We start from the raw sequence: 72,089 nt of genomic DNA, 5'->3' as shown, positions 1-72,089 counted from the left end.
CAACAAGATGTGCCTGAGTCAGAAGAACCAGATACGAGTCATTATCTGACAGTGATAGTACATTTAAAGAAGTACCTGTGAACCTGCTTGAAAGAGAAGACATTGACAAAGAAAAGAGTTGCTTAGAATCCTCCTCTTCAATTCTTTTCAACAAGATTTTCAAGCAAAGCTGATCATAATTAAGAAGAACAAAGAGCCCAAGTTTGAAAATTAAGAAATGAAGTATCTTCTCACAGAGACATGAGATAGACAGCAGTTTGATAAAGACAACATAAACCTAGGGAGATATTGCAAGGCCATATAATTGAGTAGGTTTACGCTTATCATTATCAAACACAATTATAGGCTATTGGGCTTAGCCTTGTAGTGGGTTAGATAATATTAAAATAAGCCATGTAGACTAATTAATGATTTGGGCTTATTTAGTCAATAGTGTGCATGTGGGCCTAGCCCAACTTGTAATTAGGTCACCCTATGTGTTATAAATAGGGTGAGCCTAGGTTAATATTGGGCGGCTGTTCATTATTGTTCTTCTAGTTATTTTTGAATTCTGTGTTGGGTGTACCAAACGGTTCTTTAGAAACCGTGTGCACTTTGATCTTAAATCAATCATTGTCGTTCTTGTTCATCTGACTTTCATTAGTATTCCGCACTTTTGATTGTGATTTTGATATCCGGCTGATAGTTTTGGGGCTTACAATTTTTGTTTTCAAGCTTCTGAACGAATTCATAAATACTGAGCCCAGTTAAAACACCGGTATGCTTTAGCAAGTCAATGAATGAATTGACTCCACTTAGGTGGTAGAGCAGCAAAACGCATGACAATCTCTTGTTGTGAAGCTTGAACCTTGTATGAGTGCATCTCACTAAGCAAATGATAGAACCAAGTAGCCATGTCGTTTAGTGTTTCATTTTCCATGAACAAGAATCCTTCAAACTCTTTCTTTAAAAGATCATGACGGATCTTTCTTGTTGCTGCATTTCCTTCCCCTCTAGCTTCCAAGACGTCACACAAATTCTTCGTAGTGGTACAATACGCAATGATAAATATCCTTATGAAGTGCTTGTGTAAGGATAGCAAATGCCTTCTTCTCAAGATCATAAGCCTTCTTATCACTTTCGACCATTCCTGCCAAAGCAAGTGGATCGGAACCTGCTTCTTCGAGAGCTTCATTGTATGGCGTAGTAAAGCATGTCCACAACTCGGTATTTTGACCTAGAACATACGTATGAAAGCGACTTTTCCATGATGGATAATCGTTCATGTGATTTAACTTTGGTGGACGATTGTTGCTTCCAGTTTCACTCTCACTCATGAGAAGATTTTGAATACTTTGATTTTGATTAGCAACACATGCCCATTGACTAGTGGTAATCGTTTGTTGAGGCATTAAAGATTTTACCCATTGTGAAGGATCTTGACTTGTACTCGAGCTATCACTCCAATCCCAAGGATTTGTACTCATTTTTTATAGTTGTTTAAGAATAATTACATGAAAAACCAAATTAAACAAGTTTGGTATGAAATAAAAACACTCTGTGAAAACAATAACTGCCAAATCCACGATGAATTGTGTCCATGAAGTATCTGTTCCACGAAACACTAGGTTTTTCGTGGAAAACCACTTCACAAAAGATTATGTTAGTCGTTGACTTTAAGTCCATGAAGAACAAGATCTTTCGTATAGAACAAAAAGGTTGTTCATTGACTTTAGTTTTTCGCAGAAGAAATCTTTCGTGGATGACCAAATCAACGAAGAACTGAGGTTTTTCGTCTACTTCAGTTCTTCGTCGATATAAATACTTCGCAGGTGAGTTTTTCATAAAATGTTTGGTAAAAAGGTTTCCTTTTCAGATAGAATCTTGTTTCTGAGTTTTAGAAAGTTGGTAGGTGAATGTCTTAGAAAGTGGTTAGGTGAATGTCCTGATATGGTTAACAGACAAACATTCGGAAAAGAATATTCCGGTGACTTTTTCGGCCAAACACTTCACCGGAGGATCAAGAAACCAACTTCCGGAGGATCAAGAAACCTACTTCCTTGTTGTTATAACACACTAACAAGTGCGGAATCTACGTAAGTATGCAAACCAAAGCAAAGTAAAATAAACACAAGTAACCAAAGATTCACTATCTTGATTAATCTAAAGAGAACAAGTAAAAACACATACACTATGTTTGACAGACTCTCTGTGCTCTCTTAGCTGAACTGTGAACGTATGTTATCTATTTATAGGCCCCTAACCCAGTAACATTATGAAGAATGTTACTAGGCTCACGGAACATCCAAGCCCATGAAGAATGTGGTTCTTCATGGACCAAACCAACGAACTACCAAGTGATGAAGAAGGGTTCTTCGCCACTAATATACAAGGGTGAAAGATGTTATTCGTGATGATGAAATCCAACGAAGAATGGTTCTTCGTGGGTAGGCTGCAAAACAGACAACATGTGCAGACATAAGACAGAACAACTAAGACAAAACAAACAAACTGCAGACATCAGCTGTTTTACATACAATGACAATGTTGTACCAAGTCAAGATATGAGGATATCTTGACTTGGTCGACTCGACCAAAACAGTACAGACACGTTAAACAAAGACTATACAATTTCAGACGTAACAAGAACAAGCGACAGACACAAAAACTGCACCAACAAATCTCAAGCTTGATGGTACAAATTTTTTTTTTTGGCTTTTAATCGATGATCTAAAGAACAAGCAATCTACACGAAATATGAGGGGAATGATTTAATTGTTACAGGTGTTTATGTAGATGATTTAATTATTATAGGTGTATATTTAGATGATTTAATTGTTACAAGTTCGAGTGCTAAGAAGACCGAAGAATTCAAGAAACAAATGGAGGAAAAATTCAAGATGAGCGATCTCGGTTACTTTCTTATTATTGGTATTGAAGTGATGTGAACTGATCTATCGCGATCAAGCAGGAAGGATACGTGAAGACAAAAAAGAAACAAGTTTGTTAGGGTGTAATCCAACAAAGTATCATATGAATCCCGGATTAAAACTAAAAAAAGACGAGAAAGGTGAGCCAGTTGATTAACAAGTTATCCAAGGTTGGTCGGATATGTCTCCGTTATTTACTAGATACAAGATCATATTTATCTTTGAAGTGGGGATTGCGAGCAGGTACATGCAAACTCCTATGATATCTCATTTAGTTGCAGTTAAAGAAATTCTTCATTATACTACCCCTACTACAAGATATGGGTTACGGTACAAACGGGATGGTAGTTACAAGATTATAGGTTACAATAACAGTGGTCATAATACTAGTGTGAATGATGGAAACAATACTATAGGACACATATTTTAATTTGGTGAAACACCCATTTCTTGGTGTTCTCAGAAACAAAATACTGTTTCTTTGTAATCTTGTGAAGCAGAATTTTTTGTAACAACTTCAGCCGCTTGTCAAACAACAATTTGGCTTCGGAGCTTATATGTGAAGTCGGTGGAGTGATGCAAAAGATAGTTATTCGGATGGTTAATAAATTAGCCATAACATTTATGACAAAAACCTGATTTTCATGGTTAGAGCAAAAATCTTGATACGTGCTACCATTTCATTCGTAAATGTGTTAAAGATGATTTGGTGGAGATCGGGTATGTAAGCGGAGAAGAACACAGGGCCGATATTCTAACTAAATCACTTGCGAGGGTCAAGTTTATTGAAATTCAAGAGTTACATAGAGTCAGTGACTTCCGTAGCCCAGTTTGGTATTAGGGGGTGATTGTTGGACCAAGATATTTAATACCTGAACCTGAGTTCGAGATGGTGGGCCGGGTCGGATTGTGGCATCTCTAAAGGAGAAGGGATGATTAATTTTCATCTTAATTGAAGATAACTATAAGAGTAATCGATAATTATCAGGTTTCTTGTTTAGTTGGATATACAAAAGGATGTTTATATTTAACTAGACTAAGAATTGTATTTCAAATAGGATTTTTACCATTATATAACCAATTCATCCTATCCTGGATCTTTGTGGTTATGAGTGATATTCAGCTTTTAGCCAATTTTCTGAATAAAAGGAGAGCTAATTCCTAAATTTGTATACGTGATTATGGATTGGGACTTGATTTACTTATTCATGCAGATTGTCTTTAAAAACATAAGCCTTTAAAAAAAAGCAAAACTACACATTTTACTTCCATGTATCTGCTCAGTGGGGGTTACCTTTAGTTTCTTTCTTGTACGTCAGCTAATCAAGACCAACGGGGATGGGAGATAGAAGAGTATGTTGGACAGAATTCCTATACTCGAGCGTATGAGGCGGGTTGGACCGAGCTAAACCAAGTTACGGATTAGTATGGTTATTTGGTTAAGTTAAAGAGAGACAAGTTAAATGAGTTATATTTAACTTATAATAGATATCTTAGATAAACTTGGGGTTTATTCTATTATTCCTACTCTAATTGTTAACAAGCCATGTCCTATATAACCTGGTCAAAGTTATGATTAAGTTAAGAGAAGAATAATCACTTTTGAGTTTTCCTGATTAATAAAATTGAGAGTTATTCAATTTAAATTCTTTTCTTCAACTTCTATGTCATTTGATTATCGAATGGGACTTGAGAGTACTTGAGTGTTTAAAAGACCTTTCTACCATAAATGTAGTGAAAATACTTGGTGTTTCTTTAAATTATTGTAACCTTTTAGACCATGGGGTGTGGTTTGCTTAGTTCCTTTGGGGACTACCCGCCTTATAGGCGCCACATCACCATAGGTGAAGGACTATCCCCTTGGGGACTACCCAAGGGTGTGGAGGGGGAAGCAATGGACTACCCAAGAGTTGTACCTTGTGCTGATTCAGTTATACCCTGCAAGGAGAGAGAGAGAGAACAAAGCTTCAGCCAATCACCTATCTGGGTTTGTGTGCTACAACAACCATGAGAGTACGTGAGTGTTTAAAATACCTTTCTACCATAAATGTAATGAATATACAATGTTTCTTTAAATTATTGTAACGTTTTATGTACTACTTGAATGACGTTTGGTTTCTGATATAATTTTTTTTTTTGAAAATTAAATTTCATTAAAAACACACCTCCGACCCAAACGGGCAAAAGGCCAACAAACAAAAGACCCCCGACCCAAACGGGCAAAGGGCAACCAGATTACAACATATACATCGGGTATTTACACCACTCCTTCCAATTGATATATTTACAAGAAGATCTATTTTTCATCCAAGCATAACCCCTAGATTTAATCTCAGAGAAAATCTCTTGCGGGCTCCTCCTTAACTGTTTGAACACCAAATCGTTCCTAGCTTTCCAGATACACCAAACGGTAGTTATAACCAAACCGAGCATAATCTTTTTAGCTTTTTTCCCAAAGAGACTCAAATTATGGATATCCAGTATATCCTTGAAGGAGAAGGCGAAGATCGGAGGAATATTGCACCAAGCACTAATAGACGACCAAACTCTGGAAGCCAACGAACATGCCGTGAACAAGTGATCCACCGATTCTTCATACTCGTCACAAAAAGGACACATAACAGACGGAACGTCCACATTCCTTCTTTTCAAGTTAACTTTTGTAGCAAGCCTGTCTAGATTACCTCTCCACGCCATTATGTTACATTTTATCGGAATCCATTTGCACCAATCAAATTTAGGAAGGCAGCTATTTCCCCTATCGTTTATACGCTCCTTTTTCACCGAACTGACCGAGAAGCCATCCTGGTTGTCAACGTTCCATAACCAAGAATCCGAATCGTTGGACAGTCTCACCGTGTTTAAGACTTCAGCACATTCCTGCCATTCCTTTAGCTCGGTATCCGTCTCGGGTTGTCTAACCCAGCTCCAAGAGTAGCCATCATTATCTTGCGCCATCTCAATTCTGTCCGCAACCCTGCAAGATTTAAACCTTTCCAAAACAAACAAATGTGGCCATCTTTCTAGGAAAGGAGAATCCCCAACCCAGGTGTCTAGCCAAAAACAAATATCGTTACCGTTCCCCACCTTACCCAAAATCATCCTATTTAAGCCCTTCCCATTGATTTTTATTTTTGTTATCACTTTAACAATATTTATCCAACATCCAGCAATGTTGCCATTTAGCGGAAGAAAACTTCTTTGATTAATTTTTCCATGGCACGCTTCCACCACTTTCTTCCATAAATTTTGCTTTTCGATCTTATACCTCCAACCCCATTTATATAGAAGAGCCTCGTTTACTTCTTTGAGTCTATTAATACCCAATCCCCCCTTATTCTTGGGCCAAGTAATCCAATCCCAAGCTACCCAGTTCATTTTATTATTATCATTATTGCCCGCCCAAAAGAATTTTCTCATTTTTGCCTCAAGAATTTTGATAATGCCCGTCGGAACCTTATATAAAGAAAAGTAATATATAGGTAAACTCTCCAGAACCGAGTTGATCAAGGTAAGCCTCCCCCCCATAGATATATTTTTTGCCTTCCACACCGACAATCTTTTATTAAATTTCTCAACTATAGGATCCCAGTTACAAATTCTATTCATGTTAGCCCCACTGTGATCCCCAAATAGGACAACGGGATTTTGTTCGTGTTGCATCCTATCACCTTAGCCATATTTTTGATGTCGACTTCATTCACTCCCATTCCAAAAAGGTTGGATTTGTGGAAACATTCCTAGCCGGGTTTTCATCGCCCTTGGTTTTCACAAGTCTCTGTTGTTCTTCCTCAATGATTGTAGATTCTTTTATTCCCTCATAGTAGGTTCTCTGGTCGATATGTAGATTGTAACTGAAAGACCTATTCTTAAGGTGAGGAATCAAATCGCCTCGTTCTTAATTAATGAGATTTTAATGTTGCTGATCAGTTTTCGAAGGAAAGTGTTGATAGGTCCTTTGAATCCTCTACCACCACTCTGTATTTATTATATTTTCCGGTAAGACTAAAGCAGTATTTTCTCAACAACTCTTTTTTCTTGAATATGTCACCTTTTTATCTTTATTAATTAAGTAATACAATGACCCAGTTGTAATAGCCTTCCATAGTTTCTAAATCTTTCATCTAGATGTTGTCAAATTCACATCTTAAGGTTTGTAATCCTATCTTCACTTTTTCTTCTTCAAGATAAGTTTTGAAAGCACATCTCTACAGATGCTGTGGAAGAAATTCATTCGAATATGACTTCGTCTATTGCCTAATGCCTGATAAAGGAAAAGTAGGGCCTTTTCATCCTTTTTTCTTATTTTCTTTTTGATCATTGGTTTCTTGCGCAGATAGGAAGTGGCACCCGTAGGCTCGTGATATTCTTCTTCTATAATATTCCGTAGTTCTTGAGATTCAAACAAAACCTTCACTTGGATACTCCAATAATGATAGTTTCTCCCATTTAAGTTTAGGAATTTGAGGTTGTATGATAATGTTGTTTTGTGAGACCATAGTTCTTGATTGATTTTATTTCTGATACTTTTATTATATATGCAGCCTTCGTTTTTCTAAATCACCCCTTTTCTTCTGTACTCTAATTAATCGAGATCTTTGTTATGAAAACAAAAACTTTTTGTAACTTAAATTTTTGAATGCAGCCTTTAATCAGGATTTTTTTTTTTTTTTCTAATTCTTTATAATGTTCCGGCTCTGAAATTTTTCTTTCTGATCAGATCAGATCCTTTTTGGTTGAAAAACACTAGCACAAAAATAGACTTTCCAGAAATTGTATGGCTGTGATTGAGATATTTGTTTAAAAAAAAAAGGATGAAGTAGAACAATATACACATACAATTATCTGTATGTATTTTTTTTTTTCAAGAGTTCAAGAAACCCTTAAAAGGTTTTAGATTAAAATAATAGAAACTAAATCAAGAAACCCTTCAAAGGTTTCAAAGGTTTTAGATTAAAATCAAGAAACCCTTCAAAGGTTTTAGATTAAATAATAGAAACTAAAAACATAAAAAATGACGTTTTCTTTGATTTAACCAATTGGGTTTAATATATATAAAAGATTTTTTTTAACGTTAACTTTCTTTTTGAGTGACCCAATGTCACACCGCCTAATTGGCAGCCCTAGCTAAGTTTGCCCAGGCTTACGTTGTCTTAACGGGCCCGCGCTGGGTTGGCCAAACTTGGTTACGGCCTTCCCTTAGAAACTGTACTGCCTCCACACGCCGCTGAAGTAACAGCCGGATGAAAACCGGGGTGCGGCTCAGGATCGAACCCCCCACGGTGTAGGTTTGTCACCATCATTGCCCAATATATCCACCGCAATGTGACACAAGTGGGAATTTAACTTGAGTCTCCATTGGAAAACCCAAGTTTATAAAAGGTTAACTCCACGAAAGATGCAACAGAGACATGTTCCTTTAAAAAAAAACAAAATATTGAGTCTTAAAGCGAATGTTTAAATGAAAAATCAACAACGCCACTTATCAGAAATTCATAAGGGCTTAACCCACCATGAGTTGGGTTTTCAGGCGAAAGACGTGCGAGACGTTGAGGATAATTTATGGGACAAGACACGTCAAATTTTCTGTTAAAATAAAGGAGAAACAAATAATTTTATGCTGGAATGATACTGTTTGTCATTGAAAATCTTTAGGTTCAATAGTAGTAGGTACCCATTTCCTCTCAAAATCATTATCTTTTTTTTATGTATTTTCTATCTCAATTTCATCTGGTAAAAGTTTTTACTATTGAAGTCTTTGATCAAACTATTATTTTGAATTTTTTTTAACAAGTCTTTCTTGGAAATAACCAGAACACTTAAAAAGTCAATAATCAAGTTTAGAATAATTTGTGAGGTAGATAAGAAATTTGCGAATTGATATGAATCTAACAATAGTAATGTTACTCCCTTATATTGCCTCCATCTTTCTACTGTTAAGAATATGTACTTCTTTAGACACCATAGCTGTGAACAAAAATATCATAGATGGCGAGACCATCGTTTCGGAGAAAGAAAAGTTTGAGTTGGGTTTCTTTAGCCCAGGTAGTTCAAAGCATCGATACCTGGGGATATGGTTTAAGAACACATCACCACGTGGAGTTGTTTGGGTGGCCAACCGCGAAACTCCTCTTATCAACACCTTGGGCATGGTCAATTTGGACAACCAAGGGACCCTGTCTATTGTTGATGGTGCTGGTAAGGCCATTTGGTCATCCAGCTCCTTTGTGTCCTTCACAAATGTCAATCCCATAGCACAACTCCTGGATAGTGGCAATTTGGTAATTAAAGATGAGAGTAGTGTCATTTGGCAAAGTTTTGATTACCCTGGAGATACCTTCATATCAGGAATGAAGTTGGGGAAGAACTTCATAACAGGAAAAGAGTTGTACCTGACATCATGGAGGAGTGCAGATGATCCTTCCACAGGTGAGTATACATATTCGTACTTAATGGAGGCGTGCAAATATCCACAAGCATATATTAAGAAAAATTCTGTTATTGAAACAAGGACAGGGCCGTATGATGGTGTAGATTTTGCAGGGCAGCCAAACTATAAGCATACCCCTTATCATATGTATGTAGTCGATATGGTTATGCATCAGAAGGAGATGTATTTCCAGTATACTTCTAATCTCACCACAATTTTGTTGAAGTCTACTCTGGATCCAAGTGGTAAGTTTGAGATCTCGCAGCTAAATAACCGGAACCACGAATGGATGCCAGATCAAACCATACCAGTAGATTATTGTGACAACTATGGACTATGTGGCCCATATGGAAGCTGTAGTACAGCCACTTCTCCTACTTGTGAGTGCTTGAAAGGGTTTGAGTTACTGATTCCTGATAATTGGACTAGTGGATGTACACGGAGCATAGCCTTGGATTGTGGGCCTGGAGAGGGATTTCTAACATTTTCAAGCATAAAACTTCCAGACACACAAAATGCCATGTTTAATGCCAGCTTGAGTCTCCAGGAATGTGAGGTAGCTTGCAAGGAGAATTGTTCGTGCACTGCCTATGCAAATCCAAACATGACTGCAGGTGGAGTTGGATGCTTGATATGGTTTGGAGGCTTGATTGACATACGAGTCTACTCACAAAATGGGCAAGATCTTCATGTTAGGCTGGCAGCTACTGAACTTTCAGGTATGCTAGTACAAGTACCTGATAATGCCTTTCACTTTTAGTAAAAGCTAATACATGACTCATTTACAGAAGTTAATATGGTCTCTCAGTATAAAAGGAACGGGGTAATGATCACCATGGTCATATCAATTTCATCAGCTTTGGTGCTTCTGCTTGCTGTAGCATATGCATGTTTAAAGAAAAATACAAAGTCCCGCATGAAAGGAAGAGCTAACTGGTATGCGCTTCATAAAAAGAACACAGATGTCCTAATTGAAGATCTGGATGAGCTGCGTTTTTATAGCCTACAAAAAATAGCTAAGGCTACAGGTAATTTCAGCATCAATAATAAGATAGGAGAAGGTGGCTTTGGACCTGTTTACAAGGTACGTAACTTATTTTTAGTCACTAAAGCATTCGGGTATTATCAGTTTTAGAAACAATTACCTTGATATTTAGGGGGTGCTGGAAGATGGTCAACAAGTAGCTATTAAGAGGCTATCAGAAACATCCAAACAAGGGATTGATGAGTTTAAGAATGAAGTCATTTGTATTGCAAAACTTCAGCACCGGAATCTTGTGAAGCTTCTTGGATACTGTGTGCATGGAAATGAAATGATTTTGATTTATGAATACATGGCTAACAAAAGCTTGGACACAATTCTATTTGGTTTGACTCACTTCTATCTCAAAGCCCCTTTCATTTACTTGATGTAGAAACACGGTTAAATTCCTCAACAGATATTAAACTATTCTGTGGTTATCTTCCAACAGATGAACCCAGAAATTACTTGCTTGACTGGCCTCAGCGTCTTAACATCATACATGGGATAGCTCGAGGTATTCTGTATTTACATCAAGATTCCCGCCTTCGAATTATCCACAGAGATCTCAAGGCAGGTAATATTCTGTTGGATGACGACTTAAACCCAAAAATCTCTGACTTTGGTCTTGCCAGAAAGTTTGTAGGATCCGATACTTCAGCTATGACAAAAAAAGTGGTTGGGACATAGTAAGAATCTAAACCATGGTTGCTAGAAAAAATAAGCTATTTATTTTCCCAAATATAAAGAGAGATAAAAAAACCAGATTGCTAATTTTCAGATTATTCCATTTAACTTTGTTGTAGTGGTTACATTTCACCAGAGTATGCAGTACACGGGCAATTCTCTGTAAAGTCAGACGTATTTAGCTTTGGTGTTTTAGTGTTGGAGATAGTGAGTGGTAAGAAAAACAGAGAATTCTCTCACAAAGATCACAATGACAACCTTCTTGGACATGTATGTTTTGCAGATAGAGACCAAATGAAAACTAGTGTTTCTACATAAAGAGTACCTTTGGCTGGGTATACTATACTTAACATTTACGTTTGGTCTGATTCAGGCATGGAGACTCTATAAAGAAGGCAGGGTTAGTGAACTTATGGATGCATCCTTACACGACTCATGCAATGTCTCTCAAGTGCTAAGGTCAATACATGTCGGGCTACTATGTGTGCAACATCATCCAAATGATAGGCCAACTATGTTGTCGGTGGTTCTAATGCTTGTCAGTGAAGGTGTGTTGCCTCAACCTAAACAACCTGCTTTTTTTACTGGAGAGAGCGGTAGTGAAGTTCAGTCAGTGTCATCAGTTGCTGAGGATACGATAACACAACTTTATGCTAGATAGCAAGCACATGTTTATGTCAAATTTATTTTCTTGTTTAGGGTCAGTTTTCTTGTTAAGGTTACGAATTATCTTATATTCCTTTGCTGAGGAAGATACTGAATAGATGGTGTTTTATTTGCTCTGTGTAAGGGTTCTATTGGTGTATGACGGGTAGTTGTTCGTATATGTAAAAATGACTTGTTTAGGAGTAGGGGGTAACATGCAAAAATCTAAACTAGGAAAAAAGTGTCACACCACAAAATTTCGTGGGGTATGGCGTAAGTTGGAACACAAAATTTCGTGGGATATCTTTTGATTCACATGTTTGCCCATTTTGTGAAGAGGGGATCAAGACTTCCGAGCATCTATTTACTTCATGCATGGTTGCTACACTTGTGTGGCAAGCAATTAACTCTTGGTGTGGAGGGCAACACATCTTGGCATTCTCAGTTTCCGACCTGTTAGAGCACCACAAAACATTGCGACTTGGCGAAGTTACTAGAAATGCTCTGTAGTTATTTATGAAACTTGTTGATGTTTATGAAAACTCTCAACGAAAAGGTTTTCTCCAACAAACCCGTTTCCATCTCAAACATCATCGAAGAAGCTAAGATGGTAAGTTGTCCTTGGGTGAAAACAAGTCAAATTCAAAGATTTAAATTGGTCCCTTTGTGTTCTTTTAAATTTGACAGGTGTAATTTTCCTTGATTCTATGTATTCTTTTGGTTTCTAGCGTTTGCTAGTTGCCCGTTACGATAATTAAGTTTGTCGTTCAAAAAAATAATAATCAATTATACATCATCTTGTCCAGGCATATTTCTACTGTTTTTCTTGGAACCATGTAGTGAATTGGCCTCTTTATTTTCAACTACTTCAAATTAATTTTAAAATTCAAAGGTTTTGAAAGTTGAAACCACCAAGTGAATTCCCCTTCTTATAGTTTTGAGTTTTTAAATATTTTCTTTCAGTAAATTCCTTTTTAGTGGCATAGTTTTGATGGTTTTAACTAGTTGAATCCAATTTATAAATTTTTAACTATCTGAGCACCTGATTTTTTTAATTGCAACAATTTGAGTCCAATTGACTAAGAGCATTCACAATGGTTTCTCTATTTTTTTTTGTTAGTGGGTTACTTATATTATAAGAAATGATTGTCAGTAGTGGATAAGAGAGGAAATATTACTATTCATCTGTAAATATACGGGAACACTATTTACCCCTATTAATTTTTTAATATTTTTTGAAAGTGGTTGTGAGTGGATGGGAGAGAAATTGTAACGATAAAGGTATAAAAATATTAGAGTAAACTGCCATTTTGGTCCCCGTGGTTTGGGCAGTTTTGCCATTTTAGTTCAAATCTCAAACTTTTTAAATCTGGGTCCCTGTGGTTTGCATTTTGTTGCCATTTTAGTCCAAAACTCAAAATCTCTCATTTTTGACTGTTTTAAGGTCCCTTTTTTGTCTTTATCTACAGGGGTAGTTTGGTCCACTTAATTTTCATTAAAAGAATTTCTTTATTAAAAAAAAACCCCCAAATAAAAATACCCCTAAATTACATCATCATCTTCAACCTCCCAATATTGAAACCCTAACCGACCTTTTTCAACTCTGTTTCAACGTCTTTGTACTGATCATCATCACTTGGTTCCAAAAGAACACATGTCTTGGGCGGTGACATCTGCATACACCAATTCGGTGATGCTTCCACCGCTTTTCTCGAATTTCCCATTTTACAAGTGTTGGTGCACTTGTGTCTGTACTTTGTCTGTATTCGGTCTCGATGTAAAACGATGTCTATGTTAGTCTTGTAAGTTTGACCAAGTCAACTATCCTCCTAGTTTGACTTGGCCAAACAGTTTGTGCATGAATGTAAAATGTCTGTGCCGAAGGATGTCTCATCGAAGGATAGTTTAGATCCTTCGATGAGCTCGAAAGATGAATCTCGACAGATCATCCTTCGAGATATACATAGGTCCTTCGACAGGTTTAACTTCGATAGATGATCCTTCGATCATCTATCGGATCCTTCGATCAGCCTTGATGATCCTTCGGACAGACTACCTGTGTTTGGGTATAAATACCCATGCAGTGTGTTCTTTTCAGTTTAGACATTGGAAAACACTTGAGAGACACTTCTGTCAAGAACACACACATTAGAGAGTTTGCAATACTGACTTGTAAACATTGTGCTTGTAACCGGAACCTTCATTCGCATTAATACAAGTGGTGTTAATCGGTGAATCTTGTGTGTTTTGTGTTTATGCTTGTCTCAACTCGGTTTGCATACTAGCTTGGATTCCGCACTCGCTAGTGTGTTACTATAACAAGGTTAAGGTTTAACCTCATCCTCCACGAGGGACCTACAAGTGGTATCAGAGCCGTGGCTCTTTACCTTGTTAAAAACCGGGTTTTGTTCAAGTTTTGGTGTGTTTGGACACTTGGTTTAGCTCCCGTTTTTAGTGATTTTCTGGGATTTCTTGGCTTAAAAACGTGTTCTAAACCAACCGGGTGTGTTCAAGATCGGGTTGGGTAACTTAAAAATCTTGTTCTAAAAGTTTTGGTTATTTCCGGCCAAGATTCCGGTTATCTCTGGTGACCAGACTTTCTGGATAAGGTTTGCCATTTTGGGCATATTCTATTTGAAAATCAAAGTTGGTGAAAAGTTGAGGTCAGAACATCCTTTCTGCCGAAAGTTGGTTCACCAACCAATCACCTTTCTCACCAACCTGTCACCTTTTCGTCAGTTGTGTCAGAAGCGATCGAAGGATATCTTTCGATATCGAACAATCATCTTTCGATCAAGGAAGGCTTGATAGATAATCATCTTTCGACCCATCCTTCGAAGTCAGAGACTTATCCTTCGATCCAGGGAATCTATTCGAAGGATAGTTATTCGAAAGATAAGGATCTTTCAAATTGTGAATCTTTCGAAATAATTACACGAAAGATAAGGATCTTTCACGTTGTGAATCTTTCGAAATAATTGCTCGAAAGATAAGGATCTGTCAAATTGTGAATCTTTTGAAGTCTTTGTTCGAAACTCAACAGTGATCTTTCGAACACTGTTGATCCTTCGAACAAGTCTTGATCCTTCGAACAAGTCTTGATCTTTCTATTCTTGTCTGTTTGAATTTAACAGTTTGTGTTTGTGAAGGTTTTCAATTAGTATCTCATCAAAATGAGTTGTACAAGTCCTTGGGACTGGAGTATTGACTCACAATCTAGTCAAGAGCTAACCTCTGCTGCAGCTTGGGCAAAAAGTATGTTTCCACCGCCATCAATCAGTCCAAGTCAATGGGCTTTGGTATCCAATCAAAGTCAAAGCATTCAAAATCTTTTGATTAGTGAAAGCGAAACGGGCAGCAACAATCGTCCACCAAAGTTGAATCATATGAACGACTTTCCATCATGGAAAAACCGCTTCCACACGTATGTTCAAGGGCAAAGCACCGATCTTTGGACGTGTTTCATCAATGCATTCAATGCTAATCTTGAGGTTGCGGCGTCCACTTCAGAAGGTTATGCTAACATGCTGGAAAATGACAAGAAGGCTTATGAATTGGAGAAAAAGGCCTTTGCTACACTTACACAAGCACTCAACAAAGATATCTATCATCAGTTCTCCTACTGCAAGACCACGAAAACATTGTGGGATGCCTTAGTTGCTAGAGGAGAAGGCAATGCAGCTACTCGAAAGTCTCGTCATGATTTGTTGAAGAAAGAGTTTGAATCGTTTCAATTTTTGGAAAACGAAACTCTAAATGATATGACAACACGTTTATATCATCTGATTAGTGAAATGTGTGCTTATGGGGTTGTCTCTACTCAACAAGACATGGTGAATAGGTTTGCTGATGCCTTACCTCCAAAATGGAGTTCTTTTATTGAGCTGTTGAAGCACACTGGAACTCTAGACACGGTTAACATCTATGAGTTCATTCAGAAGCTGAAGCTGGAACATAAAAATGTTGAAGAAATCAGGAAAGCAAAGTGAGCTCCCGCTCCTCAGAATACAGAAATGTACCTTCCAGGCTTCGATGCTTTGGCAAGATCCGCTGCAGCTCAGCAACCTAAACTGCAAACTGCATTTGTGTCGAATACAAGTTCTCTTCCGTTTCCTCAATCAACTGCTGCTCCGGCTTTTGATCCGAGGTCTTACATTCCTGTCCCAACACAGCCACAAGTCCAACCACCACAACAACAACAGCAGGCTCATTATACAAACAATCCTCAACCTCAAAACCCTAACACAATCCGAGTCGATAATTCAAACCTTTCTCACCTCAGCATTGAAGTTGCTAAGGAGCATATGGAAATTATCAATACAATGGTCAGTGCTTACTGTGGTTTGGTAGCAGGTCAGCTTGGAAACATCAACATGACCAATGAAGATTATCAACAGATTGACAAGGAAGAAATGGAGTTGATGGATATCAAATGGGCGTTTGCTAGTGCAGTGAGAAGGGCAAAAGATTTCATGGCTCGAACTGGAAGAACTTCGTTGGAAGGAAAGAAAGATACGAAGTATGGGTTTGATATTAACGCTGTTACATGCTTCAATTGTGGTAATAAAGGGCACTTCAAACGAGAGTGCACTCGACCAACAAAACAAGGCAATCACAACCCTTTCAGAAACCAGACGAGTACTACAAATGTGAATGCCCAGCAAGAAAACCGTGAAAGGAGGATGGTGGCAGTTAATAACAATCAGGGCCAGTCTGGAACTTCAAATCCCAATCGGGCTTTGGCTGTTCAAGCTGATGAGGAATGTGACTGGTCTGTGCAGTTTGGTGAAGGTGATCAAGGAGGTGGAACAGCTTGTTATGCAAAGATCATCAAGCATGTTCATAAAGAAGAGTCCTCTGAAAGTGATGACAGTTCTGGTTATTCTGGAAGTTCTGATGAAGAAGGCTCTGTTTCTGGGGATAATCAATCAGAGTCTGATGTGAAGGAGGAAGCAGGTTCTGGTGTTGAAGATTTATTGAATGAAGCTGATGATCTCTTATGTCAGAAATCAATTCTGATCAAGAAGGCTGCTACTACATCCAGGGAAATGGAAAAGTTCTTTTCTGAAGACGGATCTTTTTCTTTTCAAACTGCTTTTATGACAAATGTGTCAGCCTCTTCGAGTCAGGTAAATTCTGAACCTCCTGCTCCTAGTGTTTGTGAATCATGTGCTGAAATGAAGCTTGAACTAGAAAAGCTTCATAGTCATAATCAAAATTTGGTTATTGAACTTTCCAAATGCAAAGAGGCAAATATGGCTTTAACTCGGAACGAAAAAGATTTTAAATCAGTAATTGAAACATTAAAGAAAAATGTGTCCGAAGTGAACAAAGTAGTTTACCACAAGCAAGTAAGTATAAATGAATACATTAACATTGTGGAAGAAACTAAGAAGCAATTAGCCATTGCCCAATGCGAGCATGATGCGATCAAACAAAAATTGGAGAGTTATTCTAACTCCCAATTTGTGCTTGATCACATCATCGATGTTCAACAACCGAAGGGAAATCAGAAAGGCATAGGGTATAAGAAATGTCCACCCCCTTTGATGAACAATTATATCAAGATGCCTGATGAGGAGGAAATGCCTCGGCATGAACCCAGTGTGCCTCTTGATATTGAGGAATTTGCTACTGGCCTAGGGTTCAAACCGGACAATTCTTCAAACACATCCTCTAAGCAACAAGAAACTTCATCATCCGTGAAGCAAAGTCCTCCAATTATCGAGGACTATGAGACATCGGATGATGAATCAGAAGTGGATGTAAGTGATCAGAATAAATCACTCAACAAGATGAAAGGAGTAGTTATTCCACGAGAGAATCACATTCTTTGTGATCCTGATACTCCTGATGTCCCATCTGTTCAGAAACAAGTGATTGATTCTGTCAAAGTTGACAAGACATGTGTGTCTACTGTTAAAAGCAGTAATGTGTTGTATACTTTGGTTGGAGATGATAAAATCTACTCAGATCACGATTTCCCAATTAAAAATGTAAATCAATCTCTGATTGATAAAGTCTTTGAAGACAACACAAACAATTTTTTGGGAAAAACACTTCCGGGAATTGTTGTAACACAATGTGATCCAATTCCTAAGGCTGAGATTAGAAAACAGTTTGGTAATCAAAAATCTTCAACCACTCAACAACCTAGTGCTTCTAATGGTAAACAACCAGTCAAACGAGCTCAAAAGTATAAAGTCTCTCAGATGAAGTCTGAAACAAAAGGAGCTCGATTTCAAAAGAAAGCAAAAGATGTCAAGTTCGTGTCATCCAAGGGTACTGATAAGATTGAAACTTTTGAGAACAAATCTAACACTGATTTTGTAAAACAAGTCACAATCTTAAAACGTAACAGTGATAACAATAACACTCAACGCACAAATGGGTGTGATGAAAAGGCTAGTACCTCGGGTTCCACGAGTTCGACATCTTGTGGTCAATCAAGTTCTCCTAAATTTGTTGAAAGGAGAACATGTTTTAAATGCGGAGAAATTGGGCACATCATCAAAAACTGCCCAAATGCTCCAAAGAATAAATTTGTTGAGAAAGCTCCACCTGAAACAGTTCATCCTCAACGTCGGTCAGTTTCACCTAAACATGATAAACGAACTGTAAAAGAACAAGAAACTAAACAACGACGTAAGAACATGAAAACTGTTGAAAAAGCTTTAAAATCTGAAGTTAAAACAGTTCAAAGGGAACCAAGTGTGTCACAACCTGTAAAACCAGAATCTTCAAAAACTGGTAGGCAAAAACGAACTTGGTTACCTAAGGCGGGTGACAATTCAGGGGGAGCAGTTGTTCTTGAAAACCATCAAGAGATTGATATCACGTTTCGTGATGCTAAGGGACGACCCAAGACCACTAAGGCTTGGGTCCCCATTCTCAACTGATGTTTTTAAATGACATGTGCAGGATGTTCTGGGAGGAACTATTAACAGTCACTGGATTGTTGATAGTGGAGCATCCAGGCACATGACTGGCGACTTACGGCTCCTATACGACGTGAGAAACATTAGAGGAGGGTATGTTGCATTTGCAGGAGACAAAGGCGGATTCATCACTGGAGAGGGAAGTATTTCAAATGGTTTTGTGTGCTTCGATAAGATCAATTATGTTAAGCAAATTGATCATAATCTTCTCAGTGTCTCGCAAATCTGCGATAAAAAATTCTCTGTGCATTTTGATGATGCCGGCTGCTATGTGCTGAAACCTGGATTCAAAATTCCACAAGAATGGATTCTCTTATCGGCTCCGAGAGTTAATGATCTTTATATTCTCGACATGAGTCAGGCCATTACAACATCTTCACAAGTCACTTGCTTTGTCTCAAAAGCCACGGAAAAGGAGTCTATATCTTGGCACAGAAGAATGGGACACATTCACTTGAGAAAGATGAACCATTTGGTGAAAAATAATCTTATGAATGGTGTGCCTGTGAGAAGTTTTCATTTACAAGATATCTGTGTCTCATGCCAAAAGGGGAAGCAAACAAAGAAGTCTCACCCTTTGAAGAAAATCAACACTGTCAGCATGCCTCTCGAACGTCTTCACATGGATCTTTTTGGACCTATGAAACACAAGACAACATTCGGAGATGCTTATTGTCTAGTTGTTACTGATGATTATTCTAGATTTTCTTGGGTATCCTTTATGGCACACAAGAGTCAAACTCCTGGCATCCTCAAGGATCTTCTTACAATGTTGGAGAATCTCTATTCGTTGAAAGTAAAGAGGATCCGAAGCGACAATGGAACCGAATTCAAGAATCAAGTTATGGATGAGTTTTGTACTTCTAAAGGCATTCTTCATGAGTACAGTTCTCGTTATACTCCACAACAAAATGGTGTCGCAGAGAGGAAGAATCGGACGATTATCGAAACTGCAAGAACAATGTTAGTAGAGTCGGAACTCCCTATTCAATTCTGGGGGGAGGCTGTATCGGCTGCATGCTACACGTTAAACAGAGTTCTTACAGTAAAGAGACATGGCAAAACTTGCTTCGAACTCCTTCAGAAAAGAAAACCGGATCTTTCTTACCTTGAACCGTTTGGTGCTCCATGTACTATGATTGAGCCGAATGGAAAGTTTGGAGCTAAAGCTATCGAGGGTTTCTTTCTTGGATATGCTACTCCGAATTTTCGTGTTTGGAATCTAGCTACCAAAAAGATTGAGCTATGGAGTGAAGTGGGGGTTCAAAGGTACACGAGTCCTGTTAGGGCTCCGGGTGATCCGTGGATGTTCGATTATGATGGACTATTTGACTCCTTCAATCTGCCAACCTTTGACGAAGAGTCAGCAGCGGCTAGGATGTTGTTGGAAAGTGACAACGCTGCTGTCTCGCCTTTGGTTAGACCTATTGTTGTTGACCCACAAGCTTCTTCGTCTGTCAACAATATGGTTCAAAATGAGGTTTATGAAGATGCTGCTGATTATAATGAATCTTCTGAAGATGATGAATATCATGATGCAGCTGAAGGATCTTCGGCTCCAGTTGCTCCTGTTCAAGGTGCCTCTGTTGATACACCTCATATGCAGAATGTAGACACTGCTGAAGGGAATGCATCCACCTCTACACACATTCCTGGTGTGGAGTTGGTTGTTGATCTTAATCTTAATAATTTGGGTATCAATGCACGTGTGCCAGAAAATCCTGAAATGAGGATTCATGATACCCACCCCCAGCAGAATATTATAGGAGATGTCCATCGCGGTGTGCAGACGCGTAATCAGCTGAGAAACAACCGGAATGCTGGTTTGTATTCAGCTATAAGAGAATCTGGTCAACAAAATGACTGGTCCTTCGCGTGTTACGTGTCACAAGAAGAACCAAAATCGTGGAAAGAAGCATTGAAAGACAGTGCTTGGGTTGAAGCCATGCAGGAAGAATTACAGCAATTTCACAAGTGTAACACCTCGAAATTTTGTGTCCAATGATGTGTTAACACGTGTCATTTGTTTACACGTGGCATCTAAAATAAATAAAGGACTAATTTTGACAAACCTTGAAAGTATATAAATTCGAGGGTTATAGATGTCAACAAGGGTGAATATACTTTATAGTATCCCTAAATAATGCTTAAACCTTCAAACGAATAAATTAAAGATCGTACAAAAATAAAACGCGGAAGAAAGTGAGAGATTACAAACTACAGGGGTTAACTGTGTCAACATGTTTAATAACACCTCTGAGTGACCCTTTAACGTTCCCAAGACTTTGTAACGGTATTATACCCTCACTAAAATAATATATATGAATTTCGCGAAGTTTCGATATGAAACGAGAAAGTTACGATCGAATTCGTAGAAGAAGGGTTAAAAGCGTCAACAGTGAAAGTTAAGGCTTTCCAATATAATTAATAAATAAACCGGGGACTTAATAATGCGGGTAATTAACACGAGGCCCCTATCGGTAAATAACCGAGGGCCAAACCGCAAGGTTACCCCTTCAAAACCGAAAGGTCAGGCGAATCATTACGAAAGATTTCGTTATTAATGGCCAGATTCTGTAATAATTACAAAAAGATTTAAAAATCCTGAAATCTTAACCTTAGGCGACCCGCGTGAAGTTTAAGCATTAGTTGAGGCGGGCCGCGAGCCTCTTAAATAACGCGTCTGTTATATGAACTTTAGGCGACCCGCGTAAAAGAAGCATGGAATGTCCATGCGGGCCGCGTAAAGTGCCCAGATGCAGAAAAATGGTAACTACTTGGCTTTTGGCACCTTTGAACGATCATGCACATTATTATGGGGCATGGGCACCCTATGCTCGACCCATAACACTTAGGGGACACCTACCATCACCCCTGGTCTGATTGGAAGAGTTGTAATGATCATGGTTGCTTAGCATTTGCTATAAATAGCACTCTTGTGCTCATAACAATTCACACACTCAAACAACTTCCATCTGATCATTCTAAGTGCTCCCAAGTGTTCTTCTCTGCTCCATATTCAAGTCTTAACTTCTGTAAGTTGCCTTGATCATTCATACTTCAGTTTATGCTTAGTATTTAGCTAAAAACCAAACCGTCGTAAGTACGGTTTGACTTTAAAATAACTCAGTGATGGTTCAGTCTTATGACGAACCAAAAGTAGTTTTGAGTTGGTATTTATGTGGGTATTAAACCTCTAAAAGGGTTCCCCCTGATCACCACTCTAACTATGTCAATTATCGAGTCAAACGCGCGGTTAAAAAGTCAACAGAAAGCTATTTTAGCAATTTAAGCATAATCTGTGATATATATGTTATGGAACCTGTTTTGATAATCATAAAACATGATAATAAGTATATAAACATGTTTGCGCTCGTTTGAATCGATCATTTACTATATAGAACCGGTTCGGAGCCGAAAGTCGCAAAAGTTTGACTTTTGCTTTGACTTCAGTTCTGACCCGTTTTAGTGAGGTATAAATATACCTTAGGACTCTCTTAGGACCAGGTCACATGTTGGTATAAGCCTCTGTGGTCGGTTCATGAGTTATCCGAGTCTTTAGCGCAATTCCGTCATTCGCCTAAAAGTTGACCGTAACGGCCTTTTAAAATTAAAACGAGTATTTCGGACACGTGAACGGACCAAAACCTTGCTTATTAAATTATAAGCATGTCCCTGAAGTTTCACGTCAATCCGAGGTCTAGAATGAGAGTTATGCTAAAAGGCGCACTTTTAAGAAAGTTTTGTAATTAACGGCGCAACTAGCATAACGCTCATCTAACCCAAGTTTTCGGCACCAAAACTTTTACCCACTGTGGTAAAATAATATTTTGGGAATTTTAAAGATTTTTAATAATTTTTACCTTGCTCATAACCTGCGGTTATGGCTACGGTTCGGTAAATACCGAATATGCCCTTTTTGGCCAAAACGGGAGTTCTACAAGGTCTTTTGACCCGATTCCAGTTGCCACTGATTTTAAATAATAAATAAAGTATTTTAAACTTTATAAACTGTTCGGAAACTCAGATTTCCTGTAGAACCCGAAAAGCTCTTTTAAAGTCTTTAAAATGACCGAAAAGCCCCCACGGGGCATAATATAAACTTAAACTCGTTACGGGCATTACGGAAGGTATCCTACTGATACCAAAATACTTTTAAGGCATATTGACTTAGGAAATAAGCGTACGACTCTTATGGTTAACCGTTTCGCTTATTTGCGCACACGGTACGGCTCATGGAACTAGTTTCCGTGCAATAGCCGATATGGGTCAAAGTATACTATTTGAACCCCAAAATCCAGAGTATGAACTATAAACCCATATAAAACGAGTCTCTGAACTTGTTGGGTCCAAATCATACTCCATTCTCGGTTTTCGCCTTTTCGTGCGAATTAACCATATCTATATATCGGAATCAACCGGTTTAAGCTACGGCTAATACAAGGACCGTTAGGATTCTAAGAGGTTAATTAAAACCTTCGTTCCAGATTAGGAGCCCCAGTAAAAGCTATCGGTGACTTGATCTTAATTAAGGATTTATACTTGCAAAGGTAAATACTTTTGACTTATTTCCCCTATATGGGCTTGGGTTACGGTATATTAATACCGCTTGATTGAGCATTATATAATTCCATCGCTTAGGTGGTTAATTGATTAAATATGATCGGCTCATTTAAACAGTTTTGTTGCTTATAAGCCTTTGGGGGGTTTAATGACCGTTGTCCCGGATATCCTCGGCATCATTTTACGAAATGGCCACGACCATCGACATCCCGGTGTAGGCGTACACCCGGTATAAAGTGTCGACATTAAAATTAAAAGACGTAGCCGTTGGTTTCTGTACTACGGTTTTACGCAAACGTGGTGTGTCTATAAATCTTTAACCCGGCACGACCCGGGCTACTGAACGCATAAAAGAACATGTAAAACGTTCACAAGATCATTATGAATTTTCCCAAGTTATAAAAGAGTTTGTGCCTTGTGCATTCAAATCAATTTTAATAAACATTTTCAAATGTGTCAGTTGAATGTATTTACCAGTGTAAACTGACGTATTTTCCCCAAAAAGATTAAGTGCAGGTACCTAAACGTAATTGGCTGGTATTAGCTCCCTAGCGTCGGGATAAGCCTCGCAAGCTTGATTGCAGTATCTAATGGAACAATACTTTACTTTTATTTACGATCCACTGTGGATATATCCAACCCCTGTAATACATTTTGATATTACATTCAGAGGTTGAAATTTATATATTTATCTTATGCTTCCGCTGTGCATTATATAATTGTGTGGTTTGACTATATTGTTGCCAACATCGTCACGGTAATCCCCCACCGGGCCCACCGGTGAGACACGTGGAAATCGGGGTGTGACAGGTTGGTATCAGAGCCAACATTGAGTGAATTAAACACTACCCTATTGTGTTTAATCTCAGTGACACAATTGCACATACTTGAGTCTAGACAAGAACTTAGGACAAATTCGGATTTATACTCCTTTTTGTCTTTATTTTTCGATTGGATTTTTAATAAGTTTTGGAGCAGGAAAATGCCACCTGTTATATTCCGAGGAAGAGGAAGGGGAAGAAGAGGCCGAGGAGAAATCGTGACACATCACGATCAAGAAGCTGGACCATCTGGTACAAGACATCCTTCGATGACACGAAGCGAAGAGCCACAACGACGAAGAGATCTTTACGAACCAGCGAGGCATTCCACTTCGCACAGCTCGACGCCATCCTACCGGCACTCCTTTGGACCAGATTCAGAAAATAATCCCAACAACCCACAACCTTCCTTCATACCTCTGCAACGTTCGGTTTCGCACCGGAATTATGACGACCCTAGTCCATACTACGTAGCTCAGTTTAATCCGGCTGACTACATACAGGAACCTTCAGGTTTTGTTCCACTAGGGCCACAAGACCATTTTTCTGAAGATCCCATGGAGGAAGATGAGGATCCAACTGAACCAGCTCGTGGTACGCCCACGCATCCGATAGAAGTATCTGATGGATCTTCATATCATGGTCCACAGTATCAAGGCCCAGACAGCTTTATGGCCTTGTTTGACCGACATGAGTGGTACAACACACCATCTCATCAGACATCGCAACCGAGACATCCACAGGATCCATCTGAGGATTCACGCTTTGAGGCAGTTACGCCACCACCTCCGCCACCGGCACAACCAGTTATACCTGATCCGCCGAGGCGTAGGAGGACCAATGCTCGTATGTCTACACGAGGAGGAGGGGGTAACCACTTCAGCACTCCTCGACATTCTAGTAGTAGCCACTACCCGCCGCTACATGAAGAAGGACCTTCAAGTCCTATACAAGAAGCGAACTCCGCACCTACTGCACGAAATTCGCCACCATTTGGGTATGACCAACCCATACCAGCTTACACAGGTCCAACGGCTTACAACCCGTTTGAACCATCACAACCACAATACAACTACGGCTATGAGCACGACCCATATGTGGTGTCGGCTAGATATAATGCGCGCTACCCTGACGGAGCACATGGAAACATGGGACCACCGGATTACTCAGCTCATGGGTATCCAATACCTCCCAGACCTCCAGTTCCGCATCAAGCGCCACAACCACGATTTTCTCCTCCTGAACAGGAAGAAATACTCCATCGATTAGATCGTGTGGAGAGAGAGTTCGAGGAAGAAAAGAAAAGCCACCGAGGATTTCTCAAGGGCTTGGCGAATCTACTAAAGGGCAAAAAGAAGAAACGTGACCACTAGCCCTTAATAGTTGTACTACTGTAATTTCTACTTTAAAATAAGTCCCTGTGTGGACAACTTATCGTATTTCGGTCCCTACGTGGACTTATCTTTAGTCCTTGCATGGACACCTATCTTGAATTAGTCCCTGCGTGGACTTGTCACTTATTTTAAACCTCTCTGGAGGTATGTATTATTTGAAAGACCCGTTTAGGGCAATATGTAATTGTATTTGAAAATTTTGGAATGTATGTTATGAGTTTTGTTTTAATAGATATAAGAATAAATCAAAACCATTCCTTTTATATTGATCTGCCTAATAAGGAATCTTAAGGGGGTGAAACCTAGCTTGGGGTCTTTTAAGATCAGTCAAGATGGTACGACCTAGCTGAAAAGATTCTGATTCCCTGTTAACCTCTGTACGCATGTTAACATTCATGGCAGATGTGATTCGTTATAATCACGCACGTCATTCTTATACAATAATCCTTTGAGGATTTCAAAACCCAACTAAATGATATACAGATCGTGGGTTAAATCACCAATGAAGGTGGTCAATATTATAAAGACATCCATTTAGCGATGCAATGCCTACGGGCCAGTACTATAAAGACATCCATTTAGCGATGCAATGCCTACGGGCCAATATTATAAAGACATCCATTTAGTGATGCAATGCCTACGGGCCAGTATTATAAAGACATCCATTAGTGATGCAGTGCCTACGGGCCAATATTATAAAGACATCCATTAGTGATGTAGTGCCTACGGGCCAGTAATATTAAAACATCCATTAGTGATGTAGTGCCTACGGGCCAATATTATTAAAACATCCATTAGTGATGTAGTGCCTACGGGCCAACCATATTAACACATCCATTCGAGATGTAGTGCCTACGGGCTAATCATATTGAATCATCCATTAGAGGTGTAGTGCCTATGGGCCATAATAACTGTCTTATAAGACAAAAGGAAGTAGTAGTCTATGACTCTCTGTCAGAAAGAGATGAAGGAACTACGGTTCAACTCTCTATGCCTTTGATTCTCTGGAATCTCGGCTAATATTATAAAACATCATCGTGATTAGGCTGTATGCCACCAATACTATTTATATAGTTAAAATAGGATATATTCAAATCCTAATATTTAATGAGTTAATAGGTTAACCGAATATGGTCTCTGTACCATGGTTGACAAATTGTCATAAAAGACAATCATATAATAATCTCCTAAATTAAAGTTTTGTTATCTTCTGTAACAGATTCAAGTTACAAATGGCGGATCCCAATGGAGACAACAGCCACACAAACGAAGATGACTATGACAATGCGTCAGTACATTTGACAGGCGCACAGCTAAAGGCTCTGATCAACAATGCTGTCCAGGCAGCGATTGATCGTCAAAATACAGAGTCTCAAGGCAGATCTGTGTCAAAACCACTCTCTAAACCAAAGACACACTCCAAACCACCCTCTGAACCCAAGAAAGATGACGACAAGCATTCGTCTACTGACCACAGCGTTCACCGCGATAGAGAATATACTGATGCGTCTGGTGCTAAGGGTTGCACTTACAAATACTTTGTATCATGTAAGCCCCGTGAATTTACAGGGGAGAAAGGTGCGGTTGACTGTATAACCTGGCTGGACGAGATGGACACGATTGTGGACATCAGCGGGTGCGCTGAGAGGGACGTGGTTAAGTTTGTGTCCCAGTCATTCAAGGGCGAGGCCCTGGCGTGGTGGAGAGCTCTGGTGCAGGCTTCAGGTAAATCTGCCTTGTACAAGATGTCATGGGGGGAGTTTATCACCCTCATAAAAGAAAACTACTGCCCTCAGCACGAGGTTGAGAAGATTGAGGCGGATTTTGTCTCACTGGTGATGACAAACCTCGATTGTCAAGCTTATCTGACAAGTTTTAACACTATGTCACGACTGGTGCCATATCTTGTGACACCAGAACCACGAAGGATTGCCCGATTCATTGGGGGCTTAGAGCCGGCGATCAAGGCCAGCGTAAAGGCTTCTAGGCCAACGACCTTCAGGTCAGTTACTGACCTCTCCTTGTCTCTTACACTTGATGCTGTCCGTCTGAGGGCACAAAGGAGCAAGGAGGCTGAGAAGCGGAAACGTGAGGATGATACCTCACGAAAGTCTGGGAAAAAGCACCGTGGAAACGGTGAGGGCAAGAGAGGGTCGGAGGCAAAGAAGGAGGGGCAATCTGATGGAAGACCTTACTGCAAGGTCTGCAAGAAACCTCACTCCGGGAAGTGTAGGTTTGCGTCTGGTTCGCAGTCGCAACAAAAGACTCCATCCTGTGGACTATGCAAGTCCAAGGATCATAAGACGGTGGAGTGTAAAAAGATAAAGGACGCAACCTGCTTTAATTGCAATGAAAAGGGGCACATAAAGAGTAATTGCCCGAAGTATGCCAAGAAGGCGGAAGAGACGAAGAAATCAAATGCGAGAATTTTTCGCTTGGATGCAAAGGAAGCGGTCAAGGACGACACTGTGCTTACAGGTACTTTTCTCGTAAATAATATATTTGCAAGAGTACTGTTCGATTCTGGCGCTGACAAGTCCTTTGTAGACCAGAAATTTTGCCAACTACTAAATATGCCAATCAAAACCCTAGACGTAAAATACGAAGTAGAGTTGGCAGACGGCACGATAGAAACCGTCTCTACCGTTCTAGAAGGATGTGAAATGTCCATTAGGAACCATTCTTTTCCTTTATCTCTACTTCCTTTCAAACTGGCGGGCTTTGACGTTGTGCTAGGCATGGACTGGTTATCTCGTAATCAGGCCCAAATCATTTGCGGCAAAAGACAGATAGTTTTAAAGACTCCGAGTGGTGAATCTCTTACCATTCGAGGAGATACGCATTACGGATTGCCCGAAGACGTATCTATGCTGAAAGCTTCAAGGTGTTTGAACAGAGGCTGTGTAATTTACATGGCTCAGGTGATAATTGAAGAACCAAAGCCGAAGATCGAGGATCTTCCAGTCATTTCTGAATACCCCGAGGTTTTTCCTGAAGAACTACCTGGTTTGCCACCAGATAGACAAGTGGAGTTCAGAATTGACATCATTCCTGGAGCAGCTCCGATAGCAAGAGCACCTTACAGATTAGCGCCAACGGAAATGAAAGAACTAAGGACCCAGTTGGACGAACTGCTGGCGAAAGGTTTTATCAGACCTAGTTCATCTCCCTGGGGAGCTCCTGTCCTATTTGTAAAGAAGAAGGACGGATCGATGCGGTTGTGCATCGACTATAGAGAACTGAATAAAGTTACCATAAAGAATAGATATCCTTTACCAAGGATCGATGATCTGTTCGACCAACTGCAAGGAGCAAGCTACTTCTCCAAGATCGAGTTAAGGTCGGGCTATCATCAACTAAGGGTCAGAGATGAAGATGTACACAAGACTGCATTTAGGACTCGCTATGGCCATTACGAGTTCCTAGTGATGCCTTTTGGGCTCACAAATGCACCGGCTGCGTTCATGGATCTCATGAATCGCGTTTGCAAGCCATACTTGGATAAATTCGTCATAGTCTTCATCGACGATATCCTTATCTATTCCAAGAACCAAGATGACCACGAGAAGCATCTCCGTTGCATTCTCGAGTTACTACAACGTGAGAAACTCTACGCCAAATTCTCGAAATGCGAATTCTGGCTAAGAGAGGTTCAGTTTTTAGGACACGTTGTGAGTGAGCGTGGTATCCAAGTGGATCCCGCTAAGGTAGAGGCAGTCATGAACTGGCAAGAACCAAAGACGCCTACCGAAATTCGTAGTTTCCTGGGGTTAGCAGGATACTACCGAAGATTTATTGAAAATTTTTCGAGGATTGCTGCGCCCTTGACTTCCTTGACCAAGAAGAAAGAAAAGTACATTTGGGGCCCGAAGCAGCAAGAGTCCTTCGAAATACTGAAGCAGAAACTAAGCAACGCACCTGTGTTAACCTTACCTGAGGGTACAGATGAATTCGTAGTTTACTGCGATGCATCACACACAGGCATGGGATGTGTTCTTATGCAGAAGGGCAAGGTGATTGCCTATGCTTCAAGGCAATTAAAGGTGCATGAAAAGAATTACACCACCCATGATTTGGAGTTGGGTGCGGTTGTATTTGCACTTAAGTTGTGGAGGCACTACCTTTATGGTATTAAATTTGTGGTTTATTCTGATCACAAAAGCCTCCAGCACCTGTTCAACCAGAAGGAGTTGAACATGAGACAACGCCGTTGGATGGAAACCCTGAATGATTATGACTGCGAAATCAGGTACCATCCCGGCAAGGCGAATGTAGTCGCCGATGCATTGAGCAGGAAAGAAAGGGTAAAACCCATTCGAATCAATGCCAAGAGCATTGAAGTTAAAAATAATTTGATTGAAAGGATTTTGGCTGCACAGCGAGAGGCTGTGTTGGAAGCTAATTATCCTAATGAAAAGCTGGGAGTAACTGCAGAGCAGTTGACTCTTAGCAAGGATGGAATTCTTAGGCTGAACGGACGTATATGGGTTCCGATTTACGGAGGACTACGTGATGTTGTTCTCCAGGAAGCCCATAGTTCCAAATACTCAGTCCATCCTGGTGCTGATAAAATGTACCAAGACTTAAAGGCAAATTATTGGTGGATAGGCTTGAAAAAGTCTGTAGCCGCTCATGTAGCAAAGTGCTTGACTTGTGCTCAAGTCAAAGCCGAGCACCAAAAGCCGTCTGGCTTGCTACAACAGCCTGAACTTCCCGAATGGAAGTGGGAATGCGTAACTATGGACTTCATAACCAAGTTACCCAAGACCAGGAAAGGAAACGATACAATATGGGTCATAGTCGATAGGCTGACTAAATCAGCCCATTTTCTACCCATCAAGGAGACGTATAGCTCCGATATGTTAGCCCAACTTTACGTTGATAAGATTGTAGCCTTACACGGCATACCTGTGTCTATTATCTCCGACAGGGATACTAGATACACATCTCACTTCTGGAAAAGTTTCCAGCAATCTTTGGGCACGCGTTTAAATTTTAGTACGGCTTACCATCCACAGACGGACGGTCAAAGTGAGCGTACTATACAAACGCTAGAAGACATGCTTCGTGCATGTGCGATCGATTTAGGTGGTAACTGGGATAAAAACCTACCCCTGATCGAATTCTCCTACAATAATAGCTACCACACCAGCATAAAGGCTGCGCCTTTTGAGGCATTATATGGTAGGAAATGCAGATCGCCTGTTTGTTGGGCGGAAGTAGGAGAGGTCCAATTATCGGGACCAGAGATTGTTTTCCAGACGACGGACAAGATTGTCCAGATCCGGGAACGTCTCAAGGCTGCCCGCGATAGGCAGAAAAGCTACGCTGATCCAAAGCGTAAGGATTTTCACTTCGAAGTGGGTGAAAAGGTATTACTTAAGGTATCGCCCTGGAAGGGGGTGATGCGTTTCGGCAAGAAGGGCAAGCTGAGTCCGAGATACATAGGACCTTTTGAGGTCATTGAACGAGTCGGATCAGTTGCCTATAAACTGAACTTGCCTGAAGAGCTCAATGGAATTCACAATGTGTTCCACATCTGCAATCTCAAAAAGTGCTTCGCCGACGAGTCGTTGGTGATTCCACACACAGATGTGCATATAGATGAGAGCTTAAAGTTTATAGAAAAACCCTTGTCGATTGAAGATCGACAGGTGAAGAAGCTTCGCAGAAAGCACGTACCGATTGTAAAAGTCAAATGGGATGCTCGTAGAGGTCCTGAATATACGTGGGAAGTCGAAGCTACAATGAAAGAAAAATACCCCTATTTATTTGAGTAAATCTCGGGTCGAGATTTATTTTAAGGGGGTGAGGATGTAACACCTCGAAATTTTGTGTCCAATGATGTGTTAACACGTGTCATTTGTTTACACGTGGCATCTAAAATAAATAAAGGACTAATTTTGACAAACCTTGAAAGTATATAAATTCGAGGGTTATAGATGTCAACAAGGGTGAATATACTTTATAGTATCCCTAAATAATGCTTAAACCTTCAAACGAATAAATTAAAGATCGTACAAAAATAAAACGCGGAAGAAAGTGAGAGATTACAAACTACAGGGGTTAACTGTGTCAACATGTTTAATAACACCTCTGAGTGACCCTTTAACGTTCCCAAGACTTTGTAACGGTATTATACCCTCACTAAAATAATATATATGAATTTCGCGAAGTTTCGATATGAAACGAGAAAGTTACGATCGAATTCGTAGAAGAAGGGTTAAAAGCGTCAACAGTGAAAGTTAAGGCTTTCCAATATAATTAATAAATAAACCGGGGACTTAATAATGCGGGTAATTAACACGAGGCCCCTATCGGTAAATAACCGAGGGCCAAACCGCAAGGTTACCCCTTCAAAACCGAAAGGTCAGGCGAATCATTACGAAAGATTTCGTTATTAATGGCCAGATTCTGTAATAATTACAAAAAGATTTAAAAATCCTGAAATCTTAACCTTAGGCGACCCGCGTGAAGTTTAAGCATTAGTTGAGGCGGGCCGCGAGCCTCTTAAATAACGCGTCTGTTATATGAACTTTAGGCGACCCGCGTAAAAGAAGCATGGAATGTCCATGCGGGCCGCGTAAAGTGCCCAGATGCAGAAAAATGGTAACTACTTGGCTTTTGGCACCTTTGAACGATCATGCACATTATTATGGGGCATGGGCACCCTATGCTCGACCCATAACACTTAGGGGACACCTACCATCACCCCTGGTCTGATTGGAAGAGTTGTAATGATCATGGTTGCTTAGCATTTGCTATAAATAGCACTCTTGTGCTCATAACAATTCACACACTCAAACAACTTCCATCTGATCATTCTAAGTGCTCCCAAGTGTTCTTCTCTGCTCCATATTCAAGTCTTAACTTCTGTAAGTTGCCTTGATCATTCATACTTCAGTTTATGCTTAGTATTTAGCTAAAAACCAAACCGTCGTAAGTACGGTTTGACTTTAAAATAACTCAGTGATGGTTCAGTCTTATGACGAACCAAAAGTAGTTTTGAGTTGGTATTTATGTGGGTATTAAACCTCTAAAAGGGTTCCCCCTGATCACCACTCTAACTATGTCAATTATCGAGTCAAACGCGCGGTTAAAAAGTCAACAGAAAGCTATTTTAGCAATTTAAGCATAATCTGTGATATATATGTTATGGAACCTGTTTTGATAATCATAAAACATGATAATAAGTATATAAACATGTTTGCGCTCGTTTGAATCGATCATTTACTATATAGAACCGGTTCGGAGCCGAAAGTCGCAAAAGTTTGACTTTTGCTTTGACTTCAGTTCTGACCCGTTTTAGTGAGGTATAAATATACCTTAGGACTCTCTTAGGACCAGGTCACATGTTGGTATAAGCCTCTGTGGTCGGTTCATGAGTTATCCGAGTCTTTAGCGCAATTCCGTCATTCGCCTAAAAGTTGACCGTAACGGCCTTTTAAAATTAAAACGAGTATTTCGGACACGTGAACGGACCAAAACCTTGCTTATTAAATTATAAGCATGTCCCTGAAGTTTCACGTCAATCCGAGGTCTAGAATGAGAGTTATGCTAAAAGGCGCACTTTTAAGAAAGTTTTGTAATTAACGGCGCAACTAGCATAACGCTCATCTAACCCAAGTTTTCGGCACCAAAACTTTTACCCACTGTGGTAAAATAATATTTTGGGAATTTTAAAGATTTTTAATAATTTTTACCTTGCTCATAACCTGCGGTTATGGCTACGGTTCGGTAAATACCGAATATGCCCTTTTTGGCCAAAACGGGAGTTCTACAAGGTCTTTTGACCCGATTCCAGTTGCCACTGATTTTAAATAATAAATAAAGTATTTTAAACTTTATAAACTGTTCGGGAAACTCAGATTTCCTGTAGAACCCGAAAAGCTCTTTTAAAGTCTTTAAAATGACCGAAAAGCCCCCACGGGGCATAATATAAACTTAAACTCGTTACGGGCATTACGGAAGGTATCCTACTGATACCAAAATACTTTTAAGGCATATTGACTTAGGAAATAAGCGTACGACTCTTATGGTTAACCGTTTCGCTTATTTGCGCACACGGTACGGCTCATGGAACTAGTTTCCGTGCAATAGCCGATATGGGTCAAAGTATACTATTTGAACCCCAAAATCCAGAGTATGAACTATAAACCCATATAAAACGAGTCTCTGAACTTGTTGGGTCCAAATCATACTCCATTCTCGGTTTTCGCCTTTTCGTGCGAATTAACCATATCTATATATCGGAATCAACCGGTTTAAGCTACGGCTAATACAAGGACCGTTAGGATTCTAAGAGGTTAATTAAAACCTTCGTTCCAGATTAGGAGCCCCAGTAAAAGCTATCGGTGACTTGATCTTAATTAAGGATTTATACTTGCAAAGGTAAATACTTTTGACTTATTTCCCCTATATGGGCTTGGGTTACGGTATATTAATACCGCTTGATTGAGCATTATATAATTCCATCGCTTAGGTGGTTAATTGATTAAATATGATCGGCTCATTTAAACAGTTTTGTTGCTTATAAGCCTTTGGGGGGTTTAATGACCGTTGTCCCGGATATCCTCGGCATCATTTTACGAAATGGCCACGACCATCGACATCCCGGTGTAGGCGTACACCCGGTATAAAGTGTCGACATTAAAATTAAAAGACGTAGCCGTTGGTTTCTGTACTACGGTTTTACGCAAACGTGGTGTGTCTATAAATCTTTAACCCGGCACGACCCGGGCTACTGAACGCATAAAAGAACATGGAAAACGTTCACAAGATCATTATGAATTTTCCCAAGTTATAAAAGAGTTTGTGCCTTGTGCATTCAAATCAATTTTAATAAACATTTTCAAATGTGTCAGTTGAATGTATTTACCAGTGTAAACTGACGTATTTTCCCCAAAAAGATTAAGTGCAGGTACCTAAACGTAATTGGCTGGTATTAGCTCCCTAGCGTCGGGATAAGCCTCGCAAGCTTGATTGCAGTATCTAATGGAACAATACTTTACTTTTATTTACGATCCACTGTGGATATATCCAACCCCTGTAATACATTTTGATATTACATTCAGAGGTTGAAATTTATATATTTATCTTATGCTTCCGCTGTGCATTATATAATTGTGTGGTTTGACTATATTGTTGCCAACATCGTCACGGTAATCCCCCACCGGGCCCACCGGTGAGACACGTGGAAATCGGGGTGTGACAACAAGCTTGGTGTTTGGAAGCTTGTTGAAAGACCTGAGAACTACAAGAAAATTGGCACTCGATGGGTCTTCAAATGCAAGAAAGACGACCGTGGAGTGGTTATTCGGAACAAAGCACGTTTAGTCGTTCAAGGTTTTCGTCAGATAGAAGGGATCGACTACAACGAAGTCTATGCACCTGTTGCACGTCTGGAAGCAATTCGGATCTTTCTGGCTTATGCCTCATTCAAAGGATTCAAGGTTTACCAGATGGACGTCAAAAGTGCATTCTTACATGGTGTGGTTGAAGAAGAGGTATATGTCGAACAGCCTCCAGGTTTTGAAGATCCTATCCATCCCGATCGGGTTTGGTTGCTCAACAAAGCTCTCTATGGTCTTCATCAAGCACCGCGAGCTTGGTATGCAACCTTATCTACCTATCTGCTGGAGAACGGTTTTCAAAGAGGTCTTATCGATTGTACTCTTTTCATCAAAGAACAAGATGGAGATCTTCTTCTGGTACAGGTATATGTTGATGATATTATTTTTGGTTCTACTAATGATGTTTTGTGTAGGAATTTCGAGCGCATTATGCAGGATAAATTCGAGATGAGTGCTATGGGGGAAATGACCTTCTTCTTGGGCCTACAAGTGCAACAAACTGAGTCTGGGATATTCATCCATCAGACTAAATATGTTGGTGACATCTTGAGCCGGTTCCAGATGTCTGATGCAACGCCCATTGGTACCCCACTGCCACAAAATCACGGAATTACTCCAGACTTGAAGGGTGAAGCTGTTAGCCCCTCATACTACCGCGCAATGATCGGATCTCTTATGTACCTCACAGCATCAAGGCCAGACATAATGTACCCAACGTGCCTGCTTGCCAGATATCAAGTCAACCCGAAGGCCTCACATCTTGCAGCTGTAAAAAGGATTTTTCGTTATTTGAAGGGTTACCCTGACACCGGTCTATGGTACCCTAGGAATAATAACTTTGACTTGATCGCATTCAGTGATTCTGATCATGGCGGATGCAAAATCGACGGCAAATCCACAACGGCTGGATGTCAGTTTTTAGGAAATCGCCTAGTCACATGGCAGTGCAAGAAGCAGACTTGTGTGGCTACTTCAACATGCGAAGCTGAATACATTGCTGCCTCAAGTTGTTGCTCCCAAGTTCTTTGGATCCAACAACAATAGCGGGACTACGGTTTTGAATTCCTAACTACTCCTATTTACGTTGATAATTCTGCTGCATTACAGATCACTAGAAATCCTGTGCAGCACTCAAAGACCAAACACATCGAAATCAAATATCACTTCGTACGTGATTGCTTTGAGAAAAGGCTAATCGATGTTGTTAAGGTCCACACCGATGACCAACGTGCCGACCTTTTTACCAAAGCATTTGACAAATCAAGATTTGACTTTTTATTATTGGTAAACGGCATTAAGGTCAAGCAAGAGTAAACCAACATCGGAAAATCATTTTTGTAAATACCTTCGTGTTTTAAATTTGTCTTAGTTTATTGATTTTAGGGGGAGTAAATCCAAAAATCGTAAAATCCAAAAACATCGAAAAATTTCAAAAACACAAAAACAATAGAAAAACAAAAATGAGTTTCCTGGCGAGCAAAAGAGAAAATGATAGTACATCAGTGGTCTATCCAAACCTCTTTAAACCTTAAATGAAAAACGATAAGCAGCTCTATATAAGATGTATCGGTAGGCTCACAATCATTTTAAAGTGTGCAGGGTGATATAAACTTAAATCGACTGAAGACCAGGTGGGAACCATTCATTGGCATATGGTCTTAGTACCGAAATTTCGTTTGATAGATTGCCGAGGTTCTGAGATATTCGGTCTTTATGCTGCTTATCATCTGGGTATCATGGTTGTATCTTTTACCGAAAAATAACGGGGACGCAAGTCTAGATCTTCCATGATACTATACATACGTGTACATATTACATACTGCATTCGACCTCAATAAGTGATAAACAATCACATGTCCAAACAAATAAGTGATAAAATATCACATTTATCCGGGAGTCAAGTTCGTCTCTCTGCTGTACGGAAGTACTGACCTGTTCACGGACTTGCTCCTGTGCCCTCATGCATATGAAAATCAAGTTCCTCATCAATAAGTGATTATATCACATAGGGCTTGTTTTCAAATCAAAATAAGTGAGTATCTCACATTTTATACGGTCAAACAGATGATAATCAGTATACTCACCGGTAAGATGAACTCTCGTGCATACCTTGATACGGGAATGTGTCGTGATGTGGATGAACACCGGTCGGTAAGTATAAATCATACCTTAACGTATCCCCTCGCCATGATTACATCTGATAAGTTGAGCTTAAGTGGACAACAATACCGATAATCGCTATAGGATGCTTATTTTAATGTTAACTAACTGAACAACAAGAGTGTTTTGACATGACCATACACAGATATGATTCTCTTACCCTCGAAACTTGCAAAAAGAATGTCTGTATATATTTATTTACTGCTTAACTTTTATTGTTTTCTTTTAAACAGTTTCATCGTTTGGTGCATATCAGCACGACATTAGCGGTGATCTCGTTTGATAACACTCAAAGGATATTAAAATTGTTGTCTTTCGAAATATTAAAACACACCTAAAATGTGTTTTAATATAAACTTTGTAAAAGCCAAAAAGATTTTATTTCTACTTTATTTTCGATCGTACGATGTTGGAGCTCGAGTCTTCGTTACCTGAAACCTGAACGAAAACCGAATTGACTAAATCTTCATAAACGGTTGAAAATTGCAAGCTTTGAAAGTTAAATCTAAAATTGAGAAATTTATTAAACTTTCAAATTGTCGGACGGTGTTTGATTGTGACATGGTCATTCGTGTGTCATTTGTTTATACTAACTATTCCAAGCAGTTGTTCTCATTACGCGTTTAGATTTCTTGCATGTGCATATTCTAAAGGCTAGGAGAACATGGTCGATGACAAGCTTTGGAATGAAGACACGACGTGAAGGCACTCAAAAGATGAAAATGATCGAGTTGCCGCTGACCATCATCAACACCACGGATCTTAAGCTTTGAAGATCAAGTCATTCACGAGCATAACTCAAGGGGGAGCTTATGTTAAGGGGGAGTTTGTCAACACACTTCCTACATGATACGGGTAGTTTGTTGATACACTTTCTGCTTTCAAGACGTGAAGACTTTGAAGATCCTCCGACTTTGATGACTCGAAAGGACATCCGAGACTTGAAGACACGAAGATCAAAGATGATCAAGATCGAGACAAAGCTACAGCCAAGGGGGAGTTTGTTGGTGCACTTGTGTCTGTACTTTGTCTGTATTCGGTCTGGATGTAAAACGATGTCTATGTTAGTCTTGTAAGTTTGACCAAGTCAACTATCCTCCTAGTTTGACTTGGCCAAACAGTTTGTGCATGAATGTAAAATGTCTGTGCCGAAGGATGTCTCATCGAAGGATAGTTTAGATCCTTCGATGAGCTCGAAAGATGAATCTCGACAGATCATCCTTCGAGATATACATAGGTCCTTCGACAGGTTTAACTTCGATAGATGATCCTTCGATCATCTATCGGATCCTTCGATCAGCCTTGATGATCCTTCGGACAGACTACCTGTGTTTGGGTATAAATACCCATGCAGTGTGTTCTTTTCAGTTTAGACATTGGAAAACACTTGAGAGACACTTCTGTCAAGAACACACACATTAGAGAGTTTGCAATACTGACTTGTAAACATTGTGCTTGTAACCGGAACCTTCATTCGCATTAATACAAGTGGTGTTAATCGATGAATCTTGTGTGTTTTGTGTTTATGCTTGTCTCAACTCGGTTTGCATACTAGCTTGGATTCCGCACTCGCTAGTGTGTTACTATAACAAGGTTAAGGTTTAACCTCATCCTCCACGAGGGACCTACAACAAGAAGCCCTAATTCCAAAAATCTCAGGATACTTCAAAGTCGGATGCCCAGATGGTAGTTGACAGTTAGACGGGTCAGAATCTCCCGACCCACCACCAACAGGATCCACGGTTCATTTTTTAGTGTTGTTGTTGTTTTAGGGTTTCGCGTTTGTTTCGGTTTCGATGTGTGTTCGTTTTGATACTTGGAGTGTCGGTGTTACTCTCTGTTGTTTTCTGGTTGCCGCCGTTTTTTAGTGATCGAGATCAGGAGGATCTGGATTCGCATTTTAATGGTTAGTGGTTGTTGATTTGGATCTGTTTGTTTCTGATTGTGATCTGGTTGTGGTTAATTTGGTGCTGAAGTAAGTGAATTGTGTAGGTTAGGGTTTAATTGGATTAATTTGTTTAGATTTGCTTGTTTGTAGGTTTTGGATAACTTGTTGTTAGGTTTTGTTTAGTTTGTATCATCGGTGAGTATTGGATATGATTTGCTGCAGTTAGGGCTTTTGATTGAAAACAGTTAACTGTTTAGAAGTAATAATGATGGTTTGAAGTTTTAGGGCTTCTGCATTTTCTGTTTAGTTGAAGTAATTTTGGTGTGTATGTTTGGGATATACATGAATGTATGGCTGGATGAATGGATGTTGGTATGTTGAAGATGATGATGTAATTGGTCTGCCATAATAAGGGGGTATTTATATTTGAGGTTTTTTAATAAAGGAATCGGTTTAATGAAAATTAAATGAACCAAACTACCCCTGCAGATAAAGACAAAAAAGGGACCTTAAAACAGTAAAAAATGAGAGATTTTGAGTTTTGGACTAAAATGGCAACAAAATGCAAATCACTAGACCCAGATTTAAAAAGTTTGAGATTTGGACTAAAATGGCAAAACTGCACAAACCACAGGGACCAAAATGGCGGTTTACTCAAAATATTATTTAATTGAAAATATGAGAGAAAAAAGTAGTGATTTTTAGTGTAATTATAAGAATGAGGATAAGGAATTCAATGCAAATGTTGTAACTCTGTTAAATTTTCTCAGCTAAATTTATATGAAATGACCAAAATACCCTTACCATAAAAATAAGAAAGAAATATAATAGTATATTTTATATATTAAATAAAAGCCTCAGGCCCCCACTCACTTATCCTCCCCATCCCAACCCAAAACCAGTAATCCCTACATAGTAATCCCTACATACCGAAAGTATTTTTCACCTTCTCCGAACACTCTTTCTGACATATTCTCCATTTTATCACTTGTAAAAACAGACATCACCACCACTGTCGCCGAAACACATAAAAACCTTGAAAATCACCATGAAGAGAGAGATATGTTAATCACCTTGAATAGCAAATCAACACATCACAACTTGCAAATCACCATCAAAACCTACAAATCTGGTTTTAGTTCAGATAGTCTCTTCCACTGCAGATGGTGGGGGAGTAGGAGGTTCGACTTTGGTAGTGGTTGCGGAGGGAAGATTTGTTCGAATTTTCAAATGGGGGAGAGAACGAAGATGAAGATGAAGATGGTGGTGGAGGTTTTTTTAGACATGTATGTAGTAGTGTTGGACCGCTAGTGGTTTTCTAGCTATGGCGATAGTGGTGTTCTGGTTGATGGCTGGAGACGCTGGTCGTGTTAACAACCGGAGCGGCTGTTGTGTTGACAGAAAATATACACCCACAAGTGACCAATGATGATTGTCGTGAGTGTCATGCAAAAACCTAAATAAACTATGTAGATAGTATAAATAGGGTATCGAACCAAAGGAGTATGGTGGAAAGTGTTTGTTGATTAAGTATTAAAAGTCTAATTGCAGTAATGTAAAATCGAACCAAAGGGATTCGTCGTGGGACTGTATGATCGGGAGTGCCGCGCTTCGATCAAAGATACATTTATAATACCCAAATTACCTTAAACAAATAGTTAGCGGTAGTAAGGGGTCGAACCACGAAGAGTTTGTGGTTTGTGTGTGGATTCGATTGATTTTAAACGGTTGTCAGAAAGCTTGCTAAATTTTGTATAAATTTTATTTGTTGGAAAATGGGTCGGAACGAACCGACAATTTGGTTTTTGATTATTAACTAACAAAAGCTTAAACAAGAACACGGAAATGTAATTGATGGATTAAAAACAACATAAGTAAACAAGGTTCACACCCAGTTCGGTGATTGCAATCCTAGGGTTCCTAAACGTTTTAAATTTGATTTAATTGAAGTTGTTATTAACAGATTTCTATCACGAAGCTTAGGTGCCAATTGCTATCAACGCGTATAACGGAGCACAATGCACTTCGTTACTTCGAACAAGTAAAACCTTTTGATTGATAAAGCATGAGTACACAAACTTATTTCGCAAAGTCAAATTTCATATCTCATTCGATAATTCACAGATATAGTTCCAACGCAAGACAATTATCAAACAATTCAAATACAAATCAAATTGTCACAAAATCAAACTAAGAACATAGTTCAAACCCTAGACTTTCAAACACCTACACCGAGGTGAAACCTCCAAGAACTAGCCGCTCATGGTGACCGGAACACCATCAATAACGGATGAGAGCTTGAACTTTGATATCTAGGAGCTTTGAAAGTGATGAATGTGGTGGTTAGGGTTTGTGGTGATGAAAGGTTTAATGGAGATGAAGGAATGGAGGAATTAGGGTTGAATGGAATGAAGGTGATGATGAAACGGATGATGGATGGATCGATTGGATGATTAGAGGATGAATGGGTGAAGTATCTTGGCTCCAAGAATGGTTTCAAACTCAAAAACAAAGGGTAACCCCCGAAAATGAGGTGAAAGTTGCTTTAAAACTCGTCAGCAACTAAGAAATAACAAAAAATCCCGTCAGGCACCAGGGGTGGCGTCGCCGACACCCCCCTTGCGTCGCCGACGCTGGCTGGTTAGTCAGTTTTTCTGCAGGCGCCATCTTTGACTGTCTACGCTATGTTAAGCTTACGGAACTCATTGTTTGGCGTCGACGACGGCCCTAGGGCATCGCCGATGCCCCCTTGTGAGTTGGTTTTCCTGTTTTCTTGTTTCCTCACTCCCGGTTGATCCGTTTTGCGTCTCGGTGGTCCGTTTTTCGTCCCGGTGGTCCGTAAAGCTCCCGAAAAGCTCCTTAAACTCCGTTAGACCTGCAAAACACAACTCTAATCAGAAGGAGGCTAAACGAAACTAAAAGTCACGTAAAAACATTAACTTAAACAATTACGAACACCGGTTTTCGACCACGTATCACATCACCACACTTGTCTTTTGCTTGCCCTCAAGCAAATCTGTTTTTTTTTATTTACTTTCAGGTGGGTCGAACGAGAAACACACGTCCCACTCCCGAGACTAAGGTTAAGATCTAATGTTATACCCGGTTCAAACTTTTTACAATTTACGAAATATTTAACGGTAAAGTGAATGATCACATATAAAATGGTTACCCAAGATTAACCTGCCCTTAAAACTAATAAACCATTCACATCCCTCATAATATTCTCTCCACTCGGTTTAAAATTTGGCTAATTAGATAATGAATTAGCACTCTTTAAGTAATCACTCAAAACCGATTAGAACACGTATCCGCATATGCTTGCAACTCAATCATTTTCCACCAACGAACATGAATACTAAGCACGAGTCAAAAGGTCTTTTAAGGGTTGTAATGGGGCTAGGCTAAGGGTATGGAATAGGATATTTAAAGTGGCTAAGGTGATGAAAACTCGCTTTTTATTACAAAACAACTACTCTAAACATAACTAACTAAAACATCAAGCTACAAGGCAACAACTTTAGCCTTTTATTCCACAAACTAATAATTCATATTTTTGAATTTTTCTCAATGATTTTCTATTCTTTTTCACAATGTTTTCTGAATTTTCGATTTTTTTCATATATAAATCACAACTATACAAACACGTAATCCTACTATCGAATTTTCATCACACGGGTTTAAAAAGAAATGGTTTATGGTTGTGGGCTAAATGGGTTGTCAAACGAAAGGTTTAGGCTCAAAGTGGGCAACTAGGGGATTTATTTGGGTAAGGATATATAAATGGTGTAAATGGAAAAGGTTTACCTAATGCCTTACTCATTCTCGTGCTTGTATTCGGTCTATGGTGTCATACGTATCAAAAGTTGCAAATTCTACAATACGTAACTAATGGTCCACTCAAACAAAGAAACATATATATGTAAATCTATGATGTAAAAGTGGCTCAAAACCTCACGTACAAGGGGTATGGTATGTGACATGCATAATGTGCTAGTTTCTTAGGCGAATTATTCCCAAATAACCACCCGCTAAATACCATTCATGTTAATTGTTTGAACTTAACCATGACAAAAGACCAAATGGGTGTGTCATCCCTCTTTGACTTAGTTACTTGTGGTTTTCAGATTGCTTTAAACAAAGACATTTTTTAAATTTTCCCCCATCCCCACACTTGAGGTAAACATTGTCCTCAATGTGTAGTGTTTAAATGAAAGGGGTCAAAAACACAAACTTTTTCTCCCCATCCCCACCCACACTTGAGGTCAACATTATCCTCAATGTGCAAGAGTATGAACAAGGGATGTGACACGACCAAACTCCCAAAGATTCCACCCCGGGCAATATTATACAATTACAATCCACTTATTAGCTATATAACACTCAAATAAAAGGAAACGAATGCACCTGATTGTTTCGTGTTCCTTGCTTGGTCTTCAATCTTCCATAAAAATGGTTGTCTCCCAAACATTTATACCTACAAATCTAAATCCTTGTGTAGAAGCATGCTTCTCACAACAATCAACATTTGTTAGTTATTTGTTCTACCATTTTTTACAAAAGATTTACCATGCCACTCGTTACTTTAATTTGAATTTTTGTGGAAAAATAATTTATAACAACAACAAACCTAACTCACTTTCGTAGGAATCACGGTTGCATTTAGCTTATGCAACAAGCCCTTTTAAACCTCCCGATAGCTTGGGAAGACGAGAGGTCTAGTGAGGGTTATATAGTGAACACACCCACAACGTTCATTTAACTATGAATAAAAAATGCTAGAAATAAAACGAAATAAAAAATTATACAACAATAACAACACAAACTAGACTACGGAGATAAATTAAAACGAACTATAAAAAGTATAAAACAACGGTTAACTTACCACCTCATGGTGGTCGAATGGCGTGCTTGCTGCCCACAAACTCATCGAAATCACCCACCGGTGATTCATACCATCTACTCCCAAACGGGCCAAACTTCCTCATTTCCTCTTCCTTCTTCTTTTTTTGAGGCGACTTCTTCGCCTTCTTCTTCTTGACCGGTTTCTTCTTTGGTTCTCCAAACCTACCAACCATCGCGCATACCCTTTTGATTGGATTCATGTCCTTCTTTGGATATGTATCCTCACCGAGTGGGTTAGTAAATTTTGGAAAAACATTTAAATTTAATTCCCGGTCCCCAAACTTCATTCTTACCGTTCCCGTTGCACAATTTATTATCACATTAGAAGTTGCCAGGAACGGTCTACCCAATATGACTATTGGTTGTGTGTCCTCAACACTACCAACATAGTCTACTACCAAAAAGTCCACTGGGTAGTAGCAATCATCAACCTTCACAATCACATCTTCCACCACCCCCCTTGGATGCGTGGGAGTCTGATCGGCCAACACCACGGGGTTGTCAAACTTTTTCAATAGACTAAAATCATATTGGTCGTATAGACTCTCGGGCAAGATGCTCACACAAGCTCCAAGATCTAGGAACGCCCTCTTAATTTTGAATGTTCCAATTTGGATTGGAATAAGAGGATCTCCTGGATCTTGAGCTTTTTTGGGGGAAGGCACTTGATAAAACGGCACTAACATGTGATATCAAATTAACCGGTTCAGGTAATTTGTTGTGCCGTTTTTCAATGCTCAACTCTTTTAAGCATTCCACATGAGCCAGAACCTTTTTAATGTCATCAAGTAATGGTAAATTAATTTTTGCTTGTTTGAAATTTTCCCACCTCTCATCCTTTGGTGGGCACCGTTCTTTAAACTTTGATGTATTAATCGGGTTAAGTTGATTTAAACAATTTTCACTAAAAGAATTTTTAGTTACATTTTCAATTTTAATTTGTGAAATCGTTTCTTGTTCATTTTCACTTTCCGACTCATCACTTGCATTTTCCACTACACAATCAACGAATTGTGGTGGTGGAATGTTTTCAACACTACAAATTTCATCATTCAAAAGAATACTTACCGCGCTAACGCGTGCAGTCCTCACGTTGCTTGAGCTAGAACCTTGATGCTTCGGGTTCACTGTAGTGTCACTTGGAAGTCTTCCTCCACTTCCTCGTAGTTGAGCCATCTCCTCCGCTAGTTGGCCCACTTGTTTTGCCAATGCCTCATGCAGCTTGTCTCGCACTTCATTCTCCTTTAGTGTCTCCTTCATCAAGTTCAATATGACGTCCATCTTCGCACTCAAATCATCACCGCCACCATGATTATTCGCCTACCCGTTACCATCTTGATTGTAACCTCTTTGGTAATTGTCTCGACTTTGATGCCCTTGGTTACCAATTTGGCGATTTTGGTGTGAAAACCCACCTTGATTTCCCGATTGAAAATTCGTGTTCATTTGGTTGGAGGCATTACCATATCTAAAGTTAGGATGGTTCCAAAACCCGGGGTGGTACGTGTTGGAGTTCACATCGTATTGCCTTCGATCTCCATACACTTGATTCACATCTGCGATGGCTTGGCAATTCTCGGTCCGGTGACCGATGTCACCACATTCTTCACATACGGTATATTGTACTGCACCCACTTCTTTCTTCTTCATGCGGACCAATTCCCGCTCCAATGTTTCAATCCGATCTTTAGAATTAGCATCGCGGTCGGGCCAAGACCTTGAGGTTAGATGCTGTTTCGCTCTATCCGCCAATGCAACCGCCTTTGAATTTTTACTCATCCTCTCTAGAAAATCCCAATCATCTTCCTCATGGTTGTTTAACAAGGTGCCATTGCTTGCCGATAGTAAATACTTATGTTCATCGGCATCTAATCCCCTTACAAAACACTTCAATAACTCCCACCTTGGAATTTGATGGTGAGGATATTTTCGAACCAATTGTTTAAACCAAGTTAAAGCCTCATGTAACAATTCCCCCGAGATTTGTCGAACAATCGAATTTCATCTCTTGCATCATCGGTCCATGCTATTGAGTAGTACTAGTCGAGAAAAACTTGTTGCATCTTAGCCCATGTACGGATGCTATTCGCTGGAAGCGTGAGGAACCATTGCTTTGCCTTATCCTTTAGTGAAAGTTGAAATAGCCTCAATTTCACTTCCTCAATCTCCTAATCACGCCCCTCTATTGTACTACAAATAGCGGAGAATTCCGCCAAATGAGTATACGGCTCGTCATGTGTCCTACCGTTGAAGTGAGTAGGATGTTAATATAGTTGGGCTTGCATTCAAAGGACCTAAATTCTCGGGGTGGAGGAACAATTGGTGAGTCATTTTCGGTGACCACCGAGCTAAAACGATCATTTACACCCCTAGGAACTTGTTGCAGACGACGACGTGGACCATTAACCTCTTGATCCACCGGTCTCCGGTTACCTCTTCTATCACCGCCTCGATCTCCACCTTGACTACCACGTTGATTACCACCTTTCACGAATTGGGGAATCCAGTTTCGGTTAGCACTATTATTGTTGTTGCAATAACCGTTATCCCGGTTCTTTTGATTATTATTTCGTGGTTGGCGGTTGTTTCCATATCCGTCGTTCCGGCGATACCCGTAACCATAACCCTCATTACCCACGTAGTTGCCATTTTGGTACCCGAATTCCTCATTCTCAATCCCCCTCGCATTGTAGATGTTATCTGCATTTATATCCCCCCATATATCGTCTTCAACCCGTTCATCGTAGTTTCCCCCATCATCCGAGTCTTCCGAGTGAATGCTCACATGTTCCAGCGATTGACAATCGGGAACACTATATTGTTCATCATCAGGGATTGCATTCCTCAAGTCATCAAGATTGAAGAATGGGTCTTCATTCGCAGGATTGCGGCGACTATGGTTACCTCCACGGTCGGAGTTGACATTATGGTCATCGATGTTGGTGGGTAAAAGGTTTTGTCGGTTGGAATTTGGATGTGGGTGTTCTTTGGTTGTTGTTATGGCCTCGGTTTTGAAATGGTGGTGTAGGTGGTCTTGAGTTGTTACCACTGCCCAGTTGATCTTGTTGAATGTTTAGGTTGGATCAAAAATTGCTTCGATACTGAAATTGGTTTTGGTTGGGGTGTTGGTTTGAATTTTGGTATTCCATTGAAGTATGTTCAACGGATGGTGAAGATGATGGATGGGTGTTGGGTGGGTCGGAAGTAAGTGTTGCTTCCAACCGATTGGCTAAATTCCTTCATACAACTCTCTCGATTTTCGGTTCGAATAATAACGGTGAAGTCCTCCCGGAATTCCTAGTATGCATGCACTACCTGTAATCAGCACAAGTAACACACCCGCGTGACAAGGAAATAGATAAAGCAACAAAAAGAAACACCTTAAATAGTTAATCACGAAAATCAAACAATAATCTGAACACAAAGCACACGAACTCCCCGGAAATGGTGCCAAAATTTGATCGGGAGGGTAGAGCTCCGATCAAAGATACATTTATAATACCCAAATTACCTCAAACAAATAGTTAGCGGTAGTAAGAGGTCGAATCACGAAGAGTTTGTGGTTTGTGTGTAGATTCGATTGATTTTAAACGATTGTCACAATTTATGAAGCTTGCTAAATTTTGTATAAATTTCGTTTGTTGGAAAATGGGTCGGAACGAACCAACAATTTGGTTTTTAATTATTAACTAACAAAAGCTTAAACAAGAACACTGAATTGTAATTGATGGATTTAAAACAATATAAGTAAACAAGGTTCACAACCGGTTCGGTGATTGCAATCCTAGGGCTCCTACACGTTTTAAATTTGATTCAATTGAAGTTGTTATTAACGGATTTCTATCACGAAGCTTAGGTGCCAATAGCTATAAACGCGTATAATGGACCAGAATGCACTTCGTTACTTCGGACAAGTAAAACCTTTTGATTGATAAAGTATAAGTACACAAACTTATTTCGCCAAGTCAAATTTCATATCTCATTCGACAATTCACAAATATAGCTCCAATGCAAAACAATTATCAAACAATTCAAATATAAATTAATTTGTCACAAAACGAAACTAAGAACATTGTTCAAACCCTTGACTTACAAACACTTTCACCAAGGTGAAACCTATAAGAATTAGCCGCTCAAAAACAAAGGGTAACCCCATAATATGAGGTGAAAGTTGCTTTAAAACTCGTCACCAACCAAGAAATAACAAAAAATCCCGTCGGGCAGCAGGGGGTAGCGTCGCCGATGCTGGCTGGTTAGTCAGTTTTTCTGCAGATGCCATCTTTGACTGTCTACGCTATGTTCAGCCTACGGAACTCATTGTTTGGCGTTGACGACAGCCCTAGCGCATCGCCGACGGCCCCTTGTGAGTTGGTTTTCCTGTTTTCTTGTTTCCTCACTCCCGGTTGATCCGTTTTGCGTCTCGGTGATCCGTTTTTTATCCCGATGGTTTGTAAAGCTCTCGAAAAGCTCCTTAAACTCTATTAGACCTGCAAAACACAACTCTAATCAAAAGTAGGCTAAACGAAACTAAAAGTCACATAAAAAACATTAACTTAAACAATTACGAACACCGGTTTTCGATAACGAATCTTCCACTGCAGATGGTGGGGGAGTAGGAGATTCGACTTTGGTAGTGGTTGTGGAGGAAGATTTGTTCGAATTTTCAAATGGGGGAGAGAATGAAGATGAAGATGAAGATGGAGGTGGAGGTTTTTTTAGACATGGATTTAATAGTGTTGGACCGCCAGTGGTTGGTTTTCTAGCTATGGCGATAGTGGTGTTCTGGTTGATGGCTGGAGACGCTGGTTGTGTTAACAACTGGAGCGGCTGTTGTGTTCATAGAAAATATACACCCACGAGTGACCAATGATGATTGTCGTGAGTGTCATGCAAAAACCTAAATAAACTATGTAGATAGTATAAGTAGGGTATCGAACCAAAGGAGTATGGTGGAAAGTGTTTGTTGATTAAGTATTAAAAGTCTAATTGAAAAAATGTAAAATCGATTGTTTGGGCATTTTGAACTAAACTAAATGCACTAAGAAGAATTGTAGCAATGAGAGAAAAGATGGTTACTGCGGATTTAGACTCGAAATGGATTTCAGTTATGTGTTCAATTGTAGCAACCACATAGACATGATTGTGTAACTCAATTAATAGGTTGTGATTATTCAAAGACTAAGTACTTCGATTGCAAAACAATGAAAGGTTATCATATAATATCAATTGAATCTACCGACCCCAATCCCTATAAAAAATATCCCGATTACTAGAATCGGTGGAAATTGAATGAATCAGAACTAAGGTTCAGATAAAATTCAACCGTTTAAAACCTCAATTGAATCAATAAGTAAAAAGCATTGAATGCTTAGATTACCAAGTTCAAATATAATAGAAACACATAAAATCCCTCCACTTACAAGAATCCTCCATCCGGAGGAGACCACAAAAGATTTAGCTGCTCATGCTAGTGAATTGGTCTTCAATACTTGAATCAAGGTTGATTGCATCTTTAGGATCTTCGTTTTGGTCAAAAACTACGATGAAAATGTTGAAAATTCGTCCATGGAATGCCCTTTGATCACTAGAGTTCATCACAAAGCTAGATAATCTGATTAATGTTTTGAAAAACCCTTTTATACTTTGAAAAGTCAACACCCGGAATACTCAGCTAGACCCCATCGTAGCTTACGGCCAACTGCCGTAAGTTATGGCATGCATCCTTTGTTGTCTTTTATATTATATGGCATGGCCATAAGTTACGGCCAACTAACTTCTAAGCCGAAACAAATCCCGAACAATGTCTTTTACCTTTCTTACTATCTTTAGGTGTTCCACTTCACCTTCAAATCCTTTAACTCCCTTGATTTAGGCGATTAATCTGCACAACCATAATTTCTCGTAGTTATCACATTCAAACAATATAATCACCTAAAACATCATAAAAATCATAAGATAAACATGCTAATGCTCGGGTTTTACCCTCATGTAACAATTCCCCCGAGATTTGTCGAACAATCGAATTTCATCTCTTGCATGATCGGTCCTTGCTATTGAGTAGTACTAGTCGAGAAAAACTTGTTGCATCTTAGCCCATGTACGGATGCTATTCGCTGGAAGCGTGAGGAACCATTGCTTTGCCTTATCCTTTAGTGAAAGTTGAAATAGCCTCAATTTCACTTCCTCAATCTCCTAGTCACGCCCCTCTATTGTACTACAAATAGCGGAGAATTCCGCCAAATGAGTATACGGCTCGTCATGTGTCCTACCGTTGAAGTGAGTAGGATGTTAATATAGTTGGGCTTGCATTCAAAGGACCTAAATTCTCGGGGTGGAGGAACAATTGGTGAGTCATTTTCGGTGACCACCGAGCTAAAACGATCATTTACACCCCTAGGAACTTGTTGCAGACGACGACGTGGACCATTAACCTCTTGATCCACCGGTCTCCGGTTACCTCTTCTATCACCGCCTCGAGCTCCACCTTGACTACCACGTTGATTACCACCTTTCACGAATTGGGGAATCCAGTTTCGGTTAGCACTATTATTGTTGTTGCAATAACCGTTATCCCGGTTCTTTTGATTATTATTTCGTGGTTGGCGGTTGTTTCCATATCCGTCGTTCCGGCGATACCCGTAACCATAACCCTCATTACCCACGTAGTTGCCATTTTGGTACCCGAATTCCTCATTCTCAATCCCCCTCGCATTGTAGATGTTATCTGCATTTATATCCCCCCATATATCGTCTTCAACCCGTTCATCGTAGTTTCCCCCATCATCCGAGTCTTCCGAGTGAATGCTCACATGTTCCAGCGATTGACAATCGGGAACACTATATTGTTCATCATCAGGGATTGCATTCCTCAAGTCATCAAGATTGAAGAATGGGTCTTCATTCGCGGGATTGCGGCGACTATGGTTACCTCTACGGTCGGAGTTGACATTATGGTCATCGATGTTGGTGGGTAAAGGGTTTTGTCGGTTGGAATTTGGATGTGGGTGTTCTTTGGTTGTTGTTATGGCCTCGGTTTTGAAATGGTGGTGTAGGTGGTCTTGAGTTGTTACCACCGCCCAGTTGATCTTGTTGAATGTTTAGGTTGGATCAAAAATTGCTTCGATACTGAAATTGGTTTTGGTTGGGGTGTTGGTTTGAGTTTTGGTATTCTATTGAAGTATGTTCAACGGATGGTGAAGATGATGGATGGGTGTTGGGTGGGTCGGAAGTAAGTGTTGCTTCCAACCGATTGGCTAAATTCCTTCATACAACTCTCTCGATTTTCGGTTCGAATAATAACGGTGAAGTCCTCTCGGAATTCCTAGTATGCATGCACTACCTGTAATCAGCACAAGTAACACACCGGCGTGACAAGGAAAATGATAAAGCAACAAAAAGAAACACCTTAAATAGTTAATCACGAAAATCAAACAATAATCTGAACACAAAGCGCACGAACTCCTCGGAAATGGCGCCAAAATTTGATCGGGAGGGTTGAGCTCCGATCAAAGATACATTTATAATACCCAAATTACCTCAAACAAATAGTTAGCGGTAGTAAGAGGTCAAATCATGAAGAGTTTGTGGTTTGTGTGTAGATTCGATTGATTTTAAACGATTGTCACAATTTATTTATGAAGCTTGCTAAATTTTGTATAAATTTCGTTTGTTGGAAAATGGGTCGGAACGAACCAACAATTTGGTTTTTGATTATTAACTAACAAAAGCTTAAACAAGAACACGGAATTGTAATTGATGGATTAAAACCAATATAAGTAAACAAGGTTCACACCCGGTTCGGTGATTGCAATCCTAGGGCTCCTACACGTTTTAAATTTGATTCAATTGAAGTTGTTATTAACGGATTTCTATCACAAAGCTTAGGTGCCAATTGCTATAAACGCGTATAATGGACCGGAATGCACTTCGTTACTTCGGACAAGTAAAACCTTTTGATTGATAAAGTATAAGTACACAAACTTATTTCGCCAAGTCAAATTTCATATCTCATTCGACAATTCACAAATATAGCTCCAATGCAAAACAATTATCAAACGATTCAAATACAAATTAATTTGTCACAAAACGAAACTAAGAACATTGTTCAAACCCTTGACTTACAAACACCTTCACCAAGGTGAAACCTATAAGAATTAGCCGCTCAAAAACAAAGGGTAACCCCATAATATGAGGTGAAAGTTGCTTTAAAACTCGTCACCAACCAAGAAATAACAAAAAATCCCGTCGGGCAGCAGGGGGTAGCGTCGCCTACGGAACTCATTGTTTGGCGTTGACGACAGCCCTAGGGCATCGCCGATGCCCCCTTGTGAGTTGGTTTTCCTGTTTTCTTGTTTCCTCACTCCCGGTTGATACGTTTTGCGTCTCGGTGGTCCGTTTTTCATCCCGATGGTTTGTAAAGCTCTCGAAAAGCTCCTTAAACTCTATTAGACCTGCAAAACACAACTCTAATCAAAAGTAGGCTAAACGAAACTAAAAGTCACATAAAAAACATTAACTTAAACAATTACGAACACCGGTTTTCGATAACGAATCTTCCACTGCAGATGGTGGGGGAGTAGGAGATTCGACTTTGGTAGTGGTTGTGGAGGAAGATTTGTTCTAATTTTCAAATGGGGGAGAGAATGAAGATGAAGATGAAGATGGTGGTGGAGGTTTTTTTAGACATGGATTTAGTAGTGTTGGACCGCCAGTGGTTGGTTTTCTAGCTATGGCGATAGTGGTGTTCTGGTTGATGGCTGGAGACGTTGGTCGTGTTAACAACTGGAGCGGCTGTTGTGTTCATAGAAAATATACACCCACGAGTGACCAATGATGATTGTCGTGAGTGTCATGCAAAAACCTAAATAAACTATGTAGATAGTATAAGTAGGGTATCGAACCAAATGAGTATGGTGGAAAGTGTTTGTTGATTAAGTATTAAAAGTCTAATTGAAAAAATGTAAAATCGATTGTTTGGGCATTTTGAACTAAACTAAAATGCACTAAGAAGAATTGTAGCAATGAGAGAAAAGATGGTTACTGCGGATTTAGACTCGAAATGGATTTCAGTTATGTGTTCAATTGTAGCCACCACATAGACAAGATTGTGTAACTCAATTAATAGGTTGTGATTATTCAAAGACTAAGTACTTCGATTGCAAAACAATGAAAGGTTATCATATAATATCAATTGAAATTACCAACCCCAATCCCTATAAAAAATATCCCGATTACTAGAATCGGTGGAAATTGAATGAATCAGAACTAAGGTTCAGATAAAATTCAACCGTTTAAAACCTCAATTGAATCAATAAGTAAAAAGCATTGAATGCTTAGATTACCAAGTTCAAATATAATAGAAACACATAAAATCCCTCCACTTACAAGAATCCTCCATCCGGAGGAGACCACAAAAGATTTAGCTGCTCATGCTAGTGAATTGGTCTTCAATACTTGAATCAAGGTTGATTGCATCTTTAGGATCTTCGTTTCGGTCAAAAACTACGATGAAAAGGTTGAAAATTCGTCCATGGAATGCCCTTTGATCACTAGAGTTCATCACAAAGCTAGATAATCTGATTAATGTTTTGAAAAACCCTTTTATACTTTGAAAAGTCAACACCCGAAATACTCAGCTAGACCCTATCGTAGCTCACGGCCAACTGCCGTAAGTTATGGCATGCATCCTCTGTTGTCTTTTATATTATATTGCATGGCCATAAGTTATGGCCAACTAACTTCTAAGCCGAAACAAATCCCGAACAATGTCTTTTACCTTGCTTATTATCTTTAGGTGTTCCACTTCACCTTCAAATCCTTTAACTCCCTTGATTTAGGCGATTAATCTGCACAACCATAATTTCTCGTAGTTATCAAATTCAAACAATATAATCACCTAAAACATCATAAAAATCATAAGATAAACATGCTAATGCTCGGGTTTTACCCTCTCCCATCAACGAACTGTTCTAAAGAGGTTAGATCAGATCAGATCAGGTCCATTAGGGATAGATCAAATCAAATCAGAACAGATCTGAAGAGGGGTTTGTGTTCTTTAGCTTAGGAAATGTAAAAAGAGTTTACGGAGAAAAAGGTGATGGTGATGGTGGTGGTGGTGTATGGTTTTGTCGATGGTGGGAGTGGGTTTGAGTAAGTGGTGAGAGAGAGAGAGATAGAGAGTAGGTTTATTGTTATTTATTTTGTTTGTAAATAGCACACACACACACACACACACATATATATATATATATGTTGAAGTGTTAATAATTTTATGTTTTTAATTATTTTAAAAATTTTTAGAAATTTGACTTACTACATGGAGAGCTATCTAGGAAGCTAGATGTGTTGCACAGTCTTTATTGGTCATGTGGTTGCTAGATGGGAATTAGTTATGGGTTGTTATGTGCTTGTCGTCTAGATAATTATGTATGTGCAAGTAATAAATGTTAAACATACAACCCGTTTGTGATAAATTTCTGTTATTCCTATGGCTTGAACAGTGCATTGACTTAATTGTGCAGATCATAAGATTCAATAAGAAGGTGTTAGACGTCTTCTGGTGAAAGCTTAACTTATTACCATGTAAATTGATGGATGAGGAGGTCGATGTCGCAGAAGAGCTCAATATTGTGAGGCTACAATTAGAGTTGCACCCTCCACTCAGAAAAAATGCTTGATATCAAAGATTAAAGCAGTGTTGACCCCAACCAAATCTACTAAAAAACCCCCGACTGTCCAATAAAATACTCGTAGGCGGCCAACATCAAAGAAAGTACAAAAAATGTTAAACGCAAGCAGCTCTTTTGCAAGTTCCCAACAAAGTAGGTACGACGCTCCGCGGCACAGCTCAAACGTAATGTCACAGGGCTCTGGTGGAACAAGTTCGGTCGTAAAGTCTCAGAAACCCAAACTACAATGAACCCATTCAACGACTTCTAAAACGAAGGAGATACGAGATGATAATGGGTTTCCATTAATCGTGGGGTGCGAGAACGTGTTTAGTATCAAATAGTTTAAGCCACATATTACAACAGTGTTTCACCAGTACATCTCGTGCATATAATATGTGAAGCCGGATAGTCATTGTGGGTTTTGGTATATGGTTGGGGCTTAGGTATGGGAGATGCTTTATGGCCCGACATTTGAAAAGGACCTGTAAAGAGATGGATTAAAACTTATCGACATGGTGGGAAATTTTTGAAACATGGGTTGATAGACATTTAAATAGGCTATGTAGGAGCCTAATTTGGAATTTAGTGCAACGTTGTCCTTGAGTCAGTCATAGGATGGAAATCCCCCACATAGGGCTTCTCCGTGCACAAAGGTATGGTGTCGTCGTGCACGGGTTAAGCATCGTTGGGAGTTCTACTTTCTTCCCGATATTGGATCTTCTTGATAATCCATAACCTCAATAGATAACGCGCGTTCATGTTGACAGGGGCTAATTCATACATGTTAAGATGGAAAGGGACTATCCCATGCCTATAACGAATAATCTATGGTTGATGCATCGAAGACCCATTGCAGAACAATGGGAAGATATGTATATATCGTGTCTACGATGATATGCATTCATAATGAATTGGAACCAGACGCAGACCCAAGTGTAAATGGTATGGAAGATTAAAAAGAAAATTTTTATTGTTATTAACATGGTTGCAAAATTCGCTAGGCGCTCCCTAGTCGGTCGACCGGGGAGTTGAGAGTACTCGGCCTAGGCGGAGAGTACTCGGGGAGTACTCGGACATGTTAAACTATAAAAAAATTAGTTTTTGGAAATTAAATATATGTCAAATAACATAAATTTACTAATATCTATAACAAAATACGTGAAAATGATATTCATTCTTTAATATGATAGGCATAGAAATTATGTTTTATTATTGTTTAAGCCAAACTCGGCCCGAGTTGACCTACTAGATAAGATTTTGGCCGAGGTTGACCGCGTTTGATCGGATCCAAGTAATTAGGCGGAGTCAAAGAAAGTCGCCTCGGCAGCCTGACTTGTAGCGACTACTCGGGGAGTACTCGGCCTTGGAAACCTTGTTTTACAACCATGGTTATTAATATTATATTTTATAATTGATATACTTGTTATTGTTATTGTTATTGTTATTCATATTATTTTTATAAAAGATAAGCAACAAAAACAAAATTAAAATAATATATATTCAAATGGCTTATTAACATTTTAGCCATGAGCTCACCTCCTGTACACCCCTAACTCAAAGCTAAAATGATAATTTTCATTTTAGAAACGATTTTGGTTAATATGGAAATAACCATTTTAGTCCTGAGTTATGGTTTTACATGGGTGAACCTAGGCTAAAATAATAATTAGTCGGCCACCATGTAGGCGATGTACAACTCTTTACGAGATGTACATGGGCGGCGTATATATACAGGAGTCATCTTTACAACCCCTATATACAATCATAAACCCACACACTTATACACACACATACACCGCTTATACGACTGTATTTTGCATCAAACGACTCACCTAGTAAGTATTTCATACCGAACTTTAATAATTTCAAGTTTATTTCAATATATGACTGTAGAATTAGGTATAATTTCATGTATTATGTGGTTTTAGGATTTAGGTGTATTGAAGGAGATGGGTTGGGATGAACTAGACGCTGCGAACACCCGCGTACGTGGCACATATGCCACCCTGTATTTTTTCTATTATTATTATTATTATTATTATTATTATTATTATTATTATTATTATTATTATTATTTTTAAAACAATATTATTTTTATTATAGACGTATGGTATCTATTAATATTACTATTATTATTACAATATTAATATTATTTTTATAATTATAGTATTTTTGTATTATTAAACGTAAATCGTATTTATTATGTTTTTTTATATTTATATCGTATTTATTTTTCAGGATGATAATAAACTGCGAGAGGATTATGGTAAACGACAAGATGGACAACTAGACAGATTGACTCTCAGCATCAGCAGTTGCCACAGCAGCCACAGGGTCCGCTGTCGCCGGTGGATCCACAACACGGTCACCCGTACTTGAAGTTTCTCCACGACACTGACTTCGCCGCTCATTGGACGATGCTTAGGAGGATGCACATCGGACAACATTGTGTGATCGACTAGGAGGCACTAGAGGCTATCGGTGAGATGGCTGGAGCCCGTCATTTCATTCCAGTGGATTCGTCATGGGACTGTATGATCGGGAGTCTCGCGCTCCGGTCAAAGATACATTTATAATATCCAAATTGCCTTAAACAAATAGTTAGCGGTAGTAAGGGGTCGAACCACAAAGGGTTTGTGGTTTGTGTGTGGATTCGATTGATTTTAAACGGTTGTCACAATTTATGAAGCTTGCTAAATTTTGTATAAATTTTGTTTGATGGAAAATGGGTCAGAACGAACTGATAATTTAATTTTTGATTATTAACTAACAAAAGCTTAAACAAGAACACGGAAATGTAATTGATGGATTAAAAACAATATAAGTAAACAAGGTTCACACCCGGTTCGGTGATTGCAATCCTAGGGTTCCTAAATGTTTTAAATTTGATTCAATTGAAGTTGTTATTAATAGATTTCTATCACGAAGCTTAGGTGCCACTTGCAATCAACGCTAATAACGGACCACAATGCACTTCGTTACTTCGGACAAATAAAACCTTTTGATTGATAAAGCATAAGTACACAAACTTATTTCGCAAAGTCAAATTTCATATCTCATTCGACAATTCACATATATAGTTCCAATGCATGACAATTATCAAACAACTCAAATACAAATCAATTTGTCACTGAATCAAACTAAGAACATTGTTCAAACCCCAGACTTACGAACACCTACACCGAGGTGAAACCTCCGAGAACTAGCCGCTCATGGTGAACGGAACACCATCAATAACGGATGAGAGCTTGAACTTTCACATCTAGGAGCTTTGAAAGTGATGAATGTTGTGGTTAGGGTTTGTGGTGATGAAGGGTTTAATGGAGACGAAGGAATGGAGGAATTAGGGTTGAATGGAATGAAGGTGTTGATGAAACGGATGATGGATGGATCGATTGGATGATTAGAGGATGAATGGGTGATGTATCTTGGCTCCAAGAATGGTTTAAAACTCAAAAACAAAGGGTAACCCCCGAAAATTAGGTGAAAGTTGCTTTAAAACTCGTCAACAACCAAGAAATAACAAAAAATCCCGTCGGGCGCCAGGGGGTGGCATCGCCGACGCCCCCTGGCGTCGCCGACGTTTGCTGGTTAGTCAGTTTTTCTGCAGACACCATCTTTGACTGTCTACGCTATGTTCAGCCTACGGAACTCATTGTTTGGTGTTGACGACAGCCCTAGGGCATCGCCGACGCCCCCTTGTGAGTTGGTTTTCCTGTTTTCTTGTTTCCTCACTCCCGGTTGATTCATTTGATGTCTTGGTAGTCCGTTTTACATCCCGGTGGTCCGTAAAGCTCCCGAAAAGCTCCTTAAACTCCGTTCGACCTGCAAACACAACTCTAATCAACAGTAGGCTAAACGAAACAAAAAGTCACGTAAAAAAATTAACTTAAACAATTATGAACACCGGTTTTCGACAACGTATCACTCACTGTATATGTCATTTTATAGATAGTTGTGGGCTGAGTTCTTAGCGTCGTTCTCGTTTCACTCTCCTCGGGTTGACCAGCCAAAATAGCCACAAGGTCATACGCCTCCCACCGAGGTTTCTTTCCGGCTTTCCGGTGTGCAGCTTGAGAGGACGCTAGCACAGTTTGCGGCCGCTACGGTTTATACGGGGGCTAGTAGTGGTTGATAGACCCACCCTTCTAGGGTTTTGGGATGTGATTTCAAAGCCTTTGACTTGAGACCATACCCTGTTCAAGGGGAGGATTTCAGCAGTTATTAACCCGCTGTTCAGGTACGTGCGTTCATTACTTTAATTATTGTCATTCTTATTATTATTTATAAATTTCCCTATTTCTCTAACACTCTCTTCAAATATCTAGACATGTTGATTAACACTTCCATCCCAGCTCGTGGGAAGAGCCTTGAGTGGTGTACGACCACGAACCTCTTTTTCTTTTACAATTTTCTATACATGAGGTTGTGCGCTCTTGCACACGGTTTGGCCCAGTACTTTGCCTCTGCTGATTACTGATAGGAGCACAGACTATTATACAACGGCACGCATGTCACCGTGATTGCCCATTTATTGCCACATTTCCCAGAGGGTAACCCACACTTACTACCGGCGATAGAGCCACCGAGATTGGGGATTCCGATGATGTGGGGGATGAAACTTCTTAAGAGGTTCCACGTCCTCAGCGAGCGGCATAAAACCCGTAGGGGATAGCGCTTCCACGCAGTTCAGTTGTCAGCACACTTCGATCTAGTCTATCCACGAGACCATCCCGATGGCATGTAGGAGCATCCGGTTGATATTAACGGTGCAGCGTTGCCACAGCCGCCACACCCCCCCCCCTCGAGGCGCCTCAGCATCCATGACACGTTATTCTAGGTCCTTCCCTGGTGGCAGCGGCTTATTGGTATTTATGAGCATATCTTGACAGGATTGAAGATTTGATGAGTTGGTTGATTCGGGAGGTGCAAGATCGATGAGAGCGAGAGTAGTTACCTGTCATCCCTCTCACACCACCTCGAGCACCACATCAGCAGCAACAGCCTGGTCTGGATTCGAAGCCGGGGCCATAGACCAACCGCCAGTTCATGTTTTTGTATCTAGTATTGAGTTGTAGTTTATCTTTTGTTATGGATGTACAAACTTACCTTATATATGTCATAATCAGTTGTGTTTCAATTGTTAAGTTACGTGATACGTGATGTTTGCTTGTATTACATCAATATTTCATAATAAAGTGTTAAAACCTTAACATTGAAATGATAATACAGAAACAAACAGTATAATGTTCAAACCGTAAACATTCACATGATAGAAAACTTGAAATGAAACCATAACACTAAAACGGTATAATCTTGAAAACGGTAAAAAGCCCGGTATAATAAACATTGAAACGAAATAACATTTAAAACGGTATAATGTTGTAAACGTTATAATGTTTAAAACGAAATAATGTTGTAAACGTTATAATGTTTAAAATGGTATAATATTCAAATGATATAATATTTGAAAGGTATAATGTTGAAAACTGCATAATAATTTAAACAAAGTAATATTTGAGAATTGGTAAATTCTTAAAACTCACCGGAGCGGAGTTTATACAAAAAGACAAAACTTTTCTTAAAAAAAACCAAATTACCCCACAAAAACACCCAATTCTTCAACCAAAAATTCATCAGCCTCAAAGACCCCTCGTACAGGGTTGTTTTGGTATATAAGGCTCCTCAAAATTAGTGCCTAATGGACACCATTCAGACTATGCTTGTTCTGCAGCCCTATATACCTCATACAACCCGGTCCGAGACGTCTAGGGCACAAAAGTGTGCAAATAGTGGTCTAAGGTGTGCGAATAGTTTGAGCCTCATTGGCACACCATGTTGCCTATTTGCACACCGAACCTTATCTTTACCTACGCTGCGTATAGAGCTATACGCAGCGTATAACCCTATACGCTGCGTATAGCTCTATACACAACGTATATAAACCATGGATTTCAGAGCCTTATCAGCAATCATTGCACAGAAAACAAGGGTTTATATACGCTGCGTATAGAGCTACACACAGCGTATATAAAGCATCAGAATTTTTTGGGTCATTTTGGTAGGTTTGAGGCATCAGTTTTTCACAAAGTTTATATACGCTGCGTATAGAGCTATACGCAGCGTATATAACCTTTCAGAATTTTTTTGGTCATTTGGTGTAATTGTGGTATAAATTCTCACCCGGTTCCAATGTTAAATCGCTTAAAATATATAACCGTTAACGTTATACCGATAATATTATTAGTTTGTACATACAAATAAAAGATATAATATGACTGAATATAACATATACAATATAAGCATAAGTTTGTACATACGAACAAAAGTTATAATATATGACTAAACACTAAGGGTAGTGACGTCACAAAAGATATACAATATAAGCATAAGTTTGAGAGACGTGTCTACGGTTCCAATACTAAATACATAACAAAAGATAAAATACTATGGCAGCGGATCCTCCTGCTCCCGCTGTTCCTACAGCTCATGCTGCTGATGCCATTCTATAGGCGGAACGAAGTGTCATGGAGGTAACCCCTCACGCTTTGAAAGTCTCTGCCGCACAATATTGAGCTCTGATACAACATCGACTTCCTCATCTACCACTTTACACGGTAGTAAGTCATGCTTACGCTAGAATACATCTACGTCTTCGAGTTGTATCTTACGCTCTGCACAGTTAAGTCAATTCGGTGTGAGAAACAGCTAAATCGTACTAAATAACAAAAGGTTTGTAGGTTTAATATTTTTTACCTGTACGTTTGTACTTTTCCACCCTACAAGCATACGACAACCCATAACTAAACCACATATGGCAACCACATGATGCGTTAAGTTTCCACAACACCTCCAGCTTCCTCGTTAGCTCTCCTTCCAGCAAATCAAGTGCTGTATAGGAAATCTTTCCACGTAGGTTGTCCAACAGTGGGTGTCTGTGGTGGTTCTTCATTTTTTTGATACTTTCGGTGAAAATTTTTTGTATTTCCGCTAACTGAGTTTCAACTATATCAATGACGCATCTTGCAACTCGCTCCAATGAACTCCCGAGCGTAATGTATCTTTTAAAATTTACGTGCTGGCTCTCAACTCTGTTGGTGGTACGCTGACCAAACTTGCGACACTTATTAGTCCACGCACAAACGAACATTTCTTTATATTCTTTAAGCCAGTTTTCGTAGACATAATTAAAGACCCTGTAAAAATAAAATAATGAAATGTAAAAGCGTGTGTAAAATATAATAGATTAGGTGAGTCATTTATTGAAGGCACACTTACTTTCCCAGTTGGCAGCCACGAGTCGGTTATACAATTTGTCCAAGTTGTACTTGTACATGGGATCTGAAGTAGAGTCGCACACTCTCCACCAGTACGACAAAAATTTCTCCCAATCTAATTTATTGAACCCTTGCTTGCAATGTTTACATATATTTTGTTCGATATGAAATCGGCATAGAAACCTAGATGCATTCGGGAATACTTTAGCACACGCATTAATTAGGGCTAGCTCTCTATCTGTGACTATCACACGCGGAATCATACATTCATGCAACATTGACTTGATATGCTCAAGCACCCACACGAAGTTATCCCTTCATTCTTTGCAAATAACGGCATGTGCGATACAAAAAGACTTGTTGATCGACGTCAAACCCACAACCTGGACAAATGGCATGTTGTAGATGTTTGTTTTGTAGGTCGCGTCGATCAACAACACGTGTGGGAATGCCCGCCACATAGTGATTGAATGAGGATGAACAAAGAAAAGCTCTATTACGACATCTGTTTTGGGTTCCTGTCGGGTGTCGTAAATGAATCGGTTTTCATGCAGCATGCTTTCCAGTGCCTGCATGGGAGTCTTTCCGTCCGTCAGTGACGCTCTAATTTTTTTTACCGTATTTTGCACGTCGTTCTGAACATGCAGGCTGTCGGGAAACTGCTTTCTTAGGGTTTGAAATATGTTACGTGGCTCCATGTTTTGAGCAGTTAGCTGCTCCACTAGCTTGTATTTGACTTTGGTAAATCTTCGCACAAAAGCGTGGCCGAATAGACTCGTCGTAGGTTCGTGGTTATGATTCGGGTTGTCCACTTTTAACTCCCATGTGTCATTTGTCACGTCCTGCATTGCGAGTAATGAAAATGGGCAACCAATTTTTTTGCTACTAGCTTTCCTAACTGTTGCTTTACTACGGTGCTCACCACTACGGTTGCACACAAGCCATACCATCCCCGTACTACCACCAATATTTTTCGATCGGCGGGTAACAATTACGTAACCATTCTCCTTTCCCGTTGCTTGTACCCAATTCTTCATATCAGTTAGAGACATGAAACGCTAAAAAACAGTTACGTTATTAACAATAATAATATTAATAATTAAATAACAGCAACAACAACAATATAATAATAATAATAATAATTATAATTATAATAATTATAATATTAACAGTAGTAATATAATTTTAACAACAACAACAACAACAACAATAATAATAATAATATTTGCACTAACAATATAATTTTAATAATAATAATAATAATAGTTATAATTTTAACAATAATAATAATAATTATAATATTGACTATATGTAACACCCAGCGTCCCTGAACCTTAGACACGTGGCAAGAACAGTCCCTGAATTTCTAATAGGTTGTCAATTTTAGTCCCCGTAGTTTTATGGGGTTGATGTTTTGATACTTTTTGGTGTGAATCTTGTTGATACTATGATGCTTGAGACTTGATACTTAATCTAGGTACTTGACCCTTGATGCTTAATCTAGACACTTGATTCTTGATACTATGGAAACTAGATTCTTATTGTTGATTCTTGAAACTTATTTGGTGCTTGACTCCTTAGACTCGTGAAACTTGATTCTTGGTTGAACGAAAGATCGGAGCCTCGTCACTGGCGAAATCTATGAAACTTGGAAACTTTTGGGTTGTGATGTAATCTAGATATTTTACATAACTATACATAATGCAACACCTAACCTAACGCGCAAAACGAATCAAAATCGGGAACGCGGAAAGATGGATTGGCGAGAGTGGCCGTCCGATCGGATGACCACCAGATCGGATGACCATCCGATCGGATGACCACCCGAACGGGTGACCACCCTATCCACCGTATGCCGCATCCACCTCACTTTCTCACTATAAATAGACCTGTCACATCACCATTTTGGGTGATGTGACAGCTCTGCTCGACTTAGACGCACGAACACCTTTCTCCTCTTTTTCTTGCTGACTTCGGTACGTTTTAGGCTAGATTCTTGTACTTTCTTGCTCTACACATCACTCTCTACGTGATTCTCACTTGAAATCACACTTCTCACCGTGAAATCTCTCGGATCTGAGTTCTTGAGGGTGATGTCATCATGTAGGTTTGAACAAACTGACATGTGACGTCATTCTAAGCAAGATCTAGCTTAGATCTAAGATGATTAATGCGTTTTTACACTAAATCCTAGCTAAATCTATACTTTTCATATAGAACTTGGGTCATTTTTCATCTTTTCATCAACTTTTGACTTATTTTGGTAGAAACCGGATCTAAACAGGCTGTGGACTTGGCGCATAGTCTAAATTCGGCTTGGATCTGGGTCATACCAGACAAAGACGAGCATGAGACGGATTCCGACATAAGATCGATAAGGACAGGCGACTGGTTTTACAGGGGTGATTCCCACCCGATTAGGACGGCCTTGTGCTAACGAGTCTACTGTTGTCGAAGTACGTGTCGTGCCATCACCATTAAGCTAGAAACTTAGAAACTTTTGCAAAATGATAAACAAGAACAAGGGTCACCCGATCGAACGGCAACCCGATTGAACAACAATCTGATCGGACAACCACCTTATCAGGTGACACTTGCCTATTGTCTTGAGACTTTCAAACCTTTGGTAAACAATCAAAACTGGGAAGTCGGATCGAATGACAACCCGATCGGACAGCAGTCCGATCGAACAGCCATCCGGTTGGAATGTCCAGTTAACCTACACTCAGATGGAGTGGTAATCCGATCGAATTACCATTCGATCGAACAAGCCACCCTGGTCCCTTTCATGTGAGTCTCGCCCGAATGAATGGCAACCCGATCGGATGGCCATCCGATTGGGCAGCCATTGTCACCTCACGCACCCAAGGGTCATCCGACAGACTGACCATCCGATCAGACAGCCATCCGATCGGACGGCCAGCCGACCCAGTGACTGGTTTAACACTTTATTCAACTTTGTTACTCTACTCGGCCCTTATCCTTTTGTAATCTAATCAGGCTAATTCAAAAAAGAGCTCCCTTTGATCCAATAACAGTTGCGACTGTTTAAGCAATCACTGTGAGTATACTCGATTCCCTTTTTACTTTAAACTTTTGGGGTGTAACATGTATTCTATGAAACTTAAATTTGAATCTTTGAAACTTATACTCTGTCCTATGTGAAACTTGTGATTCTTGATTCTTGACTCTTTGTGCTATGTGACGTTTAATCCAGAGTGTGTAGTTCCGCCTTAACAATAGTAGCGCTATAGGAGATGCACATCCCCCATTATTCTCGGGGGGTATTGTTAGGAGGATTCTAGTTTACCTTGAGTCTTGGGTAAACACTAAGGCAACGGGATACTTGGGCTATCGCTGCGTGGACTGCGACACTAGCACGGCTGAAACTATTTTATTATTTACATTATGGATATGAGTTGTTTTAAATATATTATTCTACTATCAAACTTGTATACTCGCCAATACTTTTGTATTGACATTTTAATACATGTTGCAGGCTGATAATATGCTTGGGAATGCATGGAATTCAACTAGGAGATGCTTAGAAACGTCGCCTAGTTAATATTAGTCTTTTGAACAATTTTAACAATTTATGATTTGATTTGTAATGTGATACTTGTAATGACGTTGTTTGACTTTTGCATGAAATCAATTAATCTTTATTGAAATAATAGTGTTATGGAATTCTCCTGAGCAATCTGAACGCTTAGTGCTCGTACCCTGATGTTTCCGCCATCGGTTGGGGTGTGACAGATTGGTATCAGAGCCATAACTATAGGGAATTAGGATAAGTAGGAATACTTGCCCTAGTCTATAGTTCTAGGACTCTTGACTCTTATTTGTTGTTTAAGACTTATGTATTCTACCGTATCTGCTCCCTAGCAGCACCTTTCCCTATTAAATTTGCGTGCCTTTCCATGGGCTGATACAATATACAATTGATACTTTGGAAACGCTGTTAATCGGTGTTTGTATTTTGTACGAGATTTACCCTCAAGACAGGAGTGACATCCAAACCTTGATGGAGAACCTCCATATTATTCAAGTGGGTCTTATCTGCGGATGAGTACCAACGCTATTAGGGTACGATGTTGTCAAGTTAGAGGTGAAACTCAGATCTTGATAACTAGTCCCACTCCTTGATTTTCATGAGAGTCTCGAAATTCCAATCAATTAGGGACGTGGAATGACTAAAAGGACGAATATCGTAGGCCTAACATCGATGACGTATTGGTCTAAGTAAGTCAATTCGAAAGGGGTTCGAATCACTTTGGTTAGCCGCCATTCCTCTACCCGGAACAATCATATGTTTTATAAACCTATCTTGCTTTTATGTTATCTCGATTTTATGCATGTGGTTTTAAACTCGAATCTTCGATCATCTTGTATGCTTTTTACACAAATCACACGTTGTCCGCAATCTAAAACGTATATTCTAATCTCAGATCGAACTAAATTTATGAAGCTTTATTCTATGTGCAATCTATGTGATAATGTGATTGTGAGACACTAGATGTAACATGGAATGGAATACAAAGGGAAAGTGACGTGTACGAAGCATGGTGGATACGCCGCTGGTACTTCCTATATTTAAGTGTTTCTGGCATGTTACCAACTTTCATACCAAGTCCCATGCGAAATTTAGTATCTGGTGAAGGATTCTAAAGCTATGGAAGGTCTATTTGCGCATTCTATGAGAAACTTATATCTATCGTGTACTCTTGAAATCTATGTGTAAACTACGTATGTGTAATGGAGAGACAAAGTACGAAATGTAGCCTAGCGCCAAAGACGAGGGGGAAAGTGGCATGTCCGAAGCATGGTGGATACGCCACTGGTGCTTCCTATATATAAGTGTTTCTAGCAAGCCACCAAACCTCCGTACCACACACTAAGTGAAATTCGTAATTTTGAAGGCTCGGGTTGAGTGATTGAATCTATCTTGTTGATCTATGTGGTTGAATCTATCTGGATAATCTATGTTTTGAGAAGTGGTGAAATCGAAAGTGGTGGTTAACGAGGCATGACACCAACGACGAGATGGACGTGGCGTGATTGAAGCATGGTAGATACGCCGCTGGTACTTCCTATATATAAGTGCTTTCGTCATGCTGCCGAACTTTCGTAACACGTGCCATGCGGGGTTTCGTTGGTTGTGGATTTTTAGTACAAGTCTATGTGAAACTATGTGAATCTATTGAATCTACTGAATCTATTGAATCTATTGGAGTCTATTGAATCTGTTGAATCTATGGGAGACCATTGAATCTAATAGAATCTATTTGAAATCTACGTGAATCTATTTGGAACTATTGTAAACTATGTGAATCTATGATGATAATGATGATAAGTGTGTTCTACGACATGTAACATGACACCGAGTACGAGGTGGAAGCGATGTGCCCGAAGCGTGGTGGATACGCCGCTGGTACTTCCTATATATAAGCGTTTCTGACATATTGCAAAACTTCGTACGACGTGCCATGCGAAGTCGTAGGTTTTGTGGTATTGAAATCTATGAGAAGCTTGAATCTTGTTAAGTTTTAGTCTATTGTGTGTAAATCTATATTGTGAGGCTTCGTGAATTTAGACTTATACGATCCTCTTATTGGATCTTTTGGATGTCTTCTCGAAAGCTATCCGACACTCTCAGGAAATCCAGAGAGAAGTCTCAGAAAAAGATGATGTCGTTCATGGCCGACCAGATTGCTCGAGTCGTGCCAAAGATCGTCTCTGAGCTCCAAGGATCAAACACTCCTCCATCCTCTGTGGACTCAAAGGCCGAGAAGTAAAAGCCTACCAAGTTCAACTAGAAACATTTCATCTCTTGCAACCCCAAGTCTTTCATGGGCAGTGATGGGGTGACTGCTATGCTCGAGTGGTTCGACAGCATCGAGGTTACCTTCATTAACAGCGAGTGCCCAGATCACTTAAAGACTAGGAGTGCAACTGGGATGTTAGAAGGCAGAGCGTTGGAGTGGTGGTCGAATGAGAGAAACATCTGTTCAAACGAAGAGGCCTATGCTCTTCCATGGCCTGAGGTGCGAGAACTCATGATGCTCGAGTTTTGCCCTCCTCATGAACAACTGAAGCTTGAAGAAGAGTTTTGGCACCTGAAGCAGGTTGGTGATGATAACCTGGCGTATACTACCCGTTTTAAGCAGCTGAGTCTTATCGTTCCTCACTTGGTTTCGACTCCTAAGTGAATGATAACCAAGTACATCAATGGTCTACCTCCTGCTATGCATGATTCTATTGAAGCAGCTCAACTGGAAACTATTGAAGAAGTCTATCGTTTGGCAGCAAGTTTGAACAACAACCGTGTGCGTGATAAATAGTTCGCTACTCTTGCTCCCTCCAAGTCTGCGAATCAAGTTACTCAGCAGCCAGGCGGCAGCAAGAACAAGAAAAGGAAATCCAAGGTTTCTGGATGTAATGCTATTACTCCTGCTACAAACCCTGCTGCTCAACCTGCTCCTGCTACTACTGCTGCTAACCCTACTGCTCCCGAAGCTAAGAAGCAATACACTGGGCCTCATCCCAAGTGTGCAACTTGCAGCTACCATCATCCTGTTGCGTCTGCATGTCGTCTGTGCACCAATTGTAATCGTTATGGTCACACGACTCCCTACTGTCGTCAAGCTAACGCAGCCCAGCCAGCTCAGCAAGCCCTAGCTTAGGCAGCTCTACCTGCACCTCCAGCTCCTCTGCAGAACCCAAGGCCAGTCAATGTTGCTCGTGCATGCTACAAGTGTGGAGATACTACCCTCCTCCGTAACCAGTGTCCTCAGCTGAACCAGGACCAGTAGCCAGCCGCTCATGGACGAGCGTTCAATCTAAATGCAAATCAGGCGCGTAATGACAATGACGTTGTCAACGGTATGTTCCTTGTTAATAACCTTTATGCTTCAATTCTATTTGATACTGGTGCCGATAAAAGCTTTGTTTCCATGGAATTTGAGCCTTCGATAAACTGTACACGCTCCAAGTTACCTGAGTCGTTCTCTGTTGAGGTCGCCAATGGTAAGTCGATTCTTGTTAATTCTATCGTGCGTTATTGTTCCCTAACTCTTAACGATCATGTGTTTTCTATTGATCTCACACCCATGCGATAGGTAGTTTTGATGTCATCATTGGCATGGATTGGTTGCGTAAGAACGAGGCCGAAATTGTTTGTCACGAGAAACTTGTTCGTCTTCCTCTTCCCTCTAGTGATACTTTATCGTCTATGGAGACCGACCTTCAAAAGGACTGAGATTGATGTCATGCACACAAGCGAGCAGAAGCTTACGTAAACAAAACCCTGCCTTCTTGGCCCACGTGGTGGAACAGAAAGGCAAGAGGAAGAGCATAAGCAACGTTTCGGTGGTGTGTGATTTCACCGATGTCTTTCCTGAAGATCTTCCTGGTCTCGCTCCTCCAAGATCCGTTAACTTTCGTATTGACCTCGTACCTGGTGCGACTCCTGTCTCCAGGGCTCCTTACCGCCTTGCACCTTCTGAGATGCAAGAGTTGTCTAGTCAACTCCAGGAGTTACTCGATAAGGGTTTTATTCGTCCAAGTACCTCCCCGTGGGGTGCTCCTGTGTTATTCGTCAAGAAGAAGGATGGTTCCTTTCGTATGTATATTGACTACCGTGAACTGAATAAGCTTACCGTGAAGAATCGTTATCCGCTTCCTCGTATCGATGACCTATTTGATCAACTACAAGGCGCGTCCAGTTTCTCCAAAATTGACCTACGTTCGGGATATCTGTTGATGCACTTGTGTCTGTACTTTGTTTGTATCTTGTCCGATATAAAATGATGCCTTTGTCAGTCTTGTAAGTTTGACCAAGTCAACCATCCTCCTGGTTTGACTTGGCCAAACAGTTAGATTTGGTTGTGATGTGTGTGTCGAAGGATGAGTTGTCGAAAGATGACTCATCGAAGGATGAGTCATCGAAAGTTTATTTAGATCCTTCGATGAGCTCGAAGGATAAGGATTCGATAGATGATGATGGACCTCGAAGGATATCATCCTTCAAGGTATATATGTGGTCCTTCGACAGGTTTCAGTTCGATAGATGATCTTTCGATCATCTATCTGATCCTTCGATCAGCATACCTGATCCTTCGACCAGACAACCTGTGTTTGGGTATATATACCCATGTAGTGTGTTCATTTCATTTTAGACACTAAGGCAGACACGAGAGATAGAGAGAGTATTCTGTCAAGAACACACACACACATTAGAGAGTTTGCAAAACAGATTTGTAAACACTGAGCTTGTAACCGAACCTTTCATACGTATTAATACAAGTGGTGTTAATCGGTGAATATTGTGTGTCTTGTGTTTGTGCTTGTTTCATCTCGGTTTGCACTCTAGCTTGGATTCCGCACTTGCTAGTGTGTTAAACATAACAAGGATAAGGTTTAACCTCAACCTCCGAGGGACCTACAAGTGGTATCAGAGCTAAGGCTCTTTTCCTTGTTAAAAACCGAGTTTTTACAAGACTTTGGAGTGTTTGGACACTTGGTTTAGCACCCGTTTTTAGTGTTTTTCTCGCATTTCTTGACGTAAAAACGTGTTCTAAACCAACCGGGTGTGTTAAAGGACGGGTTGGGTAACTTAAAAACTTGTTTTTAAGAAACTTGGTGATTTCCGGCCAAATTCCGGCTTGCTCCGGTTATCGGTTTCTAGATAAGGATCTTCCATTTTTGGTAATATTTTATTTGTCAAATCTGAGTTGGTGAAAAAGTATGGTCTGACCATACCTTTCTGCCGAAAGATCTTTACCAACCCATCACCTTTTCACCAACCTGTCACTTTTCGTGTCAGCTGTGTCAGAAGAGTTCGAAAGATATCCTTCGAAGTCGAAAGATTATCTTTCGATCAGAGGAGGTTCGACAGATATTGATCCTTCGAACATCCTTCGAAGTCTGTGATTTATCTTTCGAGCCAAGGAATCTTTCCGAAGGATATATTGTTCGAGCTACAGTTATTATTCGAAAGATAAGGATCCTTCGTCTTGGAGAATCTTTCGAAGTCGTTGTTCGAAATTCAACAGTGATCTTTCGAACACTGTTGATCCTTCGAACAAATAGTATCTTTCGATTCTTATCTTTCGATTCTTGTCTGTTTGAGTTTAACAAGTTTGTGTTTGTTAAGGTCTTCAATTAGTATCTCATCAAAATGAGTTGTACAAGTCCTTGGGACTGGAGTATAGACTCACAATCTAGTCAAGATCAAACCTCTGCTGCAGCTTGGGCGAGAAGTATGTTTCCACAGCCATCAATCAGTCCAAGTCAATGGGCATTGGTATCCAATCAAAGTCAAAGCATTCAAAATCTTCTGATTAGTGAGAGCGAAACGGGCAGCAACAATCGTCCACCAAAGTTGAACCATATGAACGATTTTCCATCATGGAAAAGCCGCTTTCACACGTATGTTCAAGGGCAAAGCACCGATCTTTGGACATGTTTCATCAATGCATTCAATGATAATCTTGAAGTTGCAGCGTCCACTTCAGAAGGCTATGCCAACATGCTCGAAAATGACAAGAAGGCTTATGAATTGGAGAAAAAGGCCTTTGCTACACTTACACAAGCACTCAACAAAGATATCTATCATCAGTTCTCCTACTGCAAAACCACGAAAACATTGTGGGATGCCTTAGTTGCTAGAGGAGAAGGCAATGCAGCTACTCGAAAGTCTCGTCATGATTTGTTGAAGAAAGAGTTTGAATCGTTTCAGTTTTTGGAAAACGAAACTCTAAATGATATCACGTTTCTATCATCTGATTAGTGAAATGTGTGCTTATGGGGTTTTAGCTACTTAACAAGACATGGTGAATAAGTTTGCTGATGCTTTACCTCCAAAGTGGAGTTCTTTTATTGAGTTGTTGAAGCATACTGGAACTCTAGACACGGTTAACATCTATGAGTTCATTCAGAAACTGGAACATAAAAATGATGAAGAACTTCGTTGGAAGGAAAGAAAGATACAAAGTATGGGTTTGATATTAACGCCGTTACATGCTTCAATTGTGGTAATAAAGGGCACTTCAAACGTGAGTGCACTCGACCAACAAAACAAGGCAATCACAATCCTTTCAGAAACCAGACGAGTACAACAAATGTGAATGCCCAGCAAGAAAACCGTGAAAGGAGGATTGTGGCAGTTAATAACAATCAGGGCCAGCCTGGAACTTCAAATCCCAATCGGGCTTTGACTGTTCAAGCTGATGAGGGATGTGACTGGTCTGTGCAGTTTGGTGAAGGTGATCAAGGAAGTGGAACAGCTTGTTATGCAAAGATCATCAATCACATCAAGCATGTTCATAAAGAAGAGTTCTCTGAAAGTGATGACAGTTCTGGTTATTCTGGAAGTTTTGATGAAGAAGGCTCTGTTTCTGGGGATAATCAATCAGAGTCTGATGTGAA

The 72,089-nt window shown here is 39.7% G+C and overlaps 2 protein-coding genes across 2 annotated transcripts; one reads left to right on the top strand and one right to left on the bottom strand.

Annotated features, from left to right (window-relative positions):
* Positions 1-8,809: 8,809 nt before the first annotated feature.
* Positions 8,810-11,742, top strand: LOC110869793 (G-type lectin S-receptor-like serine/threonine-protein kinase At4g27290). The gene is made up of 6 exons (XM_035975939.1): positions 8,810-10,058; positions 10,128-10,423; positions 10,497-10,707; positions 10,812-11,049; positions 11,167-11,317; positions 11,421-11,742. Exons 1-6 carry the CDS (start codon positions 8,810-8,812, stop codon positions 11,706-11,708), a joined length of 2,433 nt encoding a protein of 810 aa, XP_035831832.1. The 3' UTR covers positions 11,709-11,742.
* A 33,292-nt stretch (positions 11,743-45,034) lies between these two features.
* LOC118480934 (GATA zinc finger domain-containing protein 14-like) lies at positions 45,035-51,898 on the bottom strand. The gene is made up of 5 exons (XM_035975938.1): positions 51,836-51,898; positions 49,984-50,799; positions 48,280-48,541; positions 46,009-46,762; positions 45,035-45,548 (listed from the first exon to the last, which is right to left on the bottom strand). The coding sequence occupies exons 1-5, from the start codon at positions 51,896-51,898 to the stop codon at positions 45,035-45,037; spliced, it is 2,409 nt and encodes an 802-aa protein (XP_035831831.1).
* Between the last annotated feature and the right edge of the window lie 20,191 nt (positions 51,899-72,089).

Source organism: Helianthus annuus, chromosome 8, assembly GCF_002127325.2.
Source record: "Helianthus annuus cultivar XRQ/B chromosome 8, HanXRQr2.0-SUNRISE, whole genome shotgun sequence".
NCBI lineage: Eukaryota > Viridiplantae > Streptophyta > Magnoliopsida > Asterales > Asteraceae > Helianthus > Helianthus annuus.
Note: the sequence above shows the minus strand (reverse complement) of the source record. Positions and strands in the feature narration are given on the sequence as shown.

Excerpts from the sequence above, each read along its gene's own strand:
- LOC110869793 (XM_035975939.1), top strand. The coding sequence starts at position 8,810 with ATGTTACTCCCTTATATTGCCTCCATCTTTCTACTGTTAAGAATATGT. Across the intron at positions 10,424-10,496 it reads GCTTTGGACCTGTTTACAAG|GGGGTGCTGGAAGATGGTCA; the intron begins GTACGTAACTTA and ends CTTGATATTTAG. Across the intron at positions 11,318-11,420 it reads ATGACAACCTTCTTGGACAT|GCATGGAGACTCTATAAAGA; the intron begins GTATGTTTTGCA and ends GGTCTGATTCAG.
- LOC118480934 (XM_035975938.1), bottom strand. The coding sequence starts at position 51,898 with ATGGGGTTACCCTTTGTTTTTGAGCGGCTAATTCTTATAGGTTTCACC. Across the intron at positions 46,763-48,279 it reads GTTATCGAAAACCGGTGTTC|TGGTAACAACTCAAGACCAC; the intron begins GTAATTGTTTAA and ends TCAACTGGGCAG. Across the intron at positions 45,549-46,008 it reads CCTCCACCCCGAGAATTTAG|CAATGGCACCTTGTTAAACA; the intron begins GTCCTTTGAATG and ends ACTATCGGCAAG.